Source organism: Tympanuchus pallidicinctus, unplaced genomic scaffold (assembly GCF_026119805.1).
Source record: "Tympanuchus pallidicinctus isolate F22 unplaced genomic scaffold, pur_lepc_1.0 scaffold27, whole genome shotgun sequence".
Taxonomy (NCBI): domain Eukaryota; kingdom Metazoa; phylum Chordata; class Aves; order Galliformes; family Phasianidae; genus Tympanuchus; species Tympanuchus pallidicinctus.
This window is the reverse complement of record NW_026294744.1, coordinates 9195778-9260015: the sequence shown is the minus strand read 5'-3', so window position 1 is coordinate 9260015 and position 64238 is coordinate 9195778. Positions and strand designations below refer to the sequence as shown.

The window sequence follows — 64238 nt, the reverse complement described above, 5'->3', positions numbered from 1 at the left end:
TCCTATCATTTCTATGTCTCTGCAGACATCCCAAAGCACATGGTGTCAATTTCACAAAGTCCTCCATTACAGCAAGTTGAAATAATCTTACCATTTCTGTACAGATGAAAAGAAAGTCGCACACAAAATAACAGGATATTATCTTTTTCAACCCCCTAGTCTGAACACTTAGGATGACCAACCTCCATTTCCAGAACTCAAATCACAGTGTGACTTGCTGTCACCTGTCCACCTGTGAAAATGTGTAAAGCCTATTGAGAACCTGAAAGTGGCTACAATATACCACGAAGTAACAGACATAGAACACTATAAAAAGCAGAAAAATAAACAAGTTAAGTAAAGAAACTTAAAGTAAATCTATTTTACACTCGTGAGCCTACTAAACAGTTTAGATTGTAAACATTATCTCTGCAAGATTCTTAACCAGAGACCGTGAGAGCCTGAAAGAATGTTCCCAAGGAAATTCACTTTGTGTCCTTTCTAAGTTTATGTAATTTTTAGACACTGGAAGAGCCTTTGATCCAAGACTGTATTACTGAACACGTACACACACAGAGGAAGTACACTGTATTTCATTTCTGTTGCACAGGATATTTTTAAACTTACATTCAGAGCTTTAAAAACAACCACATACATAGAATTACCTGCATATACCCCAATTTGCCATACTTTACAGACGTCACACGTTACTACCTTGTAACAAATTTAATATTTCAGTCTTTTAAAATACCACATAGAAATTATGCACCAAATTAGATTAGTAAAGGCAAAGTATCTGTGAAAGCAAAGCAGGAAATAAATACAATGTACAATATACACTACAGTTGTTCATCATAAGGCCCTGAAGAAATGATTAAAGATAACGCAGTTCACAGAAGAAATTTCTGTCTGACGGTTCCATTTATCAACAAACAAGTTTAGCTCCATGACAAGACTACATTAAAAGAACTATTAAGTTAAATGTTACCAAATGCTATTTTGTTTTAGCTATCAAAACTTGTTACTGTCAGAACCGCTAGCAATGTCACAGGCTTGTAAAGATAGGATCAAAACTGGTTGTTTTAAGCTATTATTAAAACACTGTTTACACACAGCATGGATAGAAGTTATTTTCCATTATCTTCTGCCTCTAAGACAAGCCAGGGAATAGAAAAAACCTTCAAAAATTAAAGGTTAAATCTTTATCATAGATGAAAATCACCCTGGGGAGGATCATTTGTACCGGACTAAATCACTGGTGAACATCTTGTGTATATTCTGTTGATATGCTGAGCTGTCTGGTCACATCAACAGAACACCAATGCTAGGACCAGTTGCAGCAATACTGCTAGGATGGACAGCTGAAACTGATCTGTGGAAGCAAAACGTTCAAAACACCTGGTTAAGTATTGTCCATAGAATTAACTTACGTATTATTTATCGTTTCTTCCAGGTCAACAAAGTAAAAAAAAGAATTGATCTATGGGCAGAAGGGATAAATGGGCATCTCTGACTGCCTTTAATCTACCAGTAGCCTCCTGGGTTGACACTAGTGGACTTTGTCGAAAGGAAGCTGCAAACTCATTGGAAGGTCAGCTCATATCCTCTGTTCAGCAGTCCCTGTAGCAAGCTAATTTCAGCACTGCACCTGGACTTGACTTCAGCAGGAACTCATTGCCTGACTCCAAAAGGTAGCCCAGAAGGAAATTAACCTTAGCACAACAGATAACCAGGGGACCAGGAGATGTGTAAGAAGTGGGAAGAACTGAGAATGAACTAAAACATGCAGATTGGTTGTACTAATATTTCTGTCAGGCTTAATTTCTATGTCTGGCCTCACCTGGGACACCCTCTGCACAGGAGCCCTACTGACAATTTTTGGTGCACCTGGTTCCTGGCTGATTCTCAGGTTTCTGCTGCAGTCACGCCTCACGATGGACACGCATGGACTGCCTGAACGGACCTGGCTCATCACCACTCCTAGTCAACCTCTCCACAGTAACTATCTTGTAGAGCTGTGGCTGTGGGTGAGAGAAAAGCCTACCTGTGGTCTCCCATGAGATCTCATTCAATACTTTGCTGCTGACTTGCTAATCGAGTATTTCCGTCAGCTTTGAATGCTAGTTAAAAATAAATAAATAAATAAAAAGTTTGGATAAAATATTGTTCTGAAAACATTATTTCTAAGGCGCTCGGGAGACCAGAAAACAGAGAGTGGTATTTGTGATACTTGCTGTCTAGCCGCTGCTAGAAAGCAAGAGAGGAATGAATAAACACACATACAAAAATAATGCTATGGAAAAAAAATAAATTTTCCTTCCTGAAAGAAAATCATTTCCCAAAGCTAAATTACAAGCCAGACAATTTGCTGAGGTGGTGCTGTTCTTGACCTAGCTGGAAACAGCCTTCGCCTCAGCCGTCACGCTCTGTCCAGGGGCAGCGCAGGTGACAAACAGAAGCCAGTGGTTGTCAACAGAGCAACATCAAAACCTCTGACACTGTAAATTGCCCCTACAGAACTAATCCAGCCTTACATATGCAGGCATAATTAATGTGAAGTGACACAACTGTGATCTGATAATGAGGTAACAGAACTGTCAGAGTGCTTTCCGGTGCAGGGATAAATGATGTCATTTCTATTTCAGGAGGCTTGAGGCAGAAGAAAGCTTCAACCACACATAGTGCCAAAGAGAAAAGGTATTATATCCAAGAATAAGAAAAAATATTAAGCTACAGCTATATTGTAAATTACCCATACAAACATTCGGGCTTGTATTCTTGTGCTATGCTATTTCATTGTGCATACACTGTCTACACCTCTATTCTTTGCATGGATCCTGTCTGAGACCACAAGTGATACCAAGGTAAATGGGCATATTGTTTCACCCTCAACACAGTTGTTTCACAAAGTATTTACAAGGTGGCTGGGCACTACAAGACTTGGATAGTCCTTCAACAGTGTTCAGGGAGTTTATTGTACACCGTATCCGGATCTTCTTTGACTCCAGTATGTGCTTTCCTATTGTCTTCTACTATTCTACTAAATTTGATAATCCCAGCTTTTACCATCAGAACTCACACACTGTCTGAGAATTCGTGAATTCACTTGCATTTCCCTCCAAAACTACACGGGACAAATAATTAACCATTGCATTATTCAACCACAAGTACCAGAAAAGGAAATAAGGAGAAAAGATGATGAACTAGCAGAAAGCCCCCATATTTTCTCATTGTGCAGGCTACAAGTTTCAAGAATGCTTGATAGAGGATAAGAAAGAATACTGTCTGTCTCTAGCAGTCAGTAAATCCAGTTAAAGTGTTCATATGTTTCTCCTCCTATGTTTAGAAATTCTATTTACGTAGGTATTCCATAGAATCATAGAATCATGAAATCATTGAAGTTGGAAAGAATCCTTAAAGGCCATCTAGTCCAACCCCCCTGCAATGATCAGGGACATCTGCAGCAGATCAGGCTGCTCAAGAGCCCCATCCAACCTGACCTGAATGTCTCCAAGGACAGGGCATCCACCATTTCCCTGGGCAAACTGTGCCAGTGCCTCAACACCATTACTGTAAGGAACTTTTTCCTTATTTCCAACATAAATCTCCCCTCTTTTAGTTTGAAATCATTTCCTTTTGTCCTATCCCATCAGACCCTACTAAAGAATCTGTCCCCTTCTTTTTTAAAACCTCCCTTTACATACTGAACGGTTGCTATCAGTCTCCCCAGTGCATTCTCTTCTCCATCTCTCTCAGGCTCTCCTCACAGGGGAAGTGTTCCATCCCTTGGATCATTTCCTGTTGTCCAGTCAGTTCTAAAGAACTGGGAAGCTGCCAATTTTTCATTTTTAAAAGTTAGCATCTGCACAAGGCAAAGAAACAATAACCCGGTCACCCACAGGGTGTTATATTAATATTTTATTTGGCAAATACATCAATCCTTACCCCAGAACAAATCATACTATTAATGAAGTAAAATATTCCCCATGCAGATCAGCAGCTCCTTCATACCAGGAGCTTAAAAATAAGTACATTGTCTACTTAAAGAACAAAAAATACGCCTTGCAAAATAGTACAAAAGCTCTCACGGTGTTTCATACCCCAAATTAGCTACAAGCGCCTAACAAACAAGGCATTAAAAGGGTTTTATCTGGCATAAATGAGTACACAGTGCATTACTAACTTCCTATTTCTCTCAGGACTCTAGGGCATTATTGATAACAAAAGCATTCTCTGTCTGGAATTAATTAAAGACACCATCAGGATCACAGGTCCTCTCAGCCATGTCTCGTGAAAAACATGGGACTCATGCTCCTGTTCTTCCACTTCATGCCTCTCACTGCAGTGTCAACACTTTTCTATCACTGTAATGTCCACTTTTCTTTGTCCTCCAGGCACTTGATGGTGTAGTACACATGATCAATGCACCTCTAAAGGGGAAAGTGAATGAAACAGTGCAGCATAATCAACTGCAGAGGAGTGCTTCTGCCATGCAAGTTAATGAGCAGCTATACAGTAACCATTTGACTGGCATCTGTCTCCAGCATACAGTTTGCCAGAAGAATTCCACCCACTGGGTTTGTTTCCCACTTGCCATACACTGTGCAGAACACAGCGAGCTGCATCATGCAGGTGCCATATGCAGTGCATGCATCCGAGCAGCTGTGCACATTTCACCAGTTCTTGTCTTCCAATAACTGCAGTTACAGCAACTGCCGTGAATGGGACTGGTCCTGGACATTTTACTGTACTATTAATTTATTTTTGAGTATAATGGGTCAAAATGATAATGCTTGGCACAAAAGCATTTCCTGGAAGAAAATTATAGTAGTAATCATTTAAAAAAATACAGAAAACATATTAAACTCGGATATCTTGTAACAGAGAGGTGGAAAATAATGTTTTGGGATCCCACTGTTGGTGTTTCCATTGTGGATTAGCTGTGGCAACAGTTTTGTAACGTGTACCAGCAGCAAGAGGTTCTGAAGACTTTAGCTCACATCGAGGTAGAAATCAATGAAAAGGTGCCTAATAAATGCACTTGCAGCAGTTGTATGACACAAAACAGGCAATGGTCACCTTGAACTGAGAAAACAGTTAAAGAGAGAACTTGGGTGGGGCAGTTCCAAATATGACACAGACTAGGAGAAGAGCTCATTGAGAGCAGCCCAGTGGAGAAGGACTTGGGGGTCCTGATGGATGAAAAGCTGGAAATGAGCCAGCAGTGTGTATTTGCAGCCTGGAAGGCCAGCATTACGAAGAGCCCTCACAGAAGTCCCATCTAATACTGTACAGCTTTGGGATTCCACTGGAGAGATGTTCTAAAATTTTCTATTCTATCCTTTGTTTCTTTATAGTGTTAGCTCCAATAAATGGCATTTTGAGTCATACTTTACAGAGCCTGAGTGCCTTTGCTACTGGAATCGTAATGAACCAGCACCTCCTGGTGCCAAAACATTCAGATGTTATCCCAGAAGCAAGTCTATGGTTTTAAAAATAAATCAGATTTACAGCACTATTATTTCAGTAATATTATATTTTCTGTCTTTCATGTGAAGCAAGTACTAACTGACAACAAAACTGTCTTGGAATCTTTAATGTCACTGAGCCTATAAAATGTTTTGTGGTCTCTTATGGCTTTATCACTTCTCTGATTCCCTACCGAAGGCCACTCAAATAATGTGTGATTTTCAGTTCATCTTTATCATTCTGTCAGTGGACTGAGCGCTTCTTGCCTCCCTCCGCTGTTTCACTCTGAACAACCTTTCCATCTGTTTGAGGAACTGAAGACAATGAAAGAAAAGAATTCCTTATAGTATTTAGTGCTATCAAGATTTTACTGTCATGATCCATACCTTAATTCATTATTTGTGACTGGTACATTAGTCATATCCCCTGACAAAGCCTGCCTAAATCGAGAAAAGCCCAAACACGCTTACAGAAAAGGGCAGACGATGGAAATATGAAATGCATCCCCACTGGCAGGCAGCACAGTCTGCTTTTCACAATTAGAGCTGTGATAGATGGACTTGCACTGTTCTAAAGCATGATGGCAATTTAGCAGAGGACAGGGTAGCAGTGACCCAGTCAACCTGTTACTGCATGTCATTTTATAGAAAATAGGGACATAGAAAAATCATTTCACTTTACAGACAAATGGATTTCTTCCAGCTTTTTTACAGACTCCTCCAAGTTAATAACTTACCCATTTATGCACTGGAGAGAAGTTTACAATGCCCATCCCCACTATTCAAATAAGCAAACCTCTGGAGAAGGGGAAAGATGGGAGTTGGCGAGAAAGGCTCCTGTCCCACTTAAGTTGCTTGCATCTATAGAAAAGGTTCACAGTCCTCAAAGCTGAAAAGGAGTCAGATGTGCCTATAAGCAAAGTTCTGGTCCATTTAACTCTACATCCTGCAAAATCTTCAGCAAGAAAGAGCAGGTTTCTGCAGTGGGTGTGCACAGGCACCTCCATGTGCAGTGGATATGCACAGGGTGCACAGGCACTCCACAGACTACATGTCTGTGATGTCTGTTAGGGGACCAGACCTGGGATATGGTGGAAGGACTGCCAAAGTTTGTCTGACTACTGTGTCCTGCTTTTATTTCATATTCAATATCTTTGATCATGATCTGGATGAAGGGACAGAGCATACACTCAACTAATTTTCTGATGACATGAGACTGGGAGGAGAAGCCGATACATCAGAGGGTTGTGGTGCCATCCAGAGGCATGTTAACAGGCTAGTGAAATAGGGTGACACGAATTTCATGAAGGCCAGCAAGTACAGTGTCCTGCACATGGGTAGGAACAACTCCAGGTGCCAAGAAATGCTGGAGGTGACCTAGATGGAAAGAAGCTTTGAAGAAAAAGATCTGGGGATCCTAGTGTACGCCAAATTGAACATGAGTCAGCACAATGCCTTTGACACAAAGAAGACCAAAGGTATTTGAAGCTGCATTATGCAAAGTATTGCCAGCAGATTGAGGGAAGTGATCCTTCCCCTCCAGCACTGGTGAAACTGTATCTGGAGTCTTGCGTCCAGTTTTGGGCGCCCCAGCACAACAAAGACATGAACAAACTCTGGGAAGAGTCCAACAAAGGGCAGTGAAGATGATTAAGGAGTGCATTTCATCCATAAAAGAAGGCTGAGAGATCTGGAACTTCAGCCAAGAGAAGAGATGGCTCAGGGGAGATATCATGGATTTGTTAAATACCTGAAGGGAGAGCACAAGATGGAAAGCAGAAGGTTCGCTCTGAACACCAGGAAACACTTCTGTGCTATGTGGGTGATGGAGCACTGGCACAGGTAGTTCAGAGAGGCTGTGGAGTCTTATCATTTGAGACCTTTAGAAACTGTCTGGACATGGTCCTGAGCAACCTGCTCTGGGTGACACTTCTTGAGCAGTGATTTTGATCAGATGGACCCAGAAGTTCTTTCCAAGAGCAGCCATTCTTTGTGAAGGCTTATGCAGTGACATGGCACATGATGGGTGCACAGTGACTCCTCAGAATATTAGGAGTCCTAGTTTAACAAATAATAAAACCTGCTTAATAGCAGTCATCTACTTGCACAGTCTTACATCCTCTGCTATTCCTCTTACACATATGCACTAAGAAGCTTGGCAAAAAGCCGCATGAATGCATTTGCAATATGCTACTGATACTAAAGACAAATTAATTGTATTCCCTATATAAATTAAATACTAGCACATCTCATAAAGTTTTCTGCATTTAACATCCATGTTCTGTCAGTTAGGAACTAAGGACTTTGTTCACTAATTGTGAACAAATATTTTCAGTCCTAATTTGCCTTATTGAAATGGTTTTTTACATTTTTTCATGAATAGAAGCAATGACTTTTCTTAGTTTGCTCAAGCAAATGCTCTAAGTAAAATGAGTTATCTTGTCATTTATCATAAACTGGAAATGAAATCCTTGGAGGGTATGCTTTTACTTGGTGACGCAAGTCTGTCCAATTTTTTTTTGTACTGTTTGGGTCAGGTCATCTACTCAAGTAATTTATAGTGGAATGGGATGTATTCAGAGAACAAAATCTAGTTTGTGATCAAAATGGTCAGCAATTGTCTGAACTATGAAATTACCTCCAGTGCTACATAAAAGTATCTTTTTTAAAAAGACAAAATGAAAGTATTTGTAACTAACTCCCATCAGGAAGTCACTGTTTGGAGGACTGATTAAAGTCCTGATAGAAACAGAAAGCCTGAAAAGGCAACAGCTTTGAAATAGTGTCACTTCTGTGGTCTACACAATGAGTAGTCTCATCTTTTCTTCCAAGAGAGAAAAAAATAAGTGTTGAAAATTTGTATTAAAATTAAGAATGGACTTAGGACTTATATGCTGAAAAGTCCAAGATAAACTGATTGTATAAGCTTGAATCCATTTTAAGTAAATCATACACAATAATTGGCATTGCTGGGCAGTTTACCTGCCCAAAAATAAAAAATAATAATAATAATAAAAAAAAAAAAAGAAAGAAAATCCAAGTCAGCCGCTTTGATCTCCACAAACTGCAAGTTTACCCCCACTAGCCCCCTGCAGGCTCCTTCTAGCTGTCTCCTTTCTGAACAGCAGTGGATGCTTGCAGAGTAAGCACCATATACTACAGCACTGCTGCATGTTTGAATAGAGGACTGGTTGGCCTTTAGAGTCCTAAGTCTCTGGACACAAAATGTCTCAAAAATGATAAATAGCTCTCTAACTGCTTGTTATGCTTTATTTCCAGTCTCTTAGAAATACACAGAATCAAAGAATCACAGAATATTCTGAGTTGGAAGGAGCCCATAAGAATCAGAGTCAACTCCACCCTCCACAGGGGAGCACTCAAAAATCAGACCATGTGTCTGAGAGCACTGAGGTAATGTCCTGCCTTCGAGATGCCACTGGAGGTAGCCAAGAGATAAAGAATCATAGAATCATAGAATCGCTCAGGTTGGAAAAGACCTTAAAGATCATTGAGTCCAACCACCACCTAACCATACTACCCTAACAAGCCTCCACCCAAAGTCTCACATCTTCATCTTCCTGCTTTCCGGTTAAGAAATGCAGAGAGGCTTGGGTGTTTGTTCGTTTGTTTTGTTTTTCACTCTTTGTCTTAATTGCTGGCCCTCTACTCTCTACGATCCTCCGACAAAGTCCGGCTAAGAGCGGAAGCCAGGGCCGAGCTGCGCGAGCTGAGGAAGTTTGGGTGCCACCGCACACCGTAGGCAGAGCGCCGCCGCCACCTTCCGCGTCTGGGCGAGGAAGCGGCAGTGCTTTTCTCCCTCCTTGCCGCTCTCGGGAGAGGCGGGAAAATGGCGACAGTCCCCGGCGTCGCGCGGAGCCGCTTTGTGGTGGTGGGCGGAGGCATCGCCGGAGTTACCTGCGCCGAGAAGGTACGGGCTGTGGGGCCACTGCCCGCCGAGCGCATGCGCGCCCTCCGCCGGCTGGCGGCCCGTGGGTTCGTTGCGGTCAGCGCCGAGAGGGGATTTGGGTCCGTGTTTAATATTCCAGGAGACTATTTGCCTGAAATAGAACTATACGTAGTTGCTGTGGCCCCATCTCACAATTAACGTTTATGATCATTAAGACAGCTTTAAAAGAGATCAAAATTTATTGCTTTCCTGATATTTTCTTCCAAATCTCACAGCGAGTGCCTCTTTTTCATTTATACATGTTTCCCGATCAGATTCTTATGTGATGACTGAGACTTGCTGCTTTTGCTCATTCTTCCTGCATCAAGGGGATGGAACTTGATGATCTTTGAGGTCCTTTCCAACACAAACCATTCTGTGATTCTGTTTCCCAGCAGCACAGGAAACACAGTTGGAATGAGTATTCGCAGTCTAATAGCATGTGTTTTAATTCATGGAATCACAAAGTTGCAGGGGTTGGAAGGGATCTCTAGAGATCATCAGGTCCAACCCCATTCTAAAGCACATCCCCACAGCAGGTTGCACAGGTAGGCGTCCAGACAGGTGTTCAATATCTCCAGAGGACACTCCGCAGCCTCTCTGAGCAGCCTGTTCCTGTACTCCATCCCTCTGACAGTGAAGAAGCTGCAATCCTGATGCTTTCTCACACAGACTTTTAGGACAATCTCCTCCTTCCAGGCAGTATTGCAAGGGTTAAGATTCAGTGCAAGTTTTCACTGAGCACCACGTGTAATTCCATCCTCATGTGCAGTGTTTTCTGTACATGCCTGGAAAGGGTCTTTTCAGAGAGCAGCACCTTCATTGCCATATTAATGTATTCATTAACCTCATCAAAAATGGCCTCATGTGTTCTGGAGAACTTTCTATTCTATGCTCTACATGTGTAGCTGCTGGCATGCATGAAATAATAAACCAGAAACGTTGAATACAATCTTTCTCAGTCTTGAGACTAAGGGTATAATTCTCTGGAATAAACACCTTGTCCATCAAACTGCATTTTGGGTATGCACTTCGGGCTTCTCAGGCTGCTCTCTGATAGCAACCATTGCTTCAGCTCTAACAAAAAAAATGCACAGTCAGGTAATTTTCAAGTACATTTAAAACAGCCTGACTGAATACCTTTTTCTCTTTTCTCTTTTTTTTAAGGTTAAATTTATTTCCTAGTTATGAAATGTTTCATGTCTCAACCTAATTTCAACCTTCCCTATTTAGTTGCAACATTTCTTTCAGGTTTGTCATTTTCAGGTTTGTGTTTTTCTTTACACCCACATCCATATGTTTGGATAAACTTAATATCTTGTGTGGCAGATTTCTAGTACTGAAAAAGATAAAGGAGTGGAACAACATCAAGGGGACTGAACGAACATTTCAAACAACCATTCAGTCTGAGTAAAAAGAGAGGGATAAACATTAGAGCGTGTGTAAGTGGTGCAAAGTATGTGATGTTGGTGTAAAAAGGTCTTAAATACATCCGATGGTTATTATCTGATCCCATGCTTTCTATGGCATTCTGTAGTTTTTTTGGAGACTTTTTAATAAGGTACACCTGGAAGCAGCTGCAGGGGCACACTGTGCTGCTCTGTTGCATGAACGTGTCAACCATTCTTCTTTTCTGTCAACATAAAGCATACAGCTACAATGGGTATGAAATACGTATTAGGGAGTTATGCTATACAGGGTGTATTACATGACGTTTTTCACATATCCTCATTAAATGCATTTGTATTTTATGCCAGAAGTGTGGCTATGTGGATCTCCCTTAAACCAAAGTCTTGGTACTTTGACCTTCAGGTTCTTCCCATCTGAAGTACCATCATAAATGCCCATTTGGTCATGAATAAGACAGAACATGCTTCCTGGTGGTTTTTACAACTGTCTTGTTCATCTGTAGGATACTGGTGATAAGGAACCTGGGTTCTACTGTGGTTGAGCAATGCAGCACTTAAGGTGGAAATTCTTCAGTTGCTTGCAGCCTGTAAAAGTCTTGTACTGTACTGCTTAACAGCATTCTGAAGATGATCCCCTTATCAGTTTACTAAATTACATTTAAATTAACCAATAGGAATCAGTATTTCCTCTGTCAAAATGAAGTCTGTTAAAAATCGTAACAAAAATGCAGGGAATCTCCATAAATTGTGATGAGAGTCTTCCAACAACCAGCCTTTAGAATACAATGAAAATATTCTTTTGAGTAGTCTTTCTTACAGTGGCTGCAGTAGTTGAAGTTGTATGACATAAGTCTTGGCTTTCCCAATTTGATTCATTTCAGTTATGTCCTTCTTCCGTAGCCTTGAAACACTGTTTACCTTAATTCACATTTAGGTAATGTAGTAATGGTTATTACTTTACTCCAATAATTTCATTGTGTTTAATTCAAATTCTGTTGATGACTACTTGCTTATCATATTTTCTGTTTCTTTACAAGCTGGCCATGGACTTCCTGTCAGAAGACATTTTTTTAGTGACAGCTTCTCCAATCATAAAAGCTGTAACAAATTTCAAACAGGTAAGAAAGCTTTAATTTTTGTTATAGTAAGACATCTTCAGAAGTCTGTCCCTGTACAGATAACTTTAGAGTCTAATCTTGAAAGTGATTGTGACTGTGTGTTATTTTGTAGTGATTCATAATCATTACTAAGTTCTCAGTGAATATATTCACAGTATTAGTATATGACCAATGATTAAATTGGGTACTTACACGATATAAGTGTTTAATACATTTCTACTGAAGCATCATTTCACTGCTTAGCTAATGGAATTGCTCCATCTTAAGCTCCAAAATGATATCTTTGGAATAAATTATTTAAGAAATTTAGCCTTGCTAGTAGATCTCAGATTGCCCACCATTCTTATAATAGTAATATGTTAGAATCTCAGGCAGAATCAGACTTCTGACATGTAACAGAAAAGGAATATCCTTCTGTGAAACTGTGCTCAATTTCATCTTCCATAGCTGGTGATTCTTTGCTGCTGTTTTTAAAAATAAAATAATTCCATACTCGAGTTCAGATTTCTGGCTTATAGGTTCGTTAGCCAGAGGTACTCAGATCTTACAAGACACTGCTCTTTTTCACACCACTTGGGAACAGATTCTACAGTAGGTCATGGGAAGAGTTGGGCTTGGATTGCCCAGAATTCAGGATGAAAAGCTGCAAGCCACTTAAGCTAGTCCATAGCAAGTTAGGTTTTACCATCTGGGGAAAGTTACCAGCCTTCTGCTTGGTATTTGTGTTTTTCTGAGAAATGGTACATAATACAAATATATCATAGTACAGGTATGTCTTAGGACTAGTGAAAAAAAGTTATTATTTCTTTTAGGTCTGCAGGTCTCAGAATCAGTTTTCCTGATGTATTGATGCTTATATTCAAATTTCTGAAGGGGAAAATTTAGGCATAGAGATTTAAACAAAAGTTTTGGCTTTTAGTAGCTGTAACTGGCTGCCAGTATCTGAAGGCTCTTTGTGAGAATGCAAGGTAACACCCAACTAATGAATCTCGAGCACAGATACAGATTGGTCAGAGAATGCCTTGAGAGCAGTCCTGACGCGAAGGATGTGGGAGTGTCAGTTGATGAAAGATTCAACATGAGCCAGCAATGTGTGCTTGCAGCCCAGAAGGCCAACTGTATCCTGGGTTGGATCAAGAGAAGTGTAATCAGTAGGTCGAGGGAGGGGATTCTGCCCCTCTACTCTGCTCTCATGAGACCCCACCTGGAGTACTGGGTCCAGTTCTGGGACCTCCAACACAAAAAGAAGATAAAGCTGTTGGAGCGGGTCCAGATGAGGGCTGTGAGGATGATCAGAGGGCTGGAGCACCTCCCCTGTAGGGACAGGCTGAGGGAGCCAGGGCTCTTCAGCCTGGAAAAGAGAAGGCTCTGGGAGACTTCATAGCAGCCTTTCATTACATGAAGGGGGCCTATGGGAAAGCTGGGGACGGACCTTTTATAAGGGCATATAGCAACAGGATGAGGGAAAATGGAAGAGGGTAGATTTAAATTAGATATTAGGAAAAAATTATTTACTGTGAAGTTGCAGAGACGGTGGAACAGGTTGCCCATTGTGGTTGTGAATGCCCTCTCCCAGGGAGCACTTAAGGCCAGTCTGGATGGGGCTTTGAGCAACCTGGTGTAGAGGGAGAGCCCTCCCTGCCTAGAGCAGGGGATTGGAACCAAAAGATCTTAAAGGTCCCTTCCAGCCCAAACCATTCTATGATTCTGAGTTTTCACAGTGCTGACTCTGGTGGTCATGGGTATCCAGGACAGACATTTACATATTGCAGAGATGTAAAGTCTGTAATTTGTATCAGCAGAAGTTTTGGCAAGTGAAGTGTAAGGGAATAAATAAGCACTGTTTGAAGGCAGAGCATCTAAGTTTTGGACATGTATACCTTAAGTTCTCTTTGAATTGCAGAGGTGTCCAGTTCTTAGCTGTGCACGAGATTGTTTAAATACCCTACAAAGTAGGCGGCCTGAAGGTTCCTATGCAGCTGTTTCCTTCTGGAACAGACCTCAGTTCTGTTACTGAGGTCATAACTTACTGGGGTGTTTTCCAAGTTCTGTTGTTTGTTTGTTTTTTTCACTAGTCTCTGAAATATCTGATAGTGACTACATATGTGCTGCTGACTAAATGCTCTGAGGAGATCTTGAATCTGTTTTGCATGAACATTTGCCTTACACATCTTACTTACAAGTTGGACAAAAGTAAGCACTTTTTCTGACATAAGGACCAAATTACCTGCAACATGAGGTTGAACTGTTGAATATTAGAAGAAAATATCACTGGGTACTTAATTTTTTAAGAAGGGAAAAACATAGATGCCCTTTTGTCTAGAATGACTGATTCTCTGTGCTGTTTTGAACAAAACGTTCTTCCTCCAGAATACTAAAGAAAGATGCTTGCATGGGGGACCATGTAACATCATTGAGTTACTATATGAGAGTTTTACCAAACAGGTCAACAGGGTCTTAGAAACGCATCCAGTAGATTAAAAATGCAATGTTGCTAAGTCTAATTTTATATATATATATATATAAATATATATAAAATAAAACATTATAGCAGTTAATGGTAAATCATCAGGGTAAATAGCTTTAGAACTACAATTCTCTGTATTACTGTGATCCTTTATCAAGGACATGCACAAAAGGTTTTTATGCATAAAAATGTACTTTTGGCAGTGACACAGTGATGTGATTCAAGACAATATGGTCTTTATATTATTAGAAATTTACTTAATACTTTTTTGTTGTTTTTTTGTTTTTTTGTTTTTTTTACAAACTTCAGAAATTAAAATGGATTATTCTTATTTTTAAATCTCTTTCTGCTTCTTCCAGGTCTCAAAAACACTTGAGGAATTTGATGTGGAAGAGCAACCAAGTTCTCTATTAGAACAACGATATCCTAATATTAAAGTTATCCACTCTGCTGTAAAACAATTGAAAAGTGATGAGCATGTAAGATAATGTTTTCTCTTTTTAACTTATCATGATTTTGGAGGTAAAAAAAATAAATAAATCTGAGAAACCGTTGAATGATTTTGGCATGAAATTCTGTTCAGCAGTGTTCTGGTTATTAAAATGTAATTTACTAAAAATTACAAGAGAGCACCTCTGTAATAGACATGTGAAGTCACAGCCTGAACCAGTGTTTGAGCACCTGGTGGGAAGGCAGGGCCAACCCAGGGGAGCTCAGGTGTATGCAGTGCACCTAGTGACTGGAAGAGGTGGAGCCAGGATCCATCCCTTCCCAGACCTCGTGGAAGGGTTGGAAGTAAAAGTAAGGGGTCCCTTACTGGAGATCCCTGCCTGCTTGAGGCATCCCAAAGATAAGCAGCTTTTATCCTTTGTTTTTGTGTCCACAGTTGCTGCATTTGTGCTTGTCCTCATTTGCTGCAGCTGAAGACTGTGCCAGCCTGCTATTATCGCTGTACTCTTCTTTTAATAGACATTTATGGTGGTGTTCTTGTAGACTGTGGCTGTTTGTTAAACGATTATAGACCAAAATTTAGTTGTTAATCAACAAACTATGTCTTTTTGATTCATATTTTCAGTACCTTGGATTTGTGGTATTGAATACCTGGTTGGAACAGGAGGGAAAACAGTCAATTAAACCTACATAGTTTATCAGTGTAGATGTCAGAAAAGTTCCTTAACCCTTAACTGTGTGTCTTTGTGATTCCTGAATTACAACTTGTTGCTACAAAGGCCAAAATTTTAACAACTTTATGATGTATAAAAAACTCGTTCTCAAAAGAAGCAGTATTTCTACCTTTCCTTTGTTTTTTTTAACAAAAGAAACGTTGCAGGCAGGAGCAGTGCACAGTACATACATGTCCTCTTTACTGTCCAAGTCAGCTTGATATGCTTGCTTTGTTTTAATTCAATGATTATCAGAAATTCATGTTCAGGTCTCAAACTGTTCTTGCTCATTTTAAGTTGCAGAGCTGTGACTTCAATTAGATTATAAGGCTGCTTATATTGTGACATGAACTGTTGACTTGTAGCTTCACTCCTGTAGGGTTATAGTTTAGTCTAAGTGGATTCCAGTAGCTCATGTAAATGGATTTTGAAGGATCTTTTTCCTCTGCTATCTCAAAATCTTTAAACCTCCCTTTGTGTGAAACCACTGTAAACTATTTTGCTTCTAGTTTGGAAAGCATCAAACAATACTTTAAATTTAATGTGACTTTGTTGCAGAGTGATGTAGCTTGTTTAGCACCTACCCTTTGTCTTCAGCAAAGAACTATCTTTCAAAATCTTTCTAAACTTTATTCTGGGTAGCACTTAGTTAATACACTACTGCAGTTCTTAAGGTAAGAGAAGTCAAAGAGTGCAGTGTCAGTCTCCAATTGTGTGTGTGATTATTCATCTATTAAAAATCATAAAAGACCCAAAAATGTGTTGGTGTCATAAAGCTGTACTTATTTTTTCCTAATAAAACCAAAGATCTGGATTGCACAGTGTTTTGCTCTTACAGCTATCTTACTACTATCTAGAAGTGTTATGAGTGGGATTCTTATTTGCTCATACAGAGTAGTGCACAGATCCACATCTGTTGCTGGGGTGGGGGGACACCAACAGATAGGAAACTGATTCTTTCAACACAGATGGTGAGTACAGGGTGCCACCAAGAGGTAATATTTAGATTCCATCTGTTTGAAGTGTACGTGTTCCATTTCATCAGTCACACCATATCACATATTTAGGCCTGTCAGTCTGTGGTGAGGTAACATGAATGAAATAGGTCATAATGAGAGAGTGGAAGCTTGCTTGTTTTTAAGAAGCCAATGCAACCTTTTAATACCTGCAAAATACACAAGAAAAAAAAAAGAAACCAGTGTTGTTTTATATGTCTCCAATCACTTCTTTTTTCCCCTTAATTTTTAACAGAAAATTTTCACTGAAGATGGGAGAGAATATACGTATGAGAAACTCTGCCTGTGTGCTGGAGCAAAACCTAAATTAATTTTTGAAGGAAACCCATATGTATTAGGAATTCGGGATACTGACAGTGCACAGGTAAATGCATTTTGGACTTGTATGTGTGTGTAATATATTCATCTTTCTGATGGGAGTTGCTAAAAATGGTTGCAGGGTGAAACAGAGGAACATCAAATGCTGTTTATTATTTTATGTCCTTAAATAGAACGTTTTCAATAGCAGAGAAACATTAAGTAATTGGTGACTAAGTTTATCAAGTTAATAACTGGTTCATAGATTGTGTTTCTAACAGAAGAGTCCAGAATAAAAGGTGTTCTTTTGCTCTCTGGGCAGAAGCCAACCTGAAAATGCAGACAGGAAGTAGGAACTTCCCTGAAAAGGTGCACCCAGTACATTGTGTGAAGGGCTGCTTCGTAGTGAGAAGCAATCGTGGGTGGACTTCTTTTGGTTGTACAGAAAAGAATTACTATTGTAATCCAGGATGTGAACTACAAGATGTTTTTGTGTGTTGCTGTTTGTTTTGGATATTAAAACTTTACCTGAGGTTACAAAATGGAGAACTAAAAATAGAAGCTATATTGACTTGTTTCTTTTATTTCTCTCACCACTAAGATTGGATTTGGAGACTTATTTCTTTCTAAAAATTTTTGGGGGCAAATAAAAATAACTTCTCAGATTTTCAACAGATCGTTTGTTTTGCTCCTGAATTCTAATCAGGAATTCTTGCTTTCCTAAATGTCTGTATCTTTGCTCTCTTAATGTTGCAAAAATCAGCTTGAAAATTATACTTACTGTGACAAAATTTGATTAAGAGATCATACAGTGCTAATGGTCTCTGGGACATAAAGCTTTTATGGATTCTATTATGGGTTCTGTCAGTTTGGCTTAAATGTAATTACTTAACATTCTCCTGGCTCAGCTTGAGACTTACAGTGCTGCAGAAACAATTTCATCCCTTAATGTGATAGAACTTCATGGGTTCCATTGGCTTCTTTAACAGATTCTTAGCATAAGTAAACGTTTATCAGTAGTTTGAGAAAATGAAACTAAAACCACTGAGAGAAAGTATAGGAAAGGATATATTTTATCAGTGTTCCTTCAATTGTTTTCTTTTCTGACACAGGCTTTTCAGAAGAACTTGGCTCGAGCTGAGAGAATAGTAGTGGTTGGTAATGGTGGGATTGCACTTGAATTAGTGTAAGTCAACAACTAAGTTATAAATTCACATATGCAGATAAAATCTTTAATAGTTTGATGTTCAGTCATGTGCATGAGTTTGGAAGAAGGTTGACTTATAAAGAGCTCTTAATCGATTTTTCTACTAAATGCCTTAAGAATTGTTTTTCACCACATAGTGAAGGGTGTTGTCACAAAATTCAGACAGCTTTATAAGAAACTTTGACATACAGATATGAAGAATATACAGCATTTTTCTAATTTGGCACCAACAGATTTCTGTTTATGCTATTAACAGTGACATTTATATTACAAAACTTCTCTACTTTCTAGAGATAGGAAATGTAACAATGAAACAGCTGTTCTTGCATCCAGCCTGATTTAAGCAGATAGAGCTTCTGAACTGTCTGATATGCTTTTGTTGTAGGGAAGATACAGTCTGATAGATTATGAAACCATTTATATTATACAATTATGTAGTCTTGTTTTGCATTGTAGGGAACTGGTTTTTAAATTGGACAGATACAAACTTGATGCTGGTTGGACTTGATGATGTTGAAGGTCTTCGAACCTACATGATGCTATGATTCTGTAAATCCTCCTCTGCGTTGCAGTCCGTGTTCCATCTGATAGCATCTTTGATGGACAGGAACAGTTCCGAATACCAGTTGTCAGCAGTGGGCAGTTTGGAGAAAATGGCTGGGTTTTTTCATTGTGAGGAACAGGAAATACTAAGCATTATTACTACAGACTTGATCTACCTTTCCCTCCTGCCATAACAACAGTTAAGTTTGTAGTCATGAGAAAGTGGAAGAAGAAAGGTGTCTCTTCTTTCTTTTGTGGCTTCCTGAAGTAAATATATAAGGGGCTGTAGTGAATTTGATAGGTTTGGAAGTCTTGTTCCTTATTTCTAGCTTCTGGAATAGAACCTTACAGACTTCTTGTTGTCTTATTCAGAGTCATAGATCCTTTTTTGGGTACTGTCTAATTTTATCTGTTGTTTAAATGCTCACAGGTATGAAATTGAAGGCTGTGAAGTAATCTGGGCTATCAAAGACAAAGCCATTGGAAACACTTTTTTTGATGCAGGAGCAGCTGAATTTCTTATTCCAAAACTGACTGCTGAAAAACAAGAGACTCCAATTGAATGTAAAAGAACCAAGTATACAATGGAAGGTATTGTGTTTCAGTCCCCTAGCACTACAGCAATGCTGAATATTAAAAATAGCCCTGAAAACAGTTAATTTAGCAGGCTGTAATCATGGTTTACTATTATAAGCTTGTCACGGAGTTGACCAGATCAATCGATGTCCGTGACAGGGGCGACAGGCCTCTGCCCTCCCCCCCCACCCCAGTGCCACAAAAAATGGGAAGGAAGGAAGGGAGGAAAAGAGCAGCGGCAACAATCTATGGAGGAAAACTTATTTTACTATAATATTGGAATACAAGATAACACAATATATACAATTTAATTGAAATTGAGATTAATAAATCAGACAAGATGAGAGAGAGAGAGTTCCCGGGACCGATTCAAACCTGAAAAGCTTGGAACGGCTAGGAAAGCACCCCCCAGCACCCACTGCCAGACAGCAAGAGAGCGCCCCCCCACCCGGAAGGGCCAGATCCCGTGACTGCTGTAATGTACAGGGATAGGTAGCTGGGATTGGGGCAGTGACACTTTAATGCCCCGTACACTACATGATGTTTTGATGTGGAATACTGAAATCCAAAAACAAAAAAGCAAAAACAGAAAAACATAGAACCATGACAAAGCTATTGCAGTCTTTCTAGCTCTTAAGAGCCCATTCTGATGCCTAGCAATAGCATGGTTGTTTCAGAGGCGAGTGCGGTAATAAAAGGCATAACACTGAAAAGTGGTAAATACTTGTTCGGGTTTGATTTAGGTATTACTTAGATATTAGGAGGAAGTTTTTTACTCAGAGGGTGGTGACGCAGTGGAACAGGTTGCCCAAGGAAGTTGTGGATGCCCCATCCCTGGAGGCATTCAAGGCCAGGCTGGATGTGGCTCTGGGCAGCCTGGTCTGATGTTTGACGACCCTGCACAGAGCAGGGGGGGTGAAACTGGATGATCTTTGAGGTCCTTTTCAACCCAGGCCATTCTATGGTTCTATGATTTGTCTGCAAACTAATGATGTTTGGGATTTTGCCTTACCTTACCTTGTTTGTTCCATGTTTCTCCCCCTCTTTTTGTAACCAGATCGTATTCCTCTTGATTCATAATTGTTGGTCTGAATTCAGCAGGCAGTGAAGTATGTATGCTGAATCTGATATTCCCTATCTCTCTGTCATCAGGAAGTGAGAAGAAAGAAAGGGCTGCAGCAGCATCTGACAAACTGGGCAGTGCTTTGGGCCCCGACTGGCATGAAGGCCTACAGCTGAAAGGAACCAAAGAGGTATGTTTGTGATCTTGCTTGCATTTGTTTAATTGCTGTTTTATGATGATAGCATTACAGAACTTATGATGATGAAATGTAACTTTCAGGATTATTAGGATGAGAAAAATGAAATGTATTTGAATTGGTTCACTTATCAGAATTACAGAGAAAAATGTGTTAACAGAAGTTGAATTGCTTTCTATTTCAAGAGGGAGGTGGCAAATCAGATCCACTGACATGGTTTCATCAATTTCCTATTCAGATTAAACATAAATGATGGTTTGCACACCTCTCCAGGACTGGTGTCAATCCTAGCATTAAACAGAAGCAGTAATACGTCCACTCTCTTCTAGCTGCTGTAGATATATTTTCCTATGTGAAAAATAGGACAGTATAACTTGTACAGGGGTATAGAGGTATTATCTTTATCATAAATTATGATAGAAAGTGGAAGGACTTAAAGTTCTGCAAGACAGTGTAAGGTAACTGTTGTGTCATAGTCTGAACTATGACTGGTCACCTGGGGAAGGGACTCAGCCTTGGGAGCACAGGTGAAGGCAATTCACCTGTGTGACTGGAACGGTAGAGCCTGACTGCACCTCTCTTAGACCCCATTTAAAGGCTGATTGCCACTGGGGAAGGATCTCTTTCTGGAGATTCCTGCCTTGTGGAGTCTTCCCTGTGATCCTAGATCTTCAGAGACAGGTGAGCACCTTTCTTTTTCCTTTGTAACACCATTCCATTTACGACAGTCCCTTTGTTTCTGCGCTCCTACATCACCATTCCACTGTGACCTTTCTGATTGTAACAGAGAGAGAATTTTTTTATTGTTGTTCTGTTAAGTTCTGGATTTCCCTCTTGTAATGAAAAGCACCAGTACTTCTGCATAAGTTTCCAATAAAGTATGCAGAGGCAAGCTAATACTCATCTATTCAATAGAGATACTAACATCAATGGGAGGCAGCTGGCCAGTAGAGTGTCTGCCCTGGGGTTACCCCAGCAGATAACATCTCACCAGCAGGCTGCTACTGGTCACTTAACTCCCTTAGTACTGTGGCCATATATATAACAGCAGGAGACAATAAAGCACCGTGAACCAGAATGAACCAGGTCCTTCACAGAAAGCAAGGAGACCTGTACAGCTGCACAACAGTTTCTCACAAACACATTTCTTCTAGCTGTGTGCAGAAGGTAGAGGCAGATTACTTGCATTCCCAAGGTAACAGGCTAGTCACCTGTTCAGGCTGTGATCTGTAGCTGGCTAATATGCCATGTGATAGGATGGGATATATGGTAATTGTTTTTTGTTTAGATGAGGTGTTACTAAATTACTAAATAATACTCTATTATTTGCTATAATATTGCTAATTAATTAAAATTTTTGACAATCTTTCTTTAGTTTTCTCATAAAGTACATATTGAAATACTATGTGAAGTGAAGAAAATACACTCACAGCAAGAATTTATACAACTGCAACAGAATTCCTTGGCTTTTCCTAAGGAGGGGAAGAATGTAGAACCAGATGAAGGTAGGTGTGACAAAAAAAAAAATGTGAGTGCCGGTGCTGATTAGGAAAGCATGCTGAAGTAATGTTGGAGCATGTTTGAGCTTGATTGCTTTGTACTAAAGAAAATGCAGATTTGAAAGAACAGACCTTTACTTCTGTAAATTAAATGGTGTTCTAGCAGTTTTTGTAGAATCATAGAATGGTTTGGGTTGGAAGGGACCTTTAAGATCAAGTTCCAACTCCCTGCTATAGGCAGGGACACCTCCATCTAGACCAGGTTGCTCAAAGCCTCATCCAACCTGGCCTTGAATGCCCCATTTATAGGAGTTGAGGATTTATGGGCTATATTTACTTTACAAAATGCTATGAAACAGGCTTATTTTTCAACAGAGTCACCTAAATATTGTGTGTAAAATATTTGTTCCTGTGGTGATTCAATAAAAGGATTTGATTCAGGAAAATTAAGAGAAAGCTGCTAGTGCGACTGGCTCAGATCCAGATCTCATTTTTTTTTGGTCCCAAATGAAATGAAAAGGTTTTACAGGTAATCTCTATATTTGGAAAATATTTTTTCCTATCTAATCAACCAGATATCTCAAATTATTTTCATTTCACTTCCTATAATAAGACATTATTAAATTATCTTCTGTTAGTTATATTCTCAGGGCAATTTTTTCCCCTTTTTCAGTTCAGTGGCCTGTATATGTGGAATTAACTAATGGAAAAATTTATGGCTGCAATTTCATTGTCAGTGCAACTGGAGTTGTGCCAAATGTGAAACCATTTCTTGATAGCAATAATGTAAGTATTTACTGATTTACTTCAAAGTTTGAGCTGTTTGGTTTGGTTTTTTTTTTTTTTCCTTCTTTATTTGTACAGGAAGAGGAGCTCTTTCAAATGGTTTATGCTTCTCTTGATGTGAAACATTGATGTACAGCATTTCAAAATAAGGCAGGTATGCTGAATTCTGAAATGCAGTACTGATCTGTTCTGAAACACAGTGAGAAGAAAGTGTGGGTTGGTAAGAAGTTCTACTTTTGCTAATTTTATTATTGCTCATTTGAAGGGTTTGACAAGATTCAGGGTAAGTTCAGCAGGGGGTTGGGTTGCATTATAATATGGCATGGTAATTCTGCATATGTAAGTGATTGCAGAAGTACTTTGTTCTGACGCTCTTCAGGGAAATCTGTCACATTCCCTTAAAAACAAAGTTCCCTTAAGATTGGGATGTTTGAATGTGTTTCTGCCTTTTAATCAGTCTTCTCTAATTGAGTCAGATTAGATGAGCTTGAATAGTCACAAGTTGTTTACACTGTATTAGCTTTTCTCTGTTGTTAAATGGAGTTCATAAGAGCACCTTGCGTAGTATGCATCCATATCTTCAAATGTTTAAGTAGAAATTTTGAAGGAGAGTCTGCAATCAAAAAGTAGCAAATGAGGCGACCACCTAAGATAGATAAAGAAAATTACTCAGTTAAGATTATTGTTATTCTTCTGTGCTGATCTGTGCAAATCCTTAGTTTGATATAGGTGACGATGGAGGCCTTAAAGTAGACAAACACATGCACACATCCCTGCCAGACATCTATGCAGCTGGGGATATCTGCAGTGCGGCGTGGGAACCCAGCCCTGTGTGGCATCAGGTAAAACAAACGGTACAGCCGTGTGCTCAGTAGTAATCTATAAAGTAAAACACACAGTTCCTTAGATGTGAGGAAAAGCGTTATTGAGCAGGAAACCATTGGGTTAGTAGATAATCCTGGGCGTGCTGATAACAGATAACTTTATCTATGTGGCTGAAAGCCAAGCTGTTCATCTTTCTGACTATGAAGAAAATACGCGCTGTGCTTTCATTGCACGCCGACACGTATCGTGTTCCTTCCCTTTCCAGATGAGACTGTGGACTCAAGCTAGGCAGATGGGATGGTATGCAGCAAAATGCATGGCAGCAGACGCTTCGGGGGAGTCTGTTGATCAAGATTTCTGCTTTGAATTGTTTGCTCATGTAACAAAATTCTTCAATTACAAGGTAAGTATACTCTATCTGTTTTAAATTACCGAGTAACACGCATTGCTTGTTCGTATTCAATTGCTAATGCTGAACAGTTGGTTTAATATTGATGAAACAGTGTTCTCTGTATAATTAAGATTTTCTCCATTCATGCTGGCTGAATGCTGAAACTGAAAGGGACAAAGGTATCCGTTTTATTTCATTAAGATTCTGTTCATGAAGAAATTCAATGCAATCAAGCACGGGAATTAGCTCATTATTGCTTTTACTGTCATATTTCAAGGTGAAGGTTTTTAATTACACTGTGGCTCCCAGAACCAATGGAAGGCAGACTTTCTTTTTACTCTAGGGGCGAATCCCCGTTTACATCCTTCTTTTGAAGCGTAGAATGTTAATGGTGAGAACACTAAAAGCCGCTGCAATGTTCTTATGAGTGGTTTTTCTTTTTTCCTTCTGCTAGGTGGTGGTTTTGGGAAAATTCAATGCTCAAGGCTTGGGTTTAGACCATGAACTAATGCTGAGATGTACCAAGGGACAAGAGTATGTTAAAGTGGTGATGCAGAATGGACGAATGATGGGAGCAGTGCTGATCGGTGAAACAGACTTGGAAGAAACTTTTGAGAACTTGATTTTAAATCAAATGGACCTTTCAGCTTATGGGGAAGATCTCCTGAATCCAGATATTGATATAGAAGATTATTTTGATTGAATGAAAACCAATTTCTATTTTGTATACAGTTTTAATACTATTTGTCTTCTGAAATGTCTTCTGGGGTTTACCAGAAAACAGGGAGAAGCGCGATTCTTTATTAAGATCTTAGAGTTGATGTCAAATTAGTAGAAGGCAAATAAGGTAGATCTGTGTAGAAATGCAGCAGTAAAAGCAAGTTGATTAATGTTAGCAGCGATTTGATCTAGATTAGATGAGAATATGGAAGCAGGACTATTGCATTCCTGAAAAGCAGGCTTTGCTGTGCTGTTAAGATAGCACTGCATTCAGTTCAGGGTGGTCTTCACTGTTGGAAAGAATGTAAATAAAGCATTACATAATGCATGTTAAATCCAGTGCCTTCCTACTGGGGGAAGAGCCATGCGTAATGTTCTACAATCCATTCCATTTGCATCCTGCTGCTGCTAATAACTTCAAGTACTTGGCTCAGGTTCTAAGTCTCCTGTTCCAGCTAACAGCACCATCACTTTCAAGCTGGCACTTAAAGCTTTTGCCATCTGCAGTGTAGTTTGCAAATACAGAACAAACTGGGTGCTTTATGTTTGTTTCAGGTATTGTGGTAAAGCTGAACTGATGCCATCCTGTGTGATTTTCAACAGGAGCAGTGTGAAGCCACTCCAAAGAAGGGTTGGCACAACACCACTGGTGGCTGTCACCTGCAGAGACCTTATCAGATCTGTAGAGCAGACTGCTGGATGTATCTCATTAGGTAGATGGTACTGGGTGCCATTCTGACTGCTGGAAAGAGAGTGGCCCTGTGCACAAAGCTGATATTGGAAGTTTTGCATTTTCAATACCAATCGTTTTGCTGTGTGTTTTGAAGATTTTTCTTAAACTTTTGTGTGATTTCCATTATGCTGATGGGGTTCAAGCAGAGAACTATTGCAGTCAGATAAAGAAGTCACTCAGGAGGTTCTTTGTCCTTGCAGCTTTCTGCCCTCTCCTTGCTTACAGTCATGTATGTTGGTTCCAGGAAGGAATTTCTGGAGGTAAGAAATTCAAATTTGACTTTTGGTCACTAATATAAGCCCCCTTCCTGCAACTTAGCAGAATGTTTTAAGATTTTTTTTTTTATTTAAATTATTTTAAATATAAGTCTTGAATTATAACACACTTCCTGGATGTATGTTTAGTAATGGAAGATGTACTGTAGTCATCATGATACATATGCATGGGTTTGCATATGCTACTTTCTTTGTGACAAGTAATAATAATTACACTAAGTGCCTCATTTCCTACTGATAAAATCCAACTATTCAAGCTATTCCTTTGCATTGTCTTTGTATTCATGGACACAAATCGTTTCATACTTGATTTTGATCTGCAGTTGAGTTACTATTTAGGATTGAACTAGGAGTATTTCTTTGTACAAAGGTGGCATTATATGCTGGGACTTCTCCCAGAAAATACTCTAATTATTTTGAAGAGAATGACTGTTTAATTGAATGAATTAATTCTATTTTTGGCAAAGCTTTCAATTTATTGATGCGTGAAAACTCTAAGCTTCAGTCATGGAATTCTATCAGAAAAATAAAGCTGAAGAGCTTTACTTGAGTAACATGGAGTATTTTTTGTGTGTGGAATTTGAAGTTGATACACAGCTGAGTGCCTACAAAAAACATAGCAGATCAAGCATTCAAACACATATGTGCCTAACTAGCTCTTGCAGTCAGTAGTAGCTGTGTCTTTCCCCCTGTGGTAGCACAGTTACCTTTTTCTGACAATACTGCTGTACGTGTGCGTCTAAGGAAGCCAACTTTTTCTATAGTTAACTGTATGTGCAGTAGAAATACATACATTCTTCTGGCATCTGCAGCTCCTCTGTGAAGGAAGCAAAAAGATCCTGTAGCTAAAGATTTCCTCAAATCCACAGGGATTGCTGAGGAGAGATCATGACCCATAAAAAATGCCACAGTTGAGCCAGGAGAGTGGTACAGGTCACTGCATTCCCATGTTACAGTGAAGTTAGGCTTGAAAAGAGAAAGGCTTCCTGGCACTCAATTATATAACAAAGAAGGTAGAGTTAAGCAAACAGTACTGTCACACTTTAAATAATCAAATTCAGAAGATTGCTATATAAACACATCATTCAGGACTGAGGAGAGTAGAAATGGAAAGAAAACTTGTAGTAACCCCACCACTGCAGAAAGAACTGAAGCTCTTAACATACCCCAGCATTTGTAGGTGCTAAAAAGCATCAGCTTTTTTTCTTCAAGAGCCATTTCATGTCTGTGAAACAATGCTAAGCTACAGATTTTGCTCCTTGTTTGGAAAGGAGTATTACTTTCCTCGTCTTCACTTACTGTATGAAAATGAACCTTCCCAAAATTTATGGTAATTAGTCAGATGTAAATTGTTATATAGCAAGAATGTTGTGTTTAACAGCAGCTCCTCCATAAAGCTTTGGTGAAATAGATTTAAATCAGTTGTTAGGAAGCTGCACATCTTTTTCAGCTAATTTTACTAAGTAGGTGGCAAAGCTTTTGCTGATAACAGTTTAAGGATAGGGTTTGTTTAGTAAGAAAGAGGTTGCAAATGCTATGACGAGCTTCATAAGGAAAGAGCTCTAAATGAGAAGTTAAGCTGAATGTTGTTTTCAAACCAGATATTGCTGGTGGTAACAATGTACTGTGCAGCGACCACTTGCATTTAAGACTAGCAGAAAAACAGAAATTTGTGATCAAAGCTGCAAGCACAGTTCAGCCTAAGGCATAAAAGCTTGTAAAAGGCCAACGGCTGTAGGTTCCCTTAAATAAAGGTAAGAGGAGAATGGTCATTTGGTTCTAGATTGTGTTCAGTCTCAAAGGAGTTGATGAAAGTAATATCCTGGTTATTGAGTTTATCCAGCAGCAATTTGTAATCCTGACACTAGCGAGTTGATGTATGAGGACTGCTGTCAAAGTAAAGCTTCCTGTTGGCCTACAATGTCAGAGACAGATATTGGTGGTATGGCAGTGAAAGTTGAACCTTCCCCCCAATATTCTGTTACATTTTGTTCCAGTGTGACAGATGGAAGCATCTGACATGGAAGTGCATGTGAAGCCAAGGTGTGTCACTGAATTCCACCATGTGGAAAAAAATGGTATCCACTGACATCTGTTGATGCTTGCTGAATGTTTACAGAGACCAAACAGAGCTGTGAGCATAGGGAGATAGTGGGTGGTGCATTTCAGCAACGGCAACAGCGGGTCACAGGGGCTGGTGCAGTTTTCACAAGCATGGCATTTAGGTTCTTGTTTGGTGCTGGAGAAAAAGGAATAGCTAATTGTGGGGACTGTGTTGGAAAAGTGTTTTGTAGCTGAGAATTTGCGCTATCAAACAGTGTGTGTGTGCTCTTTGTATCTATCGTGATTCTCTTTAAAATAAACACAGGCATTACTTTTGGAGTACCCTACATTAGGTCAATGTACATTTATGTCCTAGTTTCTGAGAAGGGGGAAATCCAGAACCCTTAGTCAAGGAAAGGACTAAACTTCACTTGAAAAAAGCTGAGTGCTAAGGTTTATAACCTGGTGGGAGCATAACATTTACTTACTGCTCAGGTGCAGTCCACCAGGTGACTGAAAAACCCATTTTTAAGCAGGGGAGAAGAAAGGATAACCCAGGGAAATACCAACCTGTTAGCTTCACCTCTGTGCCAGGGAAGATCATGGAACAGATCCTCCTGGAAGCCATGCTAAGGCACATGGAGGAGATGGAGATTATATAGGATAATCAGCATGGCTTCACTAAGGGTAGGTCCTGCCTGAGCACCCTTATGGCTTTTTCTGATGGCATAACTGACTCAGTGGACAAGGAAAGAGCCGGTGGTGTCATCTGTCTGGACTGCAGTAAGGCCTTTGACAAGGTTCTCCAAAACATCCTTCTTTCCAACTTGGAAAGAATTTGATGGGTGAGGAACTGGTTCTGGGATTGTACCCAGAGAGTGGTGGTCAGTGGCTCAATGTCCAGATGGAGCTGGGTGACGAGTGGTGTCCTGCAGGGGTCTGTACTCAGGCTGGTTCTTTTTAACATCTTCTCAGTGTCATCAGCAGGGGCATCAAGTGCACGCTCAGCAAGTTTGTAGATGACACCAAGCTGTGAGGTACAGTTGACATGCCTGAGGGATGGGATGCCATTCTGAGAAACTCAAGCAGTGGGCCCAGGTGATCCTCATGAGGTTCAACAAATCCAATTACAAGCTGTTGCACCTGAGTTGTGGTAACATCTGCCACCAGTACAGGCTGGGGGATGTGAGGATAGAGTTGAGGCTCTGGCAGATGCTGAAATGGGCATGAGCTAGCAATGTGCCCTCACAGTCCAGAAAGCCAACTGTATCCTGGGCTGCATCATAAGAATCATGGCCAGCAGGGTGAGGGAAGTGATTCTGCCCCCCTGCATTGGTGGGACCTCAGCTGGAATATTGTGTCTAGATGTGGAGTTCTCATTACAGAAGAAACATAGACCTGTAGGGTTTTGTCCAGGAAGGGGCCACAAAAATGATCCAAGGGATGGAATGCCTCCCCCGTGAGGTCAGGCAGAAAGAGATGGGGCTATTCAGCCTGGGGAAGAGAAGGCTTGGGAGAGACTGATAGATACTGAAAGGCCTCTAAAGGGGGGTTATAAGAAAAAAAGGGACAGACTCTTTAGCAAGATCTGTTGGAATAGGACAAGGGGAAATGGTTTCAAACTAAGAGACAGGAGATTTAGATTAGATGAAAGGAAGAAGCTTTTTGGTGTTTTTCTTCTTCCCTCTCCCCCCCCAACAGTAATAGTGGTGAAGGACTCAACAGGTTGTGGATGTCCTTGCCCTGGAGACATTTAAGGTCAGGCTGGAACAGACTCTGAGCAACTTGATTGAGGTGGAGCTGTCTCTGTTCATTGCAGGGGAGTTGAACTACTTTAAAAGGGTCCCTTCCAACTCAAACAATTCTGGAATCTATGATTCTACTTCTCAGTCATTATCTCTAAGTGAATCTTCAGTAAGCTCTTACAAACTTTGAAACAAAGCAGTAATCTTCCAATAAATACAGGGTGTAGTTCTTTAACAGTAGCTGCAGAATAGAGAGGACCAGTACAATCCTTTGTGATACGATAGCTGGAGTTCTGGGTTCATTTTTAGACTTTCTTGTTAAAGAAACTGATGCAATATACTGAGTCCAGCAAAATGGCTTCTAAACTTTCTTGTGGCTTGGAGATAACTGGATTTGTTCCACATTAAGAAAAAGGCTGGATGGCACGGGAGTGTTGTCATCTTGTCTTTAACTATCTCCTGGTAGAGCACAGGAGCAATGAGGTCCAGCTTGAGCACAGTAAGAGGTAGGACATGAGGCAAGAGACGAGTCACAATAGGAAATAAAAGCTCTAGAAATTTCTGGTTTTGTTTTTTATTTGTTGTTGTTATGAGCTGGTAAAACACCACAACAAGTGCTGAGAAGTGTTGTGATATCTCTGTCCTTGGGGAGCAACGAAACTCAGATGTAGCCCAGAGCACAGTGTTCTTAGAGAACTGAATTTGAGCAGTGAAGTTGCGTTGGACAAGCTGGAAGTCCCCTTCTAACGTGTGTGATTCTGCAACATTTACTATAGTTGTTATTACCAGCTACATTTTCTGAAGAGTTAAGAAAGGCAACATGATCGATATTTATATATTATAGTTGTTGCTGTATTGTAAGATACACACCTGTTATTTGATATCAAGCATTCTTCTCTTGACCAGAAGATCTTTGCTAGATTTGAGGATTTTAAAGATACTTGGTTCCCTTTTTTTAACTTAAATTATTTTTTTAAAAAAATCATATACAAAACTCCGTTACTAAAATACAAAGTGAGCTTACATGCTGGACTGTCCATGGAGAGGTAAACATAATAATGAGATCCTAACTGCAGTCTGTGTTACTCAGTCAAGTTCTACAGGTTGGTCAGCTCCCCCTGCTTGAAGCTTAGGCTTTTTTGCTTTTAAGTTAGTTCCACAGTTATGCCGCTTACGTTCTTGTGACTTCTTCACCACTGAATCCTGGGTAGTCTTTGAAACAGTCTGAGCATTTTCACTGCTTCCTTCTGGATTTGAAGACTCGGATGGTTTGTTCTGTAAGTCATAAACAATTCTATTAAAATTCTAAGTTTTCTTCTTTTCTAGTGTTCTCATGCAAAAGAGATGATAGCTATCTTAAATAAATTGAACAGATGCCAACCTCTTAAAATAAGCTCTATGTAAATACAGATATAAATACCCGGTAAACGCTTTTCTTGCTGGCTGTCCCTTGTATTGTGATGATATGTGCCTCATTTTTCAACAGACTTGCTTTTGGTCCTATCTTCAGGTAGGATATTGTAGCAAATGCCGTGAAGCTGAAGTCTTCCCTGAGTAAATTGAAATGGTTTCATTTGAGAAGGTTGGAGACAAAGTCAGCGTGCAGGGGAAAAACAGGACACATACAGTAATTGTTCTGATTGATGTTCAAAGTGGCAGCAACTTGATTCTGCTTCACTTAGCCAAGTAGATAGTCACTGCATCTGGTCAGTAGTTAACATAATTTAGTTTGCAGACTTTTATACATATACAAACACTCCCCCCCCCCCACCATAGAACCATGTTAGAAAAGGAGCACTTTTTCACTGTGCTTTCTTAAAATTTGAGTGCCGCTTCCCACGTTAATCAGCCTGTCCTATCTTAAATTCTATGTGGTAACCCAACTTACTTTGCTTATCCATGGCATAAGACTCACTATAAATAGCAGACTTCTCCAACACAAAGCTTCCTGCAGATCTAAAGGTTCCACTTACAGAACTGCAGGAGCCCCCAGACTTTTTAAAAATTGAGAGTGTTTCAAATGTTCCTACAACTTGTTTTAACTTACTCAAATAGAAACACAGTAATCCCCTCTTTGTTTGCTAAATACATTAAATGATTCTGAAGGAGATGACAGAACATCCATTAATATTATATGGAAGCAACATGACAATAACTAAAAATGGCTATGAATTGTAAGAGAAGAAAGTAATAATCTTCCTACCTCAGATACTGCTGCAGCAGTAAATGGGCAATAATTCTCTCCAGTTCTTCTCGAGGGAGTTTTGGTGGAGTTACTTCAGCCACCCTGAGTTTTGATAAACCTTTTCCAGACCACGCATCAATTAACTTCAGTGGAGTGAGCTTCTCACTCATGTTTTCTGCTTGCTCCAGTATCTTGATTAGATCCCTGCAGTATTCTGTGATATCCTTTTGCTCAAGTGCTACAAAAATCAATAGTATTTAAAATGCAACTCATTTATAGTTAGTTTCCATATGCAAAGTACTTTTGTATAAAAAGATATATCTATAAATACACGTATCTATGTGCCATATAATGCCAATGCTTTCAGTGCTTTGTTTTGTTTTTTGAACTGTAACTTAGACTGATCTGTAACTTCTCCTCTGTCCATGTGGGACTTTTTCTACTCAAGCTTACACTTACATTTCTAGTTCATTATTAAAACTCTGATCCTGCAAATATTTTTAGGTGTTTGTATTACAAACCACATAAATTATTTCAAAGACTTATTTACAAGGCATAATATTTGTACAGTAGCTATTACATTGTTCTGCAACTGGATTCCTTTTCCTTACCTATAATGTTTATTATAGAAAGATTAGAGAGCAAAGAGGAACTGAGGAACATGCTCAAGGCATGTTTCTTTTCTCAAGGCACTTACAAAATAAGAGATAAAAATATATTTAATTGTACAAATCAGCTTCATCATGTAAAATTTTTCAAGTACTCATCACTACAGTATGCAATGCTTCACAACAGATAGAAGACAATGAGTTGGTATTTTCCACATTTTATACAAATTATCTAGCATTCAAAAAATTTTAAGGTGTTTTTGTGTGTCTCAGAGATCCCCAAGACTAATTATTTCTCAGCATTCTTCTGAAAGATTTCTCAGCTTTATAGGGCATTTCCTATGTCTAAGCTATGGATTCCACTTTGTAAGCATGACAAAAAATACTTTGTACATTTTCAGAGACTCGCAGCTTTCTGGATGGGCACAAAAAGTGACAGTTAAAACAGCAACAATTACCACAACAGCGTATTTTAAGCTAGCTACCCAACAGTGCTTAGGATGCTTGCTGGCAAAGCAATAAAAGAAATTAAGTACCAGAACTGCATTCTACTGAAGGCATCCTCTTTTACCACACTGCAGGACTTGTTTCAGCTCCTCTACCAACCTCCCTGTACGTCTGGCCCATATGGTCCCACTTATAAACCCAACTTCCCTCCAAAGGAAAAGCATACTCCAAACCAACACTGTGCTATTATGGCTGACATTCAGGATTTTGCTACATTAGTGTGCTCAACTGTCATATGCACAGTGCTGATACAGGCAGGACTCATGAGCACGCAGTACTGAAATCCCTAGAGATTTTACCAGACAAGTTGTAAAAGCACAAAATGTGCCTTCTCAGAGCTGAAGTGTGAACAGGTTGATGGGGAAGGAGCAGGACAATTCCTGGAAATGCAGCTTTTGCACCCCTAAGAAAACCCTTAAACAAAACAGGACCCAAACCGATCTCCCCTAAGTCTCATATTCACTTCTGGAAGCAGATGAACTGCTGAGCCTGAAAGATATCTCAGGCAAAAAGCTGTACAAAGATGTATCCTGCTAAATACTCCGTAATTGGCAACAAAAAGTCAATGAAAACTGATCTCCATAACAGAAGTTGCAACTGGGTAACAGGTAATATATCAAGCATACTTGACAGAAGTTGCTCACAGTCACTCTAAACTAGATTATTTTTAAGCAAAACTTTTCCACGTGCTCTGTCTTTATTTGTAAAAACAAATTACTTACAGTTTTCTCTACAGCAGTTATCACACATTCTGTTGCAGCTTGCAGACTCCCATACTTCATCAAAATGACGGGCTATGAGCACCCGGCGGCACCTGAAAGAACAGAAGAGCAAAGAGGGGCTATAGAATACAAATTTATATGCAAGTGTTACAAATCATGGGAGTAGTGAAAAGAAATTATCCTGGTAAGCTTTTATCTCTCAGCAAGCATAAAGAAGTGTCTCAGGAAAATCAGAAGATAAATACCACAACACGGTATTCTCTGTCAGTTACGCTACGAGAAGTAGTTAGCTTTCACTAATATAAAAACTAGTCTGTAAACAGCATGGTTAAAGCAGGAGAATAAGTATGATTTGCAATTCCAATAGAATGAAATAAATCTTTTAATATAAGCTCGTTCTTAGACTGAGCCCAAGAAAGGCTGCTCTGAATGCTATTTAAAAACAAAGCGATCAAGCAACTGAAGTAACTCACTTGCTCGTATTCTGGCAGTAAGACACCATATCATACAGCTTCTCTTGCCCCACATTTTCCATCACTACCATTGAGCTGATTCTGAATATATCTCCAAAACCATAATACAGGATGCAGTCAGCTTTTTGGTCATCCCTACCTGCAATACAGTAAGACAAACAAAAGATGTAGACTTTAAGCATAGTCCGGTACAAATTCTAATCACATCTTCTTTGGCTTCTGTAGCCTCATATAGAGTACATCACTGTAACAGACTACTGAGTGTAACATCAGCCAGTAGAACACAACGTGATACAGACTAGAAACAAAATAGATCTAGAACAGTCTTTTACAGCTACACAAGCAAACTGAAAAGTCTGTAGAAGGAAGGTTCTTACTCTTGAACTACTAAAAATAACACTGATGTGATACAGAAATTGAATGCAATCACCATTTTCTCATCCTACATCTCTTGGAAAATCCTATCCAAATATATTCCGAAGCCTAATTCGTACTCTATTAAAAGATACTGTGACCTTCAAATACCTTATTAGGTATTCATAATGAATTGAGAATTACGATTAAACAAAATATTCCATTTAAAACCAACTGTGACTTCTACAGCTGAACTCAGATCTTTCTGTTGGCCACTCCTCCTGATGATGCAATGGGTACTCTCCTACTGTTTGCAAGATCCAAAGAGCAGAAAGGGTCTACAGAGCCTATACTTGATAAGAGTTTAACATTAAAAAAAGAGAGGAACTACTTCACTTGGGCAGCCAACTGGGAGGAGAAAGGAAAGTTTCATAAACTAAGTGATATGTTGAGGCAAATGAGTAGCAGTACTTAAAGAATCCCCCTCAGAAAAATCTCATTTAAATTAAGTAATGGAAAACATACAAAAGCCTACTGTAATCACCCTGAGCTGATAAAGACTGTGAAACAACTACTTAGCACCTGTAAGACCCCTGACTTTACAATATTTATAATTCATGTTAACTCCTGCACTGTCTATAATGAAACAGGTTCTAGTGTAAGCAGAGGTCGTCATTTAGCGTGATATGGAAAGACAGCCATCAGAAAGAACTGATCAGAATTTTGGACAATCTTCCTACTCTGAACTGGGACTCTAGAGATGGGTAATATGAAGACCTGAAAATTCTAATAATGGAAAATGAATTATTCAAGTAAAAATATGACATGGTATTCAAGACTACTGAGAAAATTCTTTTGATTTTAGACTATCAGAGATTTCTGAAAATAAAAACATCCTTTTTATTTAAATGGAAGTATTTTTTAGTACAATTAAATATTCTCAAGTCATTATAGCATTTATGTGAAGTATAAACTCATAGAGTGAAGCAGCTGACAGATGCATATGTACTTAATTGAGTTTGAAATTTGAATCCAGAGAAAAACATTTCACTTTTGCTACATGGACAGTAACAGTGTATGAAGAAAAGTCCCAGAAGATATTTCTCCATAATGACTCCACAAACAAGTATGAACACATAGCTTAATACTGTTTGGCTGATTCATGCAAACATCTTTGCTCCACTAATAGCCAGGTTTAACTAGCTTTAGTTCAGCACAGTAAGTACAGAGGCAGAACAAGAAGAACAAACTCCCGCAACTTTGACGGCTCTTATCCTTTAGGCCAGCATGTTCTACCACAGAGAGAGTTAAAATCTCAACCAACTGCCCTTTTGGGCCCTTAGAAAAAAATAAAAGCTTTCCTCCACATACAGTGAAATCTGTTTTTGAAAAAGAACTAATACAGCTAAATAAGCTGTCAATTAGCTAATAACTAACAGGAAACAAACAAACCAAAAAGCATTTTTTTTAAAGCTCTTCCAGCTATTTAATCCTGCTGTACAATTTAGTGATTAATCTTTAAAATTCATTGCCCCAGGCCCCCTGTTCCACTTTTATTTCTGTGGCCAGCAAAATTCAGACAGAGATCACACGTCATCTAGAGATTCTGAGCAGATTACACATCCTAGCTGCTGTGCTAAGGAAAAAAAAAAATTCTGTGACAAGTCTGATCAATGTCATGTTGCTCTGGTAAGCCACAGATGCCAGAAAAATCAAGTAACTCAACAAAAATCTGCCTAAAGGGCTGGACACTCAGCTATTTTTGCTACTCTGCAGTGCAGAGGTTTGACATCCAAGAATGTAGTTTGTATCTGCTTTACAACATGTTTATGGAGGGGAGAGTGGTGGAATGCTTTGCAATTAAAATCAAAGACAAAAATACTGCATGTAGGTCTGAAATGAAAGCATAATTTTATTAGCCAAACAGATGTTAAGGGATGCTTTGCTGTTTCCTACAATACCTGCACGTCCGCTCTCTTGGTAGTAATTCTCCATTGACTTGCTCATTGAATGATGAATTACAAATCTCACATCAGGTTTATCAATTCCCATGCCGAAAGCAACAGTTGCCACTACAACCTGAAATAAGGTTGAGAAACCATCAAGGTACCAAGTTACAATTTGTTTTAATGCGACACAAATCTGTGAGAAATATCTGTTTAACCTGAATTTGATTTGCTGCCCATCCTTTATGAACTTTGGTCTTATATTTAGCATCCATGTTTGCATGGTAAGTTCCTGCCTTTATTCCTAGTTTCTGCAAACTGATGGTAACTTGTTCAGAGTCCTTCTGAGAAAAACAGTAAACAATTCCTGCATAAAAGAAAAAGATGCCTTATTATAATGCCATAAAAAACAAACACACCCTACGATCCCCAATGCTTAAGAAGAAAGAAATTGTGAAAGTTTTATTAATTTACAAATAACTAGTCAGTAAATAGTCTTTGTGCCTATTCAGTATGCAGTATTGGTAGCCACAAGAGGAATTTAAATAATCAATCTGAAAAAGACAGAATAGGTCAAAAGCAACACAGAAGCTCTCCTACCAAGCTTCTTAAATTTAGGAAAAAAAATTGGCTTACCTACCTTTTGGGGCTTTTTTCCTACCGTACAGAAAAACAGTTCAACTTACAGCTTTAGCTTGTAGGTTAAAGAGAAAAAATGATAGATTTTAGAGAAAAAATGGATTCCAATCTGCATAATCATGGCAGCGATTATGATCAAGGAAGACAATGCTTTTTAGTCCTTATGTGAAGTAGTCCTTTACTAAAGGGGCCCATTAAGACTCCTACGGCATCTGACATCTCACCTGAGATTTCAGATAAATCAACTTCTTGTCAATTCGGAGTAAACCTAAGATGATACACTAACTCATGCAGTTTTTCATCTTCTTAGTACAGTTCTGTATACAGAGAGCTGCCCTGTATACACAGGTGCAAAGTTGTACATCAAGGACAAGCAAAGACTGCTGCTCCAGAAAACTGGGATCTGTTGCTCTTGTAAATATATTACTTTTGATGTGCGCTATATACGTAGGGTGCTCCAAAAGTAATTTCTCCTACTTATTACCATGGAAACTATAACAGATACAAAGAGCACAATAACACCATTTGATAGGTTGAATTCTCCAATACAAAACACTATTTTTCAAAGTAGTCCTCACCATTAGCTGTGCATTTTCTCCAGTGTTGAACAAGAACCGGATGACGCACTCATAAAAATGTGCACGGCCATTCAGAACATGGTTTGTTCGTGCCACTGTCACCACTGCTGAAACACCACCTCCACTGTGCTCACACCCATTCTTTGGTCTCAATAAATGTTCAGCAAGCATTGATGAATGTCAATAGGTGCCATTTTTTTCCACATGGAAAAATTCAGTGCCACACCTTTGCTTTATACACACTTCCAAGTCAGACACCATTCTATCAGACTGCCCCTCTGCTGCCATCTGCTTTAGGGCAACAAAATGTGACAAGATATTGGTGGGAAAGTTCACTTTCAGCTGCCATACCAATGCCTCAGATGTCATGGGCCAACATAATAGAATAGGAGGCATTACTTTTGGAGCAGCCTTCATAATTTACTGAATGCACAAAGTCCAGCTTTTACAGTTCTGCTTTCATCACAACAAGTGCAATTCACCATTCATCCATCCATTCTGGGCACTGGGTAATACATGAATCTTATGATCAAACACAAAAAAGAGTTGTCAAATTGTTACTAAGTATATTAACACAGATAATACATGGGAAATGCATGAATTAAAAGCATAGAGAGAACCTCTTTTCTGACTTGTTTTTACAGTCTTAAAAATTGCTATTATTCTTACCTGTGTAAGCACTGTTCTACATACATCAACACTGTATCTTCTGAAGTATTAAAACAGACATTAATTGTAAGAAAAATTAAACACTATTGAATGGAATGAGTGATTACTCAAGGTACAGATCTTACTAAATTTGGAATTTCTTTGTAAGTTTAAGGATCACTTGAAACAATTCATGTAATGCTAAATGCTATTTATAATAGTACGGTTTTATATCGTTTACCTGAGAGCCCTTTGTATCTTCCATTAATGATCTTAACAATGTCCTCAATGAAATCTTCATTATTTGAAGGTTTATGCCGAACCTCAAAAACATAATACACACATGCCAGAGAGGTTGGCAAGCAATCTGTTAAAACAATGCTTTTATCCTACTTCTCCAAGCACTGTAAATACAACTGTTCTGTCATTTAACCAAAACGGCTAACACTCTCATTACTAAGAGTCAGATTACATCTGAAAAGCTCACAGGATGAAAAGGAAAACTAAGATGCCATGAAGAACAGTAAGTCACTGTCATACAGTGCAGCACAACACACTAATTCAGGCCTTTTGTAATGATAGGACGTTTCCCAACAGATTGCAGCAGCCTGAAACTGCTCGTCTGCCCCTCCCCTGTATATGGTCCTATTTGCTAAGCCTTGCTCAGAAAGATCAGGGCAGCCCACGTTCCTATGCAAATGATAGTAGACCCAGATGAAGACATTAAAGAGCACTGCCACTCAGTTGCAGGCTAGATATTAATAATACACGTAACTGGCAATCTATCCTGAAGTTCCTCAGCTGTAACTTACAGAAGATAATACGGCTGTGATGCACTTAAGCAGACATACCTCATAGTAAAGATTAGGCCGGTTGAAAGATGCAGTAAAGGTAATGCATTTCCGAATGTGTAAAATATTCTGAGCATCCTTTAAAACATGATTTGTAGCAGTTGCAGTTAATCCAATCAAGGGAGCAAGGGGAAACTGTCTTTTCAAGATACCAAGGGATTTGTAGTCTGAGCAAGAATAAAAAAACAATATTAAAATATTATTACACTGCATTAAACAACATACAGATTACTTTGCAGGTATTTTTAAAACCTGTTGGTTGGGTTTTGTTTTGTTTTTGTAAACAGAGCTTTGCTAATAAACAAAAAATGTGGAATTTGGATAAACAGAACAGAGTATACTAAGGAAAGATTCAAACTTCTTTATGAGCAATTAAAATGTATTTTATCAATTCCAAAGGCATTATCATCACCTAACTATCTTAACAGAACACAAGACTTTGCATCCCAGAATGAGATCCTTTACCTCATCTAGAGTGCTAAAGACTGGTATACAAAATTGCACATTTTTCCTGTAGCAGAAGACTAGAGATGACTGCATGGTCTTTATTAAAGATGATATCCAAAAACAGTTTCAATAGCAGTTTTTTCAGAATACTAACACCAAAAAGGACATTGAAATAGCCCCAGCTTGAATGAATCTAGCTAATGGACAAGGATAGAGTCGCTTATGAACAGAAGTTCTTGAGCTAACACACATTCCTGTCATACCTAACTATGGAATTATTTACTTAACATATGAAGAAAGCACTTAACTTTATTTCAGGCCTAACTTATTATTTATTGATGCCTGAACAACCCCGCAAATTGGATTTCTAAGGAGCATACCTGGCCTGAAGTCATGGCCCCACTGACTGCAACAGTGGACCTCATCTACAGCAATGCGAGCAAGACATCCTGCTTGATAAGCTTTCTCTAGCTTTGACATGAACATTTTGCTCTTTGCAATCTTCTCTGGGGTCACATAAAGGAGCTTCAGTTGTGAATTTCTGTCTAGCATCTGCGTATGAACCCACTTCACATGTTCCTGTTCAAAACAAAAGGAGAAATCAGGTGTGAGGAAACTAGGACAACACACTGAAGTTGTTTACAGCTGGGATTCTTAAGAGGTTATTGACAATTTGCAGAAGGTAACCAACATAGAGATAAACTGTTACACAGTATTTACCACTAGTGCAAGTCTTTGCAAAAGACCACTATATACATAAAACACTAATACTTGGAAAATCTTTCACATAAGTCTGAAAAACAAAACTATTCAATTTTTGTTTTTGCTTCAGCATCTGTTGTCAGTATTTTCCCATTAAACTATAATGTATCAAGCAAGCCTGTGATACTACAAGGATAAAATAATTATGTGTACGCAACAAGGACTCCCAGCTGTAAGCTGTATTACTGTATTTTCAATATGCTCCACCTGAAAGCTGGCTGCAAGTCCGGCAAGTAGCATCAGGCCACTAAGCCATCAAATCCATTGTCATGTGCAATTTAATGACCATGGCCTCCTGGTAGTCAGGAAAAAAAAAAAAACACTGCAAAAAGTAATTGACTAATAACACACTGTGAAATAAAATACTTCTTGCCCTTGGTGTTAAACATTTACCATCCCAAGGGAAGACAAAATGCTGCATGTAAAAGCCTGCACTGCTCAAGAAGTCACTAGCAGACAAAATCACCTCCTCCAATCTTCTTTCATGTCTAGAAATGCAGTAGAGACAGAAAATAAACACCAGCCAAAGGTCTGCACATCCTTTAAATAACCCCACATAATCTACCTATTCCATGAAAGCTATGGTCTCAATGTGCCCTTGTTATTAAAAAAAGAATGCTATAAATTCATTCATGTTACCCATACCACAGCACACAGCTAACAAGATTCTGTTGATAGCACTGGCTGCTAAAACGGTGCCATTCAGTGTTTGTAAATAACAGAGGCAAGATGCGAGCTTGGCATAAAATCTTAACAGATAAACATACCTTACTGCTTGAAGCATTTAATAAAGTTGCAGAAATGCCAAGCTGTTCCAAAACCATGAGCTGATCTTCCATAAGTGATATCAAAGGACATATCACAAGTGTAAAACCTGTAATAATAAATTATCTGTGACATGTGAACCATTAAGTTTGCATGCTGTCACTTCTAACACTTTTTTTTTTTTTTTTAAATAATGCATCAATCCTGTCCTGTTAGAACTGCCTAACAGGAGCTTAAACTTTATATAGCTAGTAGCTGATTCCTCTCCTAGATAGCTGATAAGTGCATGGTCACACATGTCAGGGACATTTGATCAACTGACTATGACATGCACCTTCTCTTAAAATCTAGAACTAAGATGCAAAAAGCAGAGTATAAGGACTAACATACAAAACAAAGCAAGTTAAATTCACAGCTGTGTCATGAGGTGACGTGTAATAAAGCAATGATAGATAGTGATAGGCTTGATCTTTGTAAATAAAGAAATTTCCATGCAGTCAGAAGGGTTATTTTTTCCAAAAGAAGTTTAAAAACCTACAGCTGGATACTTGATTTTTGTTGTTTTTTTGTTTGTTTGTTTTATATATGCACAAAGCCTCTCTCAAATAATCTGGAGCTAAAATACAGAAAAATAACAGTTATCGATATTTGAATAATTTATAATCACAGAATCACAGAATTGTAGGGGTTGGAAGGGACCTCCAGAGATCATCGAGTCCAACCCCCCTGCCAAAGCAGGTTCCCTACAGCAGGTCACACAGGTCGGCATCCAGGCAGGTCTTGAACATCTCCAGAGAAGGAGACTCCACCACCTCCCTGGGCAGCCTGTTCCAGTGCTCCATCACCTCACTGTAAAGAAGTTCTTGTGCACGTTTGTGTGGAACTTCCTGTACTGCAGTTTCCCGCCATTTCCCCTTGTCCTGTCTCCACTCACCACTGAAGTAATGATAATACAGAGTAATCTGTATATTAAATTAAAAGCTTAAGAAAAAAATATAGAGACAAACATTAGAAAACTTCTTCCAGTGTTTAAAAATATGAAGTAATGACAGGAATGTATGCAAATGATTTGACTCACATCTAAAAGGCTCATCTATTTTAAGGCTGCTCCTTAAAAAAAAAAAAAAAGAAAGAAAAAACAAGAAAGAAAAAAGAGCAACGCAAATATTTCCAGTAAATCTCTCTTATCTTTGCTCTTTTTTCTCTTGCTTAATATCAGGTATCAGGGCAGGTTCAGGTTGGATGTTAGGAAAAAATTTCTTCTCAAAAAGAGTGGTGATGCATTGGCACAGGCTGCACAAGGAGGTGGAGTCACCATCCCTGGAAGTGTTCAAGAGCCGTGTTGACGCAGCACTGAGGGCTGTGGTCAGTGGGTTGGTGGGGATGGGCTGATGACTGGATGATCTTTGCAGTCTTTTCCAACAATCATGATTCTATGATCAGACACCAATGCAACATGCATTCTCCGAAGAACTTTGTAAGGGGGAAGCTAAATTCAGTTGTTTATATATGGCCCCTCCTCCTCATACATACCATCAGAACAGACAGCAGGCAACTGATAACAGAGGCTCTTCCCACCACCTGTAGGCATGACAAGAAATACATCCTTTCCTGCCATTGTAGCATTTACTGTTTCAAGTTGCAAGGATCTAAACTTCTGGAGTTTAAACTTGTTTTGCAGTGCAGTTTTTATCTTCTCATACCATGGAAAATCTGTAAAGGACAAAAAACGCATTTTTACTCATTTTCCTAAAATACAAGGGTAACTTACATATACAGTAACTAGAGTAGAAAGTGACACACCTTTTGATGCAAGAGTTTTCAAAGACTCAATAAGGGCACAAAAACCAAGTCTGTATAATCTAATTTCTAGTAGGTGTACCTTTGAAAACCCTATGTAAATGCAAACTGATCCACCTCCAGACTACGGGCTTTCATTTACATACTAATGCTAAAAACTCACAAACAGATGAAGCACTTTAAAATGCTAACGATTAAGTCAATTGGTTACTACAAAATTAAAGGGAAACAAGAAGCCCATCCTGAAAATAAACAAAAGCAGACATGGAGTCCTACAACAGCCTTACTACACGGTTGCCCAAATGCCTCCTTCATACAAATGCAGTCATTGCAAGTAAGATAATAAAGGCATTGTTCCATATATTCCAGAGATAATAAGCTTTGGGACTTGAGGTAGCATTGCTTCCTTAATTTACAGAGATCACAGCTAAGTCCCAGGGCTCTGTGAGAAAAAGGAAAGCCTCCCGTTGATTTCAATAGGCTCAATACTGAGAACAAATTTTGCTACACCTCTTATTCAGTACATACAAACACAGCACTTGATTGAAAAAAATGTTAAGTTTTAAAGCACAGGAGAAAAGACCCCCAAAATATATAGCTTTGTTCAATAGCACTGATCTGAAATTACACAGTATCCGTAATCAGTAAAGTTAAAGAGGAGGAAAATGATAGTGAAAAGATTTAATTGAATTTGCTAGTCATAACAAGGTCCAAACCAACCAGCCATCCAGATCTTCAATTAACATTCACTTGAAAAACAGCACTTCCAAAAGAACAGCAGCCCTCACACCACCATGGGACATTTGTAACTTGAACTAAGTCTACATTGCTAACATTTTCTACATTATATTTTTTTTTTAAGTCAGCATCTATCAAATTTGCATCATTAGGCAAGATAGTGGAGGTATAAAACCGACACTAAAACCACTGATGTCCTATCCATTCAAGCAAAAAGAAACAGAGACAGTAAGAAGCAACTTTAAGAATGCAAGATTGTTATCAATAAAACCTGAAAACATCCAGAGTAATTATTTCCTGTTTATTTTTTATCAAAAAACAAGCACTGCAACCTATCCAGGTTTACTCTTGGATTATTATTGCAAATACAATTAAGCTGTGACTTTACATCAAGAAAAGAATAAGAGCAGTTGCTGTGGTTTAACCCAACAGACAGCTCAGCACCACACAGTTGCTCACTCACTTCCTTATCGCAGTAGGATGGGGGAGAGGATTGTGAAAAAAAGCAAAGTAGAACTTGTGGGTTGAGATAAAAACTATTTACTAAGAAGAAAAGCAACAGAAAAGGAGAATTATAATAGAAATGATAACAATGTAATATATATTTACAAAACAAGTGATTTACAAAACAATTGCTGGCCATGTGCCGACAGCTGTGCAGCCAGCCCCTGAACAGCAGCATCCCTCACCCCAGCCAACTCCCCTCAGTTCTATAATTTCCTCACATGATGTCATGTAGTATGAAATATCCCTTTGGTCAGCTGCCCCAATTCTGTCCCCTCCTGGCTTCTTGTGCAGCTTCAGCCCTCTTTCCTAGCAGGATAATATAAGAAATTGAAACCCTCTTGGCTGTTTATAGCACTGTTCAGCAACAACTAAACACTGGTGAGTTATCAATATTGTTTTTCTTTCGAACATCCTACCAGACAGGGGAAAAAAAAAAAACAACAAAACAACTCTGCCCCAGCTGAAACCAGGACAATATTTATTAAAGGCCATTCTTCTACGCTAGAAGAATTCAGCCTAGAAGAACCCAGATTAGTATTAAACGCCCAGAAAAGTAAGCACAAAATTATCCTGTGTAAGATGGAAGGCCACCCAGACAAACAAAATAGAATGGAACAGTATCACTATCCAAACAGAGCTCTGTACAACACATTTTACCCCTACTAAATTAAATGGCTTCTACGTTATAATATTTGCAAACCTGTTTTGTTCCACGCCTCAACTGAGGTTTCAGTCTCTTTACTTCCCCCTGCTGCTGACTCTCCCAAGGACTGCTTTATCAGCTTTTTTAACGTCATCTTCTTTTGAATGAGTTCTTGCTGTTTATCCAGCAGCTCCTGAATCTGCATCTCCACTGCCTGCAGCTCATTTTCAATGGAAAGCAATTCATCCTCTAGCACTGACGACAAAAACAAGGCAGAGGCAAAAATATTAATACGAATAATGTACTTCACATGTTGATTGAGAACAATCAAAATTAAACACAAACCAAGAGCATCTACAGAAAAAGACAGCATGCTAATCCCACTGGTAAGATTACAACATCTTAATTTTTGTACGTACCATGTAAAAATTTTTCACAATGCTTAACGAGGTATTTCATATATTAGCAGGCTGTATGAAAGCACTTATGTACTCTACATTGTCACCTCTGATACAGTGTATGAGATATGCAACACTAGCACTGGCTACACTGATTAATAGAGAAAAAAGTACATCACAATCTTGTTTCTCAGAAGTGGAGTTTCTCTAGAAAAATACTTGCCATTGTTTTCTTCTCTGCAGATACAGGTTGGGAAATGAAAAGCAAATTGCATCTGCCCGATAATAAAGCTTAAAGAGTTACAATGAACACAGAAGTACTCCAGGTAGCTTCAGCGTGAGCTCAGTGTTAAAACATTTTTAGTAGACTGCATTTACACATAAGAATCAACTTTAACCTCACAAAGCAAAAGTTTTCTGAAGATGGAAATAGAGACATTAGCAGGAATGTTTCATGCTATGTTTTATGCACTCACATCTTATCTTTTGTGCAGATCCAGAGCATTTGCTAAATGTCAAGGTTTGAACATGGAGGACAAAAGCTTTCTGTGAACACAAGCCATTCTTCAAATCTGAAAGAGCTGAAGCAAACAATCCCCAAATGCCTGACTCAGATAAGCGAAACTTCAGCAGGAATTTGTCTCTACACATCCTTATGTGCCTCTATGTGAATTATAGCTTGTATTAGGAATGGTGCAGTGAGCAGGACTAGGAAAATAATCCTGCTGCTGTACTTGGCGCTGGTGAGGCCTCACTTTGAGTACTGTGTTCAGTTTGTGCATCTCAGTACAGAAAGGACATTGAGGTGCTGGAGCAGATTCAAAGAAGGGCAACAAGGCTTGTGAAGGGGCAGCTGAACAAACTGGGGTCGCTTAGGCCGAGGAAAAGGAGGCTGAGGGGAGACTTGCTGCTCTCTTCCAATATCTGAGAGGTGCTTACAGCAAGAGCAGGGTTGGTCTCTTCTCACTGGTGACAGGATGAGGGGAAATGGCCTCAAGTTGTGCCAGGGTAAGTTTAGGTTGGATATCAGGAAAAACTTCTTTACAGAAAAGGTTGTGAAGGTTGTGTTGGAATAGGATCCCTAGGGAGGTGGTTGAGTCACCATCCCTGGATGTGTTTAAAAACAGTTTGGATGTGGTGCTCAGGGACATGATTTAGCAGAAAGCTGGTAGTTAGGGTAGTATGGGTAAGTTGTGGTTGGACTCGATGATTTTCAAGGTCTTTTCCAGCCTGAGCAATTATATGATTCTATGGGCTGTGCTCTAGAACTCAACCCCATAAAATGAAAAAGTAGTAACACAGTATGTCAATCATGTACCATCATTTTCAAGCCAGGCTAGAAAAGCATTAAAAATATTTTTTCTTTTTCCTCCAAAATACTAGGCTTGGTCCAAACATAGCAGATATGATGAATTGCTTACAGGAAGAAAAATGTTTCACATGCAAAAAGCTTTACAAATGGCACAAAATCAGGATATTTGTCTTCCAAAAAGTCCACTGTTACTCAGCAGGAAGGAGCTGAAAGTGTTTTATAATACGAAGCATATTTTCAATACACTTAAAGCTAAGTACTTCCTTTGGAAAATCAACTTCAATTTTAGTTTTTATTCCAAGAAACAAAAACATTATGCAGTTTAAAAACAAGAAACCAACAAAAAACACAAACATGGCAGGGTGGTTGGACCAGATCATCTTGAAAGGTCCCTTCCCAAACTATTCTATTACTCTATGAAGACATCTTTCTCTTCGAATCTGAAGTATAACAACACAGATCTGATACTCTTTTCTGCATACATCAAATTCCTATAAATAACGATCAATAAATCAGGTGATCATGTCTGTTAACCAAAAGACAGCAAAATGAACACGGAGTGCTAATTTTAGATTACCTTCCACAGCTGTCATCTCTAGAGAATACAGAGGGCTATCCTCAGGAGAATTTACTTAACCAAGTAACTGTCACTAAGAATAAAACAAAGAACAGTTTCATTAGTAATCCTTCTAAAGTTAGAGCATATTTACTGCAAGCAATTTGTCAATATATGAGGTGCTAATAGAACAGGTTAAGCACTGGTACATTTGACCCAACTATAATAAATAAACCAAACTATACGACAACACACTTTTTCCCTTGCTGCTAAAGGTGTAGGAGACTTCACACAGATGTGAAGTTATAAACAGCTCTTAAGGTTACACAGAGCCTTAAGCTATAAAGATCCTCCAAATGGAATTGAGAGACTTTTGACCAAGACTAAAATTTTATGGAAGTCTTCCTCATCCCTTTAACAGATGCATGGTATAATTTAGACAAGTCATTCACTCACATTAGACCTACCTTTTTTCAATTCTGTTTGAAGACTACTTTACATAAAAATCAGAACAAATTACAATGCATCCATTAAAAAATACCCACAATAACACTTAGAGGATCTTCCAGGAGAAAGTAGAAAGACAGTTTGGTTCAGAGGAGAGTGATTAGATCATAAATGAGACAAACTTAGAAATCTAATTGCTGGCTTAACATTTGAATGACACCCTTTGTTGTAGTATATACTAGTAATATAAATCTTAAGAAGCTTAATATTCTCTAAACCTGGGGTAATTCTCAACGATTTACTGTATATATGCAGAAGTCAAATCTGAGGGAAGGTGTAACAGAATTCAGAAGACCTTCACTAAAGCTAATCCTAAAGCAAGAGATATTTTACTCAGTTCCTACAAATAGGACAGAAATGTATTTAAAAAAATATGCAAATAAAGGACTGAATTTGTCAGATGATGTTGTATTTTAGAAGTTGAAGGTCCACACTTCACAGAGAAGCTGACAGTACTCAGCAGCGTGTCCACATCTCCTACAAAATCCAAGTCATACAGTCCTCTCTCCATCACCTGCCACTTGCACAAAAGTATTTGGAAATGTTAGCTTCTTCCATGCACAGGGCAAGTAGGAACATGCAGAAATCAAGCAGCTATGGAACTGACACCCTGTAAGTGTAATATACTTCTATTCTCCAAAAATAAATGCAATCATCACAAACATCACTATGCTGATAGCTCATTAAGCATAAAACATTTTCTTATCAAAAGAGTAGGAAGTGAATGAAAGGGACCGAGGAAAGTAACCCCTTGTGCTGCTAAAGCTTTACAAGTCTTTAGTTCAGCTCCTGCCTCTAAAAGTAGCATTCAGTATACCTTATAATTCATTCTGTACCAACACTGCCAGCAAAGAACCCATCTGACTATCAAACATGCAGCTCTTAAGACAATGAATAAAGACAAACTCATATCTCACAAGCCATAAGCAGACAAAACACAAGTGGAAGCATTCTACCCTGTAGGCAGTTGTACCCTACTGTAAAAACAGAAAGATTACTACAATCATCCCATTATACCCTTACTTAAACAGCCCTCTGGAATGGAGAAAGGCTGCTAAGCCATGCCCAAGGCATGTTAGTGATATGTGTCACTTGTGGCCCTGAAGATTTAAATCAGTGTCCCATCACTGGCAGTTTTCCTACCCCACCTTCTATGCAGCCTCAAATAAAAGCCCCTCAGTCCAACTCTAAGAGAGCAATGCTAATAAGATGCTATCAAGGTAAGCATCCCTACAGTTACCCTGGGCTGCATCAAGAGGGGTGGCCAGCAGAGCAAGGGAGGGGATTGTTTGAACACTGGGCTGTGCATGGAACAGGGATGTAGTAGAGCTCCTGTTGGGAATGGCACTGCGCATGAGATGGGGCTGTGCATGGATTGAGGCTCTACATGAGCCCTACGAAGCTGAGGGATGAGCATGGGATTGTGCATGACTTTATGGTATGGGTAGTAATGGAAATGGAGATGGGTTGTGTTGGAGCTAGAGATAGAAACAAGAACAGGACAGAGCTCCGATGTTCTCACCCACACATCCAACAGGGTCAAGGATAGTGCCAAAGCTGCAGCCCCCAAAACCTGCTGTGCTCCACAATGGGGCTCTGTCCCTTCTCCCCTTTCTTTTGCCACCTTTGTACCCACAAAACCAATGATAAGAATCAAACAAATACATGCACGTATTTTCTCATGCATGCACATATAAGTACCCAGAAGAGCTCTGTAAGATCTCCTTATCTTGCCCCACAGAAATAGCAGATCTGCTCTAAAAGATAATAATGTATTATAATATAATACTATTATTAATAATATTATTAACTATAACAAAGAGGGATGGGAAGAAAACTTTCTCAATCAGCTTGCAGCTGCTGTGAATGCAGGGCTCAGGTACAGCAGTGGCATTTCTGGTGTGCCCTGGTCCAGTTTCTTGTTAGAGGGGAAAAGAATAAACCATGTCTTTCAGAACTCATTCATCTCCCCCCACACCTCTTCTTTAAATAAGAAATAAATTTAATTCACACCTGGTATATGCAATCACTGACAGAAATAGTGCAAGTCTGTGTTTGAGCATTGGATCCACCACATTGGATCAGTTGTGTTTGAGTCAATGAAACCTATAGGACCCTTACAACTCAAATATACTAAGATTCTATGACTGTTCTCCTGTACTCTGCCCTCACGAGGCCCCTATGGAGTACTGCATCGAGGCTCAGAGCCCCCAGCACAGGAAAGACACAGAGCTGTTGGAACAGATCCGGAGGAGGCCATGAAGATGACCAGAGGGTCGGAGCACCTCTCCTATGAAGAAAAGCTGAGGAATCTGGGCTTGTTCAGCCTGGAGAAAAGAAGGCTGTGACGTGACTTCATTGCAGCCTTTCAGTACCTAAAGGGAGCCTACAAACAGGAGGGGAATCAACTCTTTGAAAGGGTAGATAACTGCAGGACAAGGGGAAATAGTTTTAAGTTGAAGGAGGGAAGATTTTGGATGGGCATCAGGAGGAAATTTTTTACTATGAGAATGGTGAGATGCTGGAACAGGCTGCCCAGAGTGGATACCCCATCCCTAGAGATGTTCAAGGCCAGTCTGGATGGGGCCCTGTGCAGCCTGAGCTGGTAGGCAGCAGCCCTGTCCGTGACGGGGGCTGGAACTTCCAGCCCAAGGCACTCTGTGGTTGCAAATACGAAGGGAATAAAACCCACAATAACACCCTTCCTTAGAGACAGCTCCCTCACTCAGCAATAAAACCCCAACACGTACGCCCATAACATCTCACTGTGAGAAAAAATAAGTAAATAAACAGAAAAATACCTGAACTCACAGGGAAAAGCGTGCACCACCTGCGGGCAGAGCATTCCGCAGACACGCGGGCAGCGCCCACCTCAGCGTAGCGAGTCCCGCAGCTCCCGAGGCCCGTGACGGAACCGCAGCGACCACGCGTGCAACCTCTGACGGCGCCTCGCTACGCCCGCTCCACGCGGCCACACGCACCCCACGGCTGCCGCGCCCTCCCACCTGCCGGCCGGCTCCCAAGCTCCACCCCTCCCCTGCGTCCCCTACTTCCGCTGCCGGCTCCCCTCAGCCAATCACCTACAGCGAGACGAGCGCGAGTATCACCACGCGCTGCCCTCTCCCCCAATCCACGCCGACGTTACGAGCCTCCCGCTCGGCGGAACGAAGGCGGAGGGGCGGAGCCACTCGAACAAGGCGGCTGCTAATTGGGTGCCGCCCCGCCAATCGGCGCTGTCCTTTCAGCCGGCGGCGAGGCGAAGGGGGCTGCGTGTTTCCGGAAGACGTGGCCGTTGTCGCCCTGCTCCTGCCGTTCGGCTCTTTCTCCTTCCCCGCCGTCGCCCCGCCGCCACCATGATCTCCCTCTCGGACACGCAGAGTGAGCGCCGCGCCCTCGCCCCATTGGCTCCCGGTGGGAGGGGAACGCGGGTCTCCTGCCGCGGCGGAGTGCCCGTCGGAGTGCTGGCGGGAGGGCTGAGTGAGCCCGGCATAGGGCCGCACGTGACGGACCCACCCCAGCGTCGCGCCCTTTGTTGGCGCTTCTCGCTTTCGGAGTATGGGCGAAGCACGGGGCCGGGCGGAGCGGTGGAGTCGCTGGGAGCGTCCGGCTCGGGCGGTGATTGCCGGCGGTAGGGGTGTGCGGGCCGAGAGGGAGCTCAGCTGCCGCTGTCAGCATCGCCGTGCTTTGAGGGACGCTATGGATGCGCTCATACCTTGGGGCGGCGGTGCTGATGGGGCTCGTGGGGTGAAGCTGAAAGCGAGGGGGGTGTGAGCTTAGAATACAGCCTATCGGGGCCCTCCCAGCATCTTCAGGTGGGCGTTGGTCAACAGCGCTGCTGCTGCCGGCGTCTGCTTTGGGATGTGAGGTGTTTCGCGGTGGTGGTGTTGCTGCCTGGCGGTAATGGCAAGAAGAGAATGAATGAAAACTGACTGGTACACAAAAGTGAGAATTGGCAGATGCCTGTTATCCCGTATGCCTCCATGTGGACGTTAATGGTTTTGAGTAAATACATATCAGTGTCTTTACTGTTCCTTTTAACTTTGCTACCGAATGGAGTTTGCAGGTGACGTAGAAGGGGTTTTAAAGTGAGCAGCGGGCACTCAGTCTGAAACAAATGAAGAACAGCTTGGACCTGACAGTAGTTTTGCTTTCCCTGACAAGGAATAGCTGGGGTTAAAGATGCTGAAAGGGGAAATTGAAAGAAATCAGAGGGCTTGTAGGCATTGAAACTGCAAAGAAAAAGAGAACATCATTATTTTAAGTTAATGCATTCTCAGTATAGTTACCATAAAAGGAAATGAGTGTTGTAATGTTGCTCAAAGGAGGACAAGTGTGAAAGCTGTAGGGAAAGGAAGTTTAACTTGATAGCAGAGCACTGAAAACACTGGTGAACCAACTGAGGCAAAGGATGTAAATGGGCAGTACAGCGGGTTAGCAACACACAAGGTTAATGACTTCCTGAGAAATTCAGGTGCTATGCTCTGCTGCTGGAATGGGTGTTAAATTTTAGAGCTAATTCTTAGGTATATAATCTGTTAAAACCTTGTAGGCTTCACTTTTGTTCATTCTTCCGTTGTCCCATCCAAAGTATTCATTGGGAAAAAGAGCTCTGTTCACTGTTTGTACTTGTCTTAATTTCTTTTTGGGACACTGAGCTAACTGTTAGCTTTAACTCAGAGCTGCGAGTAGTAGATGTAGTGTGAGGCTTTTGAATTTCAGCATTTTTCTAAGATATTTCTTCAGATGTTTTGAAACTCGCTTCTGTTAGGGAAAATACAGAATTGTAACACAAAAAATAATTACTTTTATAAAAAGATAGTGTGTAGTTCCATCCCTTACCTTTCATAACCAGTCTATCTTAAGACTTAGTATTTGCTAAGATTTTGGTGCTTTGCTGCACTACTCACACAATTCATGGGGTTTCTGTAGGAACACTGGGAATGTGTTGATCCCTCCCCTCTGCAAATTGCAGTTATTGAAGGATAGCTGTCACATGGCTGGAATGTGTATCTGCATTTCTAGACACTGGAAAAGTTGTATTTGAGTGATATATAGGAAGGCTTTTATGTCATGGGAGAAAGCATTCTAACAGTAGTTTGTGCCCATCACAAAACTTCCTAGCTTGTTGTTTGCCAAGACTACAAAATGACAGGGCCAGACATACTTGACTTGATGTTCTTTGGAGGAAAAAAAAACAGAACTAACACAGTTCTGATGTGATTGGATTGGTAACATTTACTTGAAATGAGTCCAGAACTACTGCCCTCCATTGCCAGTATCTCATCTGCTTTCAGCGGTAACTTTGGGATGATGAGAATGGTGGGCATTTTTTTTCCTCTGCTAACCAGAGAGTGTGGTTGATTTCTAAAGGGAAACCGAACCCGCTGTGGCAGTAAGTGGTTACAAATGGTTTTCAAGTGAATACAGAAGTGTTAGAGCTGTAATTGCAGCAGCTGTTGGGAGTTAGCCTCTGTTTCTTGCTCGCACCCCACTTTGTACTGTGTTTGAAGAAGGAATGAGTACTCGCTTCCTGTGGCAGCATATTTATCTTATTGGCAGCTGGTAATTCCTTTGGAATCCTGCCTCAGAGTGTTTTCTTTCCAGAATACAGATTGTTTCTGCTCTTCTAAAGTAAAGAGCACTAGAAGAAAGGGCAGACTACAATTCCTTTGTTAGTTTCAGTCAGTTGATTCAGTGCAGATGCAATTTGCAATTCACTGTTCATTGCAGTTCATTGTAAAAAAGTACTGTAAATGTCTGCAGAGAGGAAATTGTCTTGTAGTGATTTTAATACAGAGTGGTTAAAATGCTCATAGTAAAGCTTTAATGTGGCAGACTTAATACCATGATTTAACACCATGTGGTCAGCAACCTTGCTGAAAGGAGAAGTTGGGGAATCTGGATGTTGCTGTAACAAATTTCTTTACTCTGAGCTGTTTGGGAATTTTTTGTTGTAAATTAAGCATCTGAAGTCGACAGTGTTATGATCCTTCAGCCATCAGCATGTGTTATATGGAAGCAGCCTGCAGCATTAATCTGTGTTGCATTTAATCCGGAAGTTGGGAAAATGGGATTGCCATGCATGTAACATGGAACGTGAGGTCTCAGGAGGATGAGGTACTTGCGTGTTTGCAATAAGCATTATGGGATAAGAGTTGCAAATAGAAAACAAGGTTTTATTACCTGTTCCCAAAATAGTCCTTGCTAGCAATAAATCAAAAGGGATGTTTGCCATATGTGTATATCCATACATGCTTTTGTTGCATTCCATTTCAGTACATTGTTAAATTGATCCTTTTTATGATAAGCAGTTCCCAAACATCTCTTTTTCTGGTATTGAAATAACTGGTTTATACAGGACTAGCTTTATTTGTACGTTCAGGGAAATTTTTAAGTAGTGAAATAGTGAATGAAATAGTCTGTGAGCTTGTCTATGAACTTAAACTTCCTGTGTGTTGCATCTTCCAAGTTTGTATCAATTTCTAAGCATGAGTTTCTCCTGTTACCATGTTATGTAATATACTTAATTTTATTTCTCCTTGCAGAGATCGGAATGGGTTTAACCGGTTTTGGAGTGTTTTTCCTTTTCTTTGGAATGATACTCTTCTTTGACAAAGCTCTTCTTGCTATTGGAAATGTAAGTGTGTATCTTTTAAGTATATAATGTATTAAAAATAAATTTAGAAGATTATATATTTTCAATTAGAAACTGGGTCATAACAGGTACTGTGTAACTTAGTGTAAAGGAAGAGTTATGCGCAGTGATCTCAGTGAATCATTTTCTCTGATTAACATTAGAGCAGCTCACATCAATCTTAATGTCATACCTCCAGGTCAGGCCTGTGGTATGTTGGTCTGACAAGCAGCAGCTTGTCCTACAGTTATGCTGATGCAAATAAGATTTCTAGATTAGCTATCATTACTAACAGTTTCTTTTTATGGTCTTGTAAGGTAACTGTAAAAGCTAGATATCTATTTGAGTAAGAATGCTGATGGCATGTTCTGGCATTCTGTTAAATGCTGTTTTGCTGTGCTTTGTTAGGATGGAGAGAAGCATGAATTGCTGGTAATGGCTTAGGAGAGCAGATCACCACAACAGAAAGCTGAAATATCTTCAGTTTTTACCAAAATGAAATTTTTGCTTAAGCAGGATAGAGAATAAATCCTAGGTCAGGTACATAAAATAACATGGTGTTTTCTAAATCTGATACTGCTGTGCTCCAGCTGTTGTCAGCTTTGCCAGCCAGCGAGCCCAGCTTGATAGAGATTTGTGTCCTCCTTTGATTACCAAAAGTCTGTGGACAAAATGGACCAGTTTGAATCTGTGACAGCAGTATCAACTACTGCGGTTTGCTGGATGGAAACTCTATGAATGTTCTTTGAATTTGGGTGCACACTGAAAGAGTAGAGAATAAAACAGTGCTTATATTGCTGTGTTTCTAAGATAAGGTGGAAATGCAAGATCCAGTTTGGGGAAAATAATGAGAATGTAGGTAGGAAGAGACAGTTAAAGGCAATGTGGTAACCAGAGATAACACAAGAAAAGTTACTATATATCATTAGAGGAAAGTTTAATTATAAAAGAGAAGGGGTAAAAGGTGGTAAGGAAGTAGCTTCATGTTTGTGGTTTGTGTTTGTTTTTTGTTTTTTTTTTTACATAACATAAACTTGAATTTCATCTGTTAGTTCTGAGTAAAATCTGAGATGTAATCTCTTTCCAGAAAAGATGTTGCCCAGATGTATGCTTACAGAATGAAGTAATGCTCTGCTGCTGAAGGATACTCAAAACAGTTTTAGCTAGGTTAGACTGCTGTGATGATGGTCAGCCTACACTGGAACTAGTGAATAGTAGTAGCCTGTTACAGACAAAATTAAGGAAGATAGCTGATAATGCCCTTCAGCTTTTTTCTTGTTTTGCCTTTGCGATGATCGGCACAAGCTATTGAAGATGACCATTATAGGGTGCTTCTGAGCATGTCTGTTCCCAGTTATAGGAGTCTTAGCTGTTAGTGGTACTAATCTTCAGTACTGACTGCAGGTAACGACTGTATTTATATTACAGGAAAGACAGCTGTTGTCACCAGGTCTTCTGACATGATTATGCTTGTTAGAGGCCATGAAGGTAGACTCTTAAAATCACTAATAAGTTCTCTCATTGTTAATCTCGATATTAAAATAAGTTGTGCAAAAATGCAGTCTAATTTTATAGATTAATAATATGTGCTTGCATTCTAAACTTAGGAATGTATTTAGCTGTGTTCTTTATTTGGTTGGTTTTTGTCTCTTCTAGGTTTTATTTGTGGCTGGCTTGGCTTTTGTTATTGGTTTAGAAAGAACATTTAGATTCTTCTTCCAAAAACACAAAATGAAAGCAACGGGCTTTTTCCTGGGTGGTGTGCTGATAGTTCTGATTGGTTGGCCTTTAATAGGAATGATTCTTGAAATTTATGGGTTCTTCCTATTATTCAGGTAAGACTTGCTTCAAAATTGCTTTCTATATTGATGTATTGAGGAGCACGTGTACTTGCTTAGTGTACTGTATTACAACTGGGAAAACATTCTTTGAGTGTTCACTTCTGCTGGATTTTGTTTAAAGCTGTTGGGTTATATTTGCAAGAAGTGAAAAGGTTCCAGGACTCAAATTTGCTGATGTTGGTGAGGCAGATATCAAACTGACTTCTGGCAATGTAGCTTATATCTAATCCAATAACTGTACAGCTTCAAAATATTTGGGAGATCAAATTGTTATAAGTGCCAAGTTTTAAGTATCTCCATATAAAAGAAAACTAAAATGCCTGTATTTTCTTGGTTTTGTTGGTTGAGTTGTTGGTCGTTCGGCTTTTTTGGTGGAGAGTTTGTTCTTTGAATTAATAAATGAGGCAAAATATGTGCTTACAAACATCTTAGCCTCCAAACCTTGCAGGTGAGGAGGTGGCTTCTGTGATGTGTTGTTATACTTGTGCCCTGTTTGCAATGTATGAGATGCTGGTTTTGGTTACTGATGTCTGAAATGACTTAAGCATTTGTTTCTCCTCTGTGTAGATGTTACATACTTAATAACATTACAACAGGTATGTTGCATCTGTTACAACATGTCATTTAACTTACAATTAATTGTAAGGGTGAAAGAACCTGGGTTGTTGCAACATACCATTTATTTCCGTGGTTGAAGTTCCATACTTCAGAAAACAAAGTAAGAAAGTGTGTTAATATAAGTAAGAAGGGAAGATTTTGTCGGTTCCTGGACTTCTATTTTGAAGACAAAATTCCATCTAATGCTTATTTATTTAACTTAAGGCCCACTGAATTGTTATCTCAAAGTCACTAGGACTACATCTTACCCTGAAAAGTGTCAACAACTGATAAATAATTCCAAATGAATTTTTAAACTTGCCTCTAACCAACTTTTCCCACTTCTTGATACTTGCTAAGAATTGTATCTCTTGTTACAGTGCTAGCAAGTTACTACTTCAAGCAAAGCTCTTTGTTTTGCTTCAGATTTGTCAGTATCAACTCTAATTATGTTTTTGGGAACTTTTGTGTGGCAGGTGCACTGTATGATACTTTATTTGGTCTCTTTATTTATTTATTTATTGTAGACCACTAAAACAGTTCCACCAGAATTTTTGTGTGTAGACAGTTCTCTTGTCCAGTTAGACTTCTTGTATGAAGTCATCTTTCATACTCTGTAGAAGAAATTGCACAGAGCAAAGCTTTTAGGTACTGGTAGCCAGGAACACTTAAACAGTTAATAATGACAGCAGAGATTTTTACTTAATACATGTTTTACTGCAGTGAGAGAGATGCAGTTGTGATTTTACTCTGGATTATATCCAGAATGTCCTTCCCTTTATTTAGCGTACTGCCAGAGGTTTCCTATCAGAGGTTCAGTTCTTTGCCTTTACACATTCAAATTGCGGTCCCTGGAGACAGCTATTACAGTACAGTCTCTTTTATCATAGTCTAAACTGCTCTCAGAGCCTTGTTCAGATCAAAGATATCCAAAGTTCTTGTTAAAGATGCTATCCTAACTATAATGACTATTTTGCATTCTTGGCTACACCAATTACACGTCTGTCTGTTAAAAGTGGTTTGTGTGCCCTGCACCATGGTACGTAGGTTCAGTGTAATGATGTGGTCTTTAAAAAAGAATAATTATAAATGGATAGCCCAGGGAGGAGGGAGGACTTATTGGTATTGACATGATCCAACAAATTGTTTTACCAGCAAGAGGATGGTGAATAGTGAAATTCCTCTGGTCAGACATGACAGGTAGATTTTTAGATGCCAATCCTTATTCTATGCTGGCAAGTGTATAGCTCAGCTAGAGAACTTAGAATGCCAGTATCAGCTGAATTGCTGCAGTTGACTTCAAACAGCTGAGATACTGCCACAGAAAATCCTTCTTCCTGCTGCAGGGACAAACAGGTAGTGCAGGGGCTTGCCAACTGTAAAAGGCAGCAACTCCTGGCTCGTCATTCAAATTTCTGACATTACATGTACTTGTCAATTATGTGAGTGCACAAACATGTTGTGCTTAATTTTCTTTAATTGATTAAACGCTGCCATATCTGATTTCAAAGTGGATTACCTAGAATTACCTTCTAAGTGTTTTTACATTGGATATAGAGAGATGAGTGATACTGCAAGAATGTATTTCCTATAAGGTTAAAAACAAGTTATCTCGATGTTTATAATGATTTTGAGAAAGTAGGTGAGAACATCAGTTCTCTTCACTAAGTTGGATATTCATCTCTTAGTTAATTCTCTGAACAGCTGATTCTGAAGGTTGCCAACTATGAGGAAAATGTTTACCTCAATTTAAAATAATCTTGCTTTCTGTTTGTTTTTTTTTTTTCTTTGCTAAATGTCTGTTTATGTATTTGGTGAAGTAATTTTCAGTGAAGGAATGACAGGACTTGAATTTCCAGTTCTTCAGAGCAACGTTAGAATAGTTTGTTTATAAAAACTAATATGATATTTTTATCTAACCTAAAGGGGGTTCTTTCCTGTGGTGATTGGCTTTATTAGAAGAGTTCCAGTCCTTGGTTCTCTCTTGAATTTACCTGGTATAAGCTCGGTAAGTGTTTGGCACTTAATGTAAAATGCAAGGCTTTTGCTATTTTTCCTGTTTCATTACTATTGCAGTAGCACAAATGCATTGGGAGTAAATAAGATACAGCTTTTTGTAACAATGAATTTGAATGTATTTACTGCATAGTTTTTGAACCTTACAAATAACCCTCAAATAACCCTCGTTCCCAGTGAGAGGCTTTCAAATGTAAAAGAAACAACACCTTTGCAGAAGCTGCCCCTGCTTAAGCCTTGTAAAGGGGAAAAAGCCCTGGGTTGTGTGTCAGGATTGTGACTATGAATACTGGTTCCTGCCTCACTGCTGGCCCTAGGTGACCACAGACAGGCAAACCGTGCAACTGTTCTGTTGTGCCTCTTCTGTTCTGTGCCTCTTCTCCTGCCTGTCAGATGAGAGAGGCATTTCTCCTCTTTGTGCAGCATCTGGATGTATCTAAGAAAAGTGGTCTGTAGTAACAAAGACGTTTGCACAGTGTTAATTTGCAGCTTGCATGGTGAATCCAGAAACTCTCATTATGCATAATCATTCATCAAGTACAACATTTATTCAGGCCTGCTGTAACAGATTGATTCTTGGCTATTTACTAAGCTCTGTACCTCTTCAAATGCAGTTTTCCATTTTCTTAACTAAGTAACCAGGGATTCTTAACTAAGTAGCCAGTAAATGGGTGCCAGAAAGATGGTAATCTAGGTAGGGTATTTTGGTCAACTGCTTTTACTGTGATAATTTCTGTATGTATTTTAACACAAATGTTTTTAACCCTGGTTTTGAAAGCTACAGTTTTAATAGCTACTGCTTAAAAATTAATAGGGGACGTAACTAAGAGATATATCAGTCTGTATTTTAAAAATCAGTTTTCAAGATCATGTGTTCCAATTGTACAGCTTAGGCCACATTCTGGCTCATCGTTCATGATCAATTGAATGTTTTACTTGTCAATTGATCTTGTCTACTCACGTTTAATTTGATCATAATGGGGTTAAATCTTCTTTTAAAAAGATAATTGTTAATGTTTTATTCAAAGCCTACGTAGGCTCAGAAGAGAATCCACAGTAATGGTCAGTTGAAATATCTTACTTGGTCTTCTAATGCATGTGTGGCTGATACCGTGTTGTTTTGTTTTAATCATTAAGCTAGCAGTGGTATCTGTATTCTTCTATTTCCTTTTTCATTCTCTTGCATCTTCATGTTGCGCTGTTAATGTCTTATATAAGAAAACATGTCATCTAGAAACACAGTTGCAATGCAAGATTTTTAATTTCACAAACTTAAATCATGAAACCTTGGTGAGTACTACTCTCATTTTCAGTTACATACCAACTGTGCAAACAGCAAGTTGCATCTGAGACTAATTAAATTGTACATAAGAGTATTGTAGCTTAAAGCTTCTTTTGTTTCTTTTTTGCAGCTTGTAGATAAAGTTGGAGAAAGCAACAACATGGTATAATGACAACAGGGCAGAAGACTGATTCTAAACTTATTGTATTATTTATAAAACCCTTTTGAAGAATACTCAGCACAAAGATTAAGTTGTGTACAAAGGAAAGGCTTGTAACATTCTTTACATAACAGTTTAAATTAAAATGTATATTCGACAGTATACATTAGAAGCTGGGCAAGTATGCTTCTAGGAAAAGTAACTCCAGAGTTCAGGAAGTAAACTGAAGAGGTGAAAGTCATGGAATAACTCACATTACAACTGTTCAAGACTGTGTTTGTTGGTTTTGGAAAAGGTAATGAACCCTTCCGGATTTAAAGGTGCCTGTACTTTACCTCCTCATTGTGAAGGTGCAGTAGAGCAAACAGGCCTCCATTTTTAAGGTCACTCCAACTTCTCCAACCTTCCTCTTGTTACCCTCAGAATGCAAAACAAACAAACCAAAAAAAAAAAAAAAAAAAAAAAGCAGAGTACAGAGAACTTGTGTAACAGGAGATGCACCTTTGCATGAAAGTTGAGATGACTGTTCATCTCTAAGTATATCATGACTAAAAAGGAAATCCTGCACACTTCGGTTGTATGCATTTCTGTAAATATGTGGTTGAAATAAAACATTAAGGTAATGTTTCAAAGCCAAATGTAAGTTGACTGTATTTGCCTTCCATTTTGGAATATGCAGAAGGTCAGTCTTCAGTAACTTCAGTCTTAAGTGTTGATTCCGAACATGTAGAGTTCAACAGGGAACTCTAGAAACTGACTTACACTCCTTCCAGTTTGTTCTTCTGGAGTCATGTTATGTCTGCATCCAGGTGAGAATGTAGCCCCTTCTCACTAATGTGGAAACTTCAAAATGTGTTTGGTTAAAAAAAAAAAAAAAAAAAATGCACTTGGTTACGGTGCTGACATGGATCTTGTGAAATGTATCTTATCAAAATATGAACCTTTTGTTTTTAAATGGTTTGAAGCTAAGGTTTCTTTGTTTATTCTGGAACTACAAGTTGACGTTTATTTTTTACAGTAATAAAATGAAAACTTAAAACTCTGTGTATGTGAGTCTCTGGGGAGCAAATTTAGTGAATGGGCTAATTAGCAATCAAGTGCCAATCTCAGCGTTACATAACTTGTTCCTTGAGTTATCTTCAAACCTTCAAATAACTCAAAACTTGTATCTGTCATAACAACAACTTAGCCATTGCCTGGAGTACGTGTCCCCCACTAATGCAAAGGTCACATTTCTGCTTCTCTTGGAATGTTAAACATTGTGTACTTTCAATAGATACAGCTATAGATACCTAACAAAAAGTGATCATTAAGTGATCACTGCATCTGTGAAGGTTTTGGGGATTTTCTGTTTTAATGTTCTTTTTCCCTTCAAATGTAATCCTGAAAACTTACTGAAATGCAATGATAGTATTTCACCTAGCTATGTAGTCTTAAGGCCTAATGACTGATCTTATTATTATGCAGTTAAAATTGGTATTTTTTCAAAACATCTTTTAAGAATTCTCAGATACTGTTTTGGAAGTTGCTACAAAGCTTTTTGTATAAGGCACCAGTGTTTTCTCATTGCAGCTGCATTAATGTTAATGGAATGGCTGTGACCTAGTATTTCTAAGTCCTATATTTAATTAGTTTCCTTCTCAAACAGGCACAAAATGATTCACTGGGAGGAAAAAATGCCATGACAGTTAGTGAACGGTATCTGAGAAGACACATCAGTGTTTTCTTGAATGTTTATATGAAAAAGTTGGCTATATTTGCCTGATAGCATGTGTTACATATGGACTAAATGTGACTTGTGGCTCCTACCTCAAGAGATGAACCAGTTTTAACTGTTCCTGCGGATCTGTTGTGTGTTCAATGACTAGAAATAACACTACAACTGTTCAGCAAACTCATCATGTTTGCTTTGGTAGAGCAGTAGTCTGTACTGTGGGAATCAAGTGCTGTTTAAAGCAGTGTTCATCATTTACATTACAAGTCAGCTACCTGAAGATTTTTCTTGTCTTTTGAAAAGTAAGCTGCTGGGACAGGTGGATCGTGCCATGTGACTGGAGCTCTAACTGAAAGCAAATAGCTTGGTAAGCTGAAGTTCTTTCATCGACAAGAAATCTGACATCTTTCAGTGGTAATGAATGCATTACTGTGTATTATCTTTTAGCCCTCTGGAATTGAGATGTAGGCAGTTCATCTTGCTCCTGTTTAATTTTTTGTTTTAAATGAAAAGTCAATTTTTGTCAGTTTTGAACTGTTGTGAAATGCATCTGAGGGAACAAAAGGGTATGCTGAGTTTCACAGAGTCTTAATCCCTCAAGGTAATGTTGTCTTTTAGATGGTTTTGCCAAGATAAATGTGGGTGGCAGCAATGGTCTAAACTACTTAGCCTTAAATGTTTCTGTTGTTTAAAAAAAAAATCTCTAACAGAAACATATTTGGAACGTTTCCTCTTTCATATGTAATTTATAATTGCTGCTTTAAAAAAAAATTGTAAGGGTGGATTTCATTCTGAGCAAATGGATACTGTAAATATACTTGTCATATCTTGAATAAATGGGTACCTTTTTCTATAATTTGTCTTTGTGTCTCTTTACACCTGAATGCTGAGAAAACGTTTTGACAAGTATTCCTTTCCAAAGGTTAAGGAGTATGTGCTTTTCCATCTTATGGTGATTTTACTTTCATAGTGAATAGTCTTTGATTAATCTTAATTTAAAAGTTTGTCTCTTACAGTAAGTATTCTTTTACATAAGCATCTGCCCCTTGCTTTTGTAGGCATCTTCCTGTCCGTAATAGGGTGCTGCTTGATCCCAGGGGCAATCCACTGACAGTGCATAGCTTCCAGGTGAATAGGACATTCTCAATTGCAGTGTGTGATGTTTTCCATTGCTTTGTTGCTCACTACTGTGTAATCCTGAGCACTTTGAGCTTTAGTACTTTGGTCAAAATCTGTTTCTGAAGACAAGAGCTACAATCGCAGTCACAATCCCAGCTGTTTTTCATGTTCTAGTTTCAAACATCACAATGTGAAAATCACAATTAGGTTGGAAACTTTGCTAAACTACCATGTCCTGTTCATGCAAGAAGAGAGGAAATAAGTGAAAGTTTAGGAGAAAAAAGATGTGTCTTATGGCAGGTTCTGATCCCTCTATTTCAAGCACACTAGTGTGATCTCTGTATCCCAGAGAGTGGCCTGATAAGCAGGCTTTGTTATTCTGTAGAGATGTGCAAGCTTGCATCCCACTGCTGTGGATTTTCATAGAGAAAGTAGAATACCAAAGCAGGAATTTAAATTTGTTGTTGAGGTGTGCTTGTTCTAAGTACTAGGTGGTGCTCTAAAAACTTAGTTTGACTGAAGTTTTAGCCTTTCTACTAGCTTTGGTAAAGTTGGTTATATCCTAAGAAGGTGGTTGTATCCAAGGAGTTAATGCTTCCTGGTTTAAAAAAGAAAAAAAAAATTCCGAGTACACCTAGTTGTATCTGTTAAACTGTGAGAGATATAATCTAAATCTGTGTATAGTTTATGGCCAGTTACTTTTGGGGAACCGTTGCCATTTATTAACCAAGAATACTTTGACATTGTTATTGCTCACAATATGGTACTGCTATTTTAAGAGACTATCAGCAAGGTTATAAAAGACATCTCTGCAGATGATGTCACAAGGCAAGACTTTATTTGATTACTTTAAAGCAATCTCCTTGCCAAGTTTCAAGGTAATTTCAAGATATAGGCTATTCTAGCTGCCACCTTTCTGGTTTGCTTAATTATAAAGCTGAAAAAGTAAAGTTCACTTCCCTATAATGACTGTAGGTTTCCCTGCAGTCCCTTTTAATATGTTGCTACCAGCCCTTGGTCTCCATCTCTCTGGCTGCTTTGTCCTGGCTTCCTTTGGCTATTACTTCTACTCTTCATGTTACCATTATCAGCTCTGACAGCACCAGTGTGCTATTTCCAGTCTTTTTTAATAAACAGTTTTGGCTTTTGTGGCCCCCTATTGTTCTCAGCTTTACCCCTGCAGTATTGGTCTTAGCACATTAAAACATTTCAGAAAATCTGCAACTCGTGCTTAGTCTAACAGGGATTCTGAAGTTACCGTAATCCCCGTCCACGCAAATTTCAACACTTTTTTAATATGCTAATGCATCCCCCTCAACTACGTGATAATTTGCAGAAAAAAAAAATGACAGAAGTGATGCGGAGTAATTTAGTGTGAAACTCACGATGCCGAAGTCGGGATTTGTAAACAGATCTTGAGATATATCTCCAAGATGCACGCGTGCGATAGAGCCGTCCTTAGCA

At 39.3% G+C, this 64238-nt stretch overlaps 3 protein-coding genes across 6 annotated transcripts; 2 read left to right on the top strand and 1 right to left on the bottom strand.

Annotated features, from left to right (window-relative positions):
* Window positions 1-9202: 9202 nt before the first annotated feature.
* Window positions 9203-26231, top strand: PYROXD1 (pyridine nucleotide-disulphide oxidoreductase domain 1). Its single transcript, XM_052690790.1, has 12 exons — window positions 9203-9375; window positions 11840-11920; window positions 14747-14866; window positions 16802-16930; window positions 17976-18049; window positions 19044-19204; window positions 20342-20442; window positions 21824-21953; window positions 22621-22733; window positions 23453-23575; window positions 23824-23961; window positions 24404-26231. The coding sequence occupies exons 1-12, from the start codon at window positions 9295-9297 to the stop codon at window positions 24650-24652; spliced, it is 1500 nt and encodes a 499-aa protein (XP_052546750.1). The 5' UTR covers window positions 9203-9294; the 3' UTR covers window positions 24653-26231.
* A 3792-nt stretch (window positions 26232-30023) lies between these two features.
* RECQL (RecQ like helicase) lies at window positions 30024-50443 on the bottom strand. Of its 3 annotated transcripts, none has more exons than XM_052690781.1 (15): window positions 50213-50443; window positions 46926-46998; window positions 44696-44893; window positions 42484-42663; window positions 40953-41059; window positions 39804-40002; window positions 38977-39143; window positions 38367-38448; window positions 36479-36627; window positions 36276-36393; window positions 33961-34099; window positions 33488-33579; window positions 31669-31888; window positions 30886-31015; window positions 30024-30740 (listed from the first exon to the last, which is right to left on the bottom strand). In XM_052690781.1, the coding sequence occupies exons 2-15, from the start codon at window positions 46939-46941 to the stop codon at window positions 30552-30554; spliced, it is 1986 nt and encodes a 661-aa protein (XP_052546741.1). In that variant the 5' UTR covers window positions 46942-46998; window positions 50213-50443; the 3' UTR covers window positions 30024-30551. The 3 variants fall into 3 exon arrangements, with proteins under 3 accessions (XP_052546741.1, XP_052546742.1, XP_052546743.1); XM_052690782.1 differs by having other exon boundaries at window positions 50223-50443; XM_052690783.1 differs by lacking the exons at window positions 46926-46998; window positions 50213-50443 and having other exon boundaries at window positions 44712-44828.
* Window positions 50444-50643: 200 nt separating this feature from the next.
* Window positions 50644-62511, top strand: GOLT1B (golgi transport 1B). Of its 2 annotated transcripts, none has more exons than XM_052690792.1 (5): window positions 50644-50789; window positions 53957-54048; window positions 55702-55880; window positions 58410-58491; window positions 59912-62511. In XM_052690792.1, exons 1-5 carry the CDS (start codon window positions 50765-50767, stop codon window positions 59948-59950), a joined length of 417 nt encoding a protein of 138 aa, XP_052546752.1. In that variant the 5' UTR covers window positions 50644-50764; the 3' UTR covers window positions 59951-62511. The 2 variants fall into 2 exon arrangements, with proteins under 2 accessions (XP_052546752.1, XP_052546753.1); XM_052690793.1 differs by lacking the exon at window positions 50644-50789 and adding an exon at window positions 53410-53528.
* Window positions 62512-64238: the final 1727 nt, after the last annotated feature.

Bases quoted from the DNA above. Each gene is read 5' to 3' on its own strand.
- PYROXD1 (XM_052690790.1), top strand. From the start codon at position 9,295: ATGGCGACAGTCCCCGGCGTCGCGCGGAGCCGCTTTGTGGTGGTGGGC. The intron at 9,376-11,839 runs GTACGGGCTGTG...TTTCTTTACAAG, and splicing joins GAGTTACCTGCGCCGAGAAG to CTGGCCATGGACTTCCTGTC. The intron at 21,954-22,620 runs GTAGGTGTGACA...CCCCTTTTTCAG, and splicing joins GAATGTAGAACCAGATGAAG to TTCAGTGGCCTGTATATGTG.
- RECQL (XM_052690781.1), bottom strand. The intron at 42,664-44,695 runs GTTTGCAAATAT...TGTCCTTTACAG, and splicing joins TGAGGCGTGGAACAAAACAG to ATTTTCCATGGTATGAGAAG. The intron at 38,449-38,976 runs GTATGTCTGCTT...TATGTTTTTGAG, and splicing joins GGCCTAATCTTTACTATGAG to GTTCGGCATAAACCTTCAAA.
- GOLT1B (XM_052690792.1), top strand. From the start codon at position 50,765: ATGATCTCCCTCTCGGACACGCAGA. The intron at 50,790-53,956 runs GTGAGCGCCGCG...TTCTCCTTGCAG, and splicing joins CTCCCTCTCGGACACGCAGA to AGATCGGAATGGGTTTAACC. The intron at 54,049-55,701 runs GTAAGTGTGTAT...TGTCTCTTCTAG, and splicing joins CTCTTCTTGCTATTGGAAAT to GTTTTATTTGTGGCTGGCTT.